General features: G+C 46.1%; 4 protein-coding genes across 9 annotated transcripts; 2 read left to right on the top strand and 2 right to left on the bottom strand.

The window, feature by feature from the left end:
* Positions 1–31,342: 31,342 nt before the first annotated feature.
* On the bottom strand, positions 31,343–45,792 carry LOC124327559 (phospholipid-transporting ATPase ABCA3-like). Of its 2 annotated transcripts, none has more exons than XM_046786517.1 (23): positions 45,354–45,792; positions 41,286–41,571; positions 39,899–40,280; positions 38,902–39,261; positions 38,425–38,823; positions 38,244–38,354; positions 38,002–38,134; positions 37,757–37,930; positions 37,503–37,684; positions 37,085–37,412; positions 36,759–37,003; positions 36,501–36,681; positions 35,278–36,408; positions 34,886–35,188; positions 34,592–34,813; positions 34,321–34,527; positions 34,122–34,239; positions 33,764–33,965; positions 33,479–33,666; positions 33,238–33,408; positions 32,794–33,131; positions 32,562–32,713; positions 31,343–32,451 (listed from the first exon to the last, which is right to left on the bottom strand). In XM_046786517.1, exons 2-23 carry the CDS (start codon positions 41,486–41,488, stop codon positions 32,305–32,307), a joined length of 5,877 nt encoding a protein of 1,958 aa, XP_046642473.1. In that variant the 5' UTR covers positions 41,489–41,571; positions 45,354–45,792; the 3' UTR covers positions 31,343–32,304. The 2 variants fall into 2 exon arrangements, with proteins under 2 accessions (XP_046642473.1, XP_046642474.1); XM_046786518.1 differs by lacking the exon at positions 45,354–45,792 and adding an exon at positions 45,014–45,144.
* A 585-nt stretch (positions 45,793–46,377) lies between these two features.
* Positions 46,378–48,237, bottom strand: LOC124327560 (DNA excision repair protein ERCC-1-like). 2 transcript variants are annotated; one of them, XM_046786519.1, is made up of 6 exons: positions 48,094–48,237; positions 47,895–48,031; positions 47,671–47,802; positions 47,544–47,606; positions 47,279–47,467; positions 46,378–47,205 (listed from the first exon to the last, which is right to left on the bottom strand). In XM_046786519.1, exons 1-6 carry the CDS (start codon positions 48,104–48,106, stop codon positions 47,020–47,022), a joined length of 720 nt encoding a protein of 239 aa, XP_046642475.1. In that variant the 5' UTR covers positions 48,107–48,237; the 3' UTR covers positions 46,378–47,019. The 2 variants fall into 2 exon arrangements, with proteins under 2 accessions (XP_046642475.1, XP_046642476.1); XM_046786520.1 differs by having other exon boundaries at positions 47,948–48,031; positions 48,094–48,218.
* An 808-nt stretch (positions 48,238–49,045) lies between these two features.
* LOC124325918 (serum response factor-binding protein 1-like) lies at positions 49,046–51,062 on the top strand. The gene is made up of 4 exons (XM_046784490.1): positions 49,046–49,470; positions 49,538–50,598; positions 50,671–50,798; positions 50,905–51,062. The coding sequence occupies exons 1-4, from the start codon at positions 49,426–49,428 to the stop codon at positions 51,015–51,017; spliced, it is 1,347 nt and encodes a 448-aa protein (XP_046640446.1). The 5' UTR covers positions 49,046–49,425; the 3' UTR covers positions 51,018–51,062.
* Positions 51,063–52,100: 1,038 nt separating this feature from the next.
* LOC124325902 (cap-specific mRNA (nucleoside-2'-O-)-methyltransferase 2-like) lies at positions 52,101–54,934 on the top strand. Of its 4 annotated transcripts, none has more exons than XR_006915444.1 (10): positions 52,101–52,223; positions 52,292–52,492; positions 52,615–52,776; positions 52,850–53,008; positions 53,074–53,262; positions 53,326–53,437; positions 53,516–53,729; positions 53,787–54,510; positions 54,613–54,699; positions 54,777–54,934. XR_006915444.1 is itself a non-coding variant. In XM_046784469.1 (10 exons), the coding sequence occupies exons 2-10, from the start codon at positions 52,388–52,390 to the stop codon at positions 54,866–54,868; spliced, it is 1,878 nt and encodes a 625-aa protein (XP_046640425.1). In that variant the 5' UTR covers positions 52,101–52,223; positions 52,292–52,387; the 3' UTR covers positions 54,869–54,934. The 4 variants fall into 4 exon arrangements, 3 of the variants coding, with proteins under 3 accessions (XP_046640425.1, XP_046640424.1, XP_046640426.1); XM_046784469.1 differs by having other exon boundaries at positions 53,074–53,253; positions 54,570–54,699; XM_046784468.1 differs by having other exon boundaries at positions 54,570–54,699.
* Positions 54,935–69,236: the final 14,302 nt, after the last annotated feature.

The following is a 69,236-nucleotide window of genomic DNA, read 5'->3' as shown; positions in this document are numbered from 1 at the left end:
GTGCTCTAGTGTGAATTGGCGTGCTCTGGCGTGCACTGGCGTGCTCTGGCGTGCACTGGCGTGCTCTTGCGTGCACTGGCATGCTCTGGCGTGCACTGGCGTGCTTTTGTGTGAATTGGCGTGCTCTGGCGTGCATTGAATTTATCTGGCGTGCACTGGCGTGCTCTGGCGTGCACTGGCGTGCTCTGCCGTGCATTGACTTGCTCTGCCGTGCACTGGCGTGCTCTGGCAAGCACTGGATTGCTCTGGTGTGAATTGGCGTGCTCTGGCGTGCATTGAATTGCTTTGGCGTGCACTGGCGTGCTCTGGTGTGCACTGGCGTGCACTGGCGTGCTCTGGCGTGCACTGGCGTGCACTGTTGTGCTCCGGCGTGCGCTGGCGTGCTCTGGCGTGCATTGACGTGCTCTGGCGTGCACTGGCGTGCTCTGGAGTGCTCTGGTGTGAATTGGCGTGCTCTGGCGTGCACTGGCGTGCTCTGGCGTGCATTGACGTGCTCTGGTGTGAATTGGCGTGCTCTGGCGTGCACTGGCGTGTTCTTGCGTGCACTGGCATTCTCTGGCGTGAATTGGCGTGCTCTGGCATGCACTGGCGTGCTCTGGTGTGAATTGGCGTGCTCTGGCGATTGGTGATTTACACATCCTGTAATTAAAAAATAGTTTTAACAAGTGAAACAAATATTATAGCAACTTCAAGTGCTGAGCTGTTCTCTGCTGTGCTGTACCGTGTTGTGGCGTGCATGCCAGCTGTGCTGTACCATGCTCTGGCGTAATCTGGCTTGCTCTGGCGTGCATTGACGTGCTCTGGCGTGCACTAGCGTGCTCTGGCGTGCACTGGCGTGCTCTGGTGTGAATTGGCGTTCACTGGCGTGCACTGGCGTGCTCTGGCGTGCACTGGCGTGCTTTGGCGTGAACTGGCGTGCTCTGGCGTGCACTGGCGTGATCTGGTGTGAATTGGCGTGCTCTGGCGGGCACTGGCGTGCTCTGACGTGCACTGCCGTGCACTGGCGTGCTCTGGCGTGCACTTGCGTGCTCTGGCGTGCATTGACGTGCTCTGGTCTGAATTGGCGTGCTTTGGCGTGCACTGGCGTGCTCTGGCGTGCACTGGCATGCTCTGGCATGCATTGAAGTGCTCTGGCGCACACTTGCGTGCTCTAGCGTGCACTGGCGTGCTCTGGCGTGCACTGGCGTACTCTGGTGTGAATTGGCGTGCTCTGGTGTGAATTGGCGTGCTCTGGAGTGCATTGAATTGCTCTGGCGTGCACTGGCGTGCTCTGGTGTGCACTGGCGTGCACTGGCGTGCACTGTTGTGCTCCGGCGTGCGCTGGCGTGCTCTGGCGTGCATTGACGTGCTCTGGCGTGCACTGGCGTGCTCTGGAGTGCTCTGGTGTGAATTGGCGTGCTCTGGCGTGCACTGGCGTGCTCTGGCGTGCATTGACGTGCTCTGGTGTGAATTGGCGTGCTCTGGCGTGCACTGGCGTGCTCTTGCGTGCACTGGCATAATCTGGCGTGCATTGACGTGCTCGTGCGTGCACTGGCGTGCTCTGGCGTGCACTTGCGTGCTTTGGTGTGAATTGGCGTGCTCTGGCGTGCACTAGCGTGCTCTTGCGTGCACTAGCGTGCTCTTGCGTGCACTGGCGTGCTCTGGTGTGAATTGGCGTGCTCTGGCGTGCACTGGCGTGCTTTAGTGTGAATTGGCGTGCACTGGCGTGCTCTGGCGTGCACTGGCTTGCTCTGGCGTGCACTGGCGTAATCTGGCGTGCACTGGCGTGCTCTAGTGTGAATTGGCGTGCTCTGGCGTGCACTGGCGTGCTCTGGCGTGCACTGGCGTGCTCTTGCGTGCACTGGCGTGTTCTTGCGTGCACTGGCATTCTCTGGCGTGCATTGACGTGCTCGTGCGTGCACTGGCGTGCTCTGGCGTGCACTTGCGTGCTCTGGTGTGAATTGGCGTGCTCTGGCGTGCACTGGCGTGCTCTGGCGTGCACTGGCGTGCTCTTGCGTGCACTGGCGTGCTCTGGTGTGAATTGGCGTTCACTGGCGTGCACTGGCGTGCTCTGGCGTGCACTGGCGTGCTTTGGCGTGAACTGGCGTGCTCTGGCGTGCACTGGCGTGATCTGGTGTGAATTGGCGTGCTCTGGCGGGCACTGGCGTGCTCTGACGTGCACTGCCGTGCACTGGCGTGCTCTGGCGTGCACTTGCGTGCTCTGGCGTGCATTGACGTGCTCTGGTCTGAATTGGCGTGCTTTGGCGTGCACTGGCGTGCTCTGGCGTGCACTGGCATGCTCTGGCATGCATTGAAGTGCTCTGGCGCACACTTGCGTGCTCTAGCGTGCACTGGCGTGCTCTGGCGTGCACTGGCGTACTCTGGTGTGAATTGGCGTGCTCTGGTGTGAATTGGCGTGCTCTGGAGTGCATTGAATTGCTCTGGCGTGCACTGGCGTGCTCTGGTGTGCACTGGCGTGCACTGGCGTGCTCTGGCGTGCACTGGCGTGCACTGTTGTGCTCCGGCGTGCGCTGGCGTGCTCTGGCGTGCATTGACGTGCTCTGGCGTGCACTGGCGTGCTCTGGAGTGCTCTGGTGTGAATTGGCGTGCTCTGGCGTGCACTGGCGTGCTCTGGCGTGCATTGACGTGCTCTGGTGTGAATTGGCGTGCTCTGGCGTGCACTGGCGTGCTCTTGCGTGCACTGGCATAATCTGGCGTGCATTGACGTGCTCGTGCGTGCACTGGCGTGCTCTGGCGTGCACTTGCGTGCTTTGGTGTGAATTGGCGTGCTCTGGCGTGCACTAGCGTGCTCTTGCGTGCACTAGCGTGCTCTGGTGTGAATTGGCGTGCTCTGGCGTGCACTGGCGTGCTTTAGTGTGAATTGGCGTGCACTGGCGTGCTCTGGCGTGCACTGGCTTGCTCTGGCGTGCACTGGCGTAATCTGGCGTGCACTGGCGTGTTCTAGTGTGAATTGGCGTGCTCTGGCGTGCACTGGCGTGCTCTGGCGTGCACTGGCGTGCTCTTGCGTGCACTGGCGTGTTCTTGCGTGCACTGGCATTCTCTGGCGTGCATTGACGTGCTCGTGCGTGCACTGGCGTGCTCTGGCGTGCACTTGCGTGCTCTGGTGTGAATTGGCGTGCTCTGGCGTGCACTGGCGTGCTCTGGCGTGCACTGGCGTGCTCTTGCGTGCACTGGCGTGCTCTGGTGTGAATTGGCGTGCTCTGGCGTGCACTGGCGTGCTCTAGTGTGAATTGGCGTGCACTGGCGTGCTCTGGCGTGCACTGGCTTGCTCTGGCGTGCATTGACGTGCTCTGGCGTGCACTGGCGTAATCTGGCGTGCACTGGCGTGCTCTAGTGTTAATTGGCGTGCTCTGGCGTGCACTGGCGTGCTTTGGCGTGCTCTGGCGTGCTCTTGCGTGCACTGGCATGCTCTGGCGTGCACTGGCGTGCTTTGGTGTGAATTGGCGTGCTCTGGCGTGCATTGAATTGATCTGGCGTGCACTGGCGTGCTCTGGCGTGCACTGGCGTGCTCTGCCGTGCATTGACTTGCTCTGGCGTGCACTGGCGTGCTCTGGCAAGCACTGGATTGCTCTGTTGTGAATTGGCGTGCTCTGGCGTGCATTGAATTGCTCTGGCGTGCACTGGCGTGCTCTGGTGTGCACTGGCGTGCACTGGCGTGCGATGTTGTGCTCCGGCGTGCGCTGGCGTGCTCTGGCGTGAATTGACGTGCTCTGGCGTGCACTGGCGTGCTCTGGAGTGCTCTGGTGTGAATTGGCGTGCTCTGGCGTGCACTGGCGTGCTCTGGCGTGCATTGACGTGCTCTGGTGTGAATTGGCGTGCTCTGGCGTGCACTGGCGTGCTTTTGCGTGCACTGGCATGCTCTGGCGTGCATTGACGTGCTCGTGCGTGCACTGGCGTGCTCTGGTGTGCACTTGCGTGCTCTGGTGTGAATTGGCGTGCTCTGGCGTGCACTGGCGTGCTCTGGCGTGCATTGACGTGCTCTGGTCTGAATTGGCGTGCTTTGGCGTGCATTGAATTGATCTGGCGTGCACTGGCGTGCTCTGGCGTGCACTGGCGTTCTCTGGTGTGAATTGGCGTGCTCTTGCGTGCACTGGCATGCTCTGGCGTGCACTGGCGTGCTTTGGTGTGAATTGGCGTGCTCTGGCGTGCATTGAATTGAGCTGGCGTGCACTGGCGTGCTCTGGCGTGCACTGGCGTGCTCTGCCGTGCATTGACTTGCTCTGGCGTGCACTGGCGTGCTCTGGCAAGCACTGGATTGCTCTGGTGTGAATTGGCGTGCTCTGGCGTGCATTGAATTGCTCTGGCGTGCACTGGCGTGCTCTGGTGTGCACTGGCGTGCTCTGGCGTGCATTGACGTGCTCTGGCGTGCACTGTTGTGCTCCGGCGTGCGCTGGCGTGCTCTGGCGTGCATTGACGTGCTCTGGCGTGCACTGGCGTGCTCTGGAGTGCTCTGGTGTGAATTGGCGTGCTCTGGCGTGCACTGGCGTGCTCTGGCGTGCATTGACGTGCTCTGGTGTGAATTGGCGTGCTCTGGCGTGCACTGGCGTGTTCTTGCGTGCACTGGCATTCTCTGGCGTGAATTGGCGTGCTCTGGCATGCACTGGCGTGCTCTGGTGTGAATTGGCGTGCTCTGGCGATTGGTGATTTACACATCCTGTAATTAAAAAATAGTTTTAACAAGTGAAACAAATATTATAGCAACTTCAAGTGCTGAGCTGTTCTCTGCTGTGCTGTACCGTGTTGTGGCGTGCATGCCAGCTGTGCTGTACCATGCTCTGGCGTGCATTGACGTGCTCTGGCGTGCACTAGCGTGCTCTGGCGTGCACTGGCGTGCTCTGGTGTGAATTGGCGTTCACTGGCGTGCACTGGCGTACTCTGGCGTGCACTGGCGTGCTTTGGCGTGAACTGGCGTGCTCTGGCGTGCACTGGCGTGATCTGGTGTGAATTGGCGTGCTCTGGCGGGCACTGGCGTGCTCTGACGTGCACTGCCGTGCACTGGCGTGCTCTGTCGTGCACTTGCGTGCTCTGGCGTGCATTGACGTGCTCTGGTCTGAATTGGCGTGCTTTGGCGTGCACTGGCGTGCTCTGGCGTGCACTGGCATGCTCTGGCATGCATTGAAGTGCTCTGGCGCACACTTGCGTGCTCTAGCGTGCACTGGCGTGCTCTGGCGTGCACTGGCGTACTCTGGTGTGAATTGGCGTGCTCTGGTGTGAATTGGCGTGCTCTGGAGTGCATTGAATTGCTCTGGCGTGCACTGGCGTGCTCTGGTGTGCACTGCCGTGCACTGGCGTGCTCTGGCGTGCATTGACGTGCTCTGGTCTGAATTGGCGTGCTTTGGCGTGCACTGGCGTGCTCTGGCGTGCACTGGCATGCTCTGGCATGCATTGAAGTGCTCTGGCGCACACTTGCGTGCTCTAGAGTGCACTGGCGTGCTCTGGCGTGCACTGGCGTACTCTGGTGTGAATTGGCGTGCTCTGGTGTGAATTGGCGTGCTCTGGAGTGCATTGAATTGCTCTGGCGTGCACTGGCGTGCTCTGGTGTGCACTGGCGTGCACTGGCGTGCTCTGGCGTGCACTGGCGTGCACTGTTGTGCTCCGGCGTGCGCTGGCGTGCTCTGGCGTGCATTGACGTGCTCTGGCGTGCACTGGCGTGCTCTGGAGTGCTCTGGTGTGAATTGGCGTGCTCTGGCGTGCACTGGCGTGCTCTGGCGTGCATTGACGTGCTCTGGTGTGAATTGGCGTGCTCTGGCGTGCACTGGCGTGCTCTTGCGTGCACTGGCATAATCTGGCGTGCATTGACGTGCTCGTGCGTGCACTGGCGTGCTCTGGCTTGCACTTGCGTGCTTTGGTGTGAATTGGCGTGCTCTGGCGTGCACTGGCGTGCTCTGGCGTGCACTAGCGTGCTCTTGCGTGCACTAGCGTGCTCTTGCGTGCACTGGCGTGCTCTGGTGTGAATTGGCGTGCTCTGGCGTGCACTGGCGTGCTCTAGTGTGAATTGGCGTGCACTGGCGTGCTCTGGCGTGCACTGGCTTGCTCTGGCGTGCACTGGCGTGTTCTTGCGTGCACTGGCATTCTCTGGCGTGCATTGACGTGCTCGTGCGTGCACTGGCGTGCTCTGGCGTGCACTTGCGTGCTCTGGTGTGAATTGGCGTGCTCTGGCGTGCACTGGCGTGCTCTGGCGTGCACTGGCGTGCTCTTGCGTGCACTGGCGTGCTCTGGTGTGAATTGGCGTGCTCTGGCGTGCACTGGCGTGCTCTAGTGTGAATTGGCGTGCACTGGCGTGCTCTGGCGTGCACTGGCTTGCTCTGGCGTGCATTGACGTGCTCTGGCGTGCACTGGCGTAATCTGGCGTGCACTGGCGTGCTCTAGTGTGAATTGGCGTGCTCTGGCGTGCTCTGGCGTGCACTGGCGTGCTTTGGCGTGCACTGGCGTGCTCTTGCGTGCACTGGCATGCTCTGGCGTGCACTGGCGTGCTTTGGTGTGAATTGGCGTGCTCTGGCGTGCATTGAATTGATCTGGCGTGCACTGGCGTGCTCTGGCGTCACCTGGCGTGCTCTGCCGTGCATTGACTTGCTCTGGCGTGCACTGGCGTGCTCTGGCAAGCACTGGATTGCTCTGTTGTGAATTGGCGTGCTCTGGCGTGCATTGAATTGCTCTGGCGTGCACTGGCGTGCTCTGGTGTGCACTGGCGTGCACTGGCGTGCACTGTTGTGCTCCGGCGTGCGCTGGCGTGCTCTGCCGTGAATTGACGTGCTCTGGCGTGCACTGGCGTGCTCTGGAGTGCTCTGGTGTGAATTGGCGTGCTCTGGCGTGCACTGGCGTGCTCTGGCGTGCATTGACGTGCTCTGGTGTGAATTGGCGTGCTCTGGCGTGCACTGGCGTGCTTTTGCGTGCACTGGCATGCTCTGGCGTGCATTGACGTGCTCGTGCGTGCACTGGCGTGCTCTGGCGTGCACTTGCGTGCTCTGGTGTGAATTGGCGTGCTCTGGCGTGCACTGGCGTGCTCTGGCGTGCATTGACGTGCTCTGGTCTGAATTGGCGTGCTTTGGCGTGCACTGGCGTGCTCTTGCGTGCACTGGCATGCTCTGGCATGCATTGAAGTGCTCTGGCGCACACTTGCGTGCTCTAGCGTGCACTGGCGTGCTCTGGCGTGCACTGGCGTACTCTGGTGTGAATTGGCGTGCTCTGGTGTGAATTGGCGTGCTCTGGCGTGCATTGAATTGCTCTGGCGTGCACTGGCGTGCTCTGGTGTGCACTGGCGTGCGCTGGCGTGCTCTGGCGTGCATTGACGTGCTCTGGCGTGCACTGGCGTGCTCTGGAGTGCTCTGGTGTGAATTGGCGTGCTCTGGCGTGCACTGGCGTGCTCTGGCGTGCATTGACGTGCTCTGGTGTGAATTGGCGTGCTCTGGCGTGCACTGGCTTGCTCTTGCGTGCACTGGCATAATCTGGCGTGCATTGACGTGCTCGTGCGTGCACTGGCGTGCTCTGGCGTGCACTTGCGTGCTTTGGTGTGAATTGGCGTGCTCTGGCGTGCTCTGGCGTGCACTAGCGTGCTCTTGCGTGCACTGGCTTGCTCTGGCGTGCATTGACGTGCTCTGGCGTGCACTGGCGTAATCTGGCGTGCACTGGCGTGCTCTAGTGTGAATTGGCGTGCTCTGGCGTGCACTGGCGTGCTCTGGCGTGCACTGGCGTGCTCTTGCGTGCACTGGCGTGTTCTTGCGTGCACTGGCATTCTCTGGCGTGCATTGACGTGCTCGTGCGTGCACTGGCGTGCTCTGGCGTGCACTTGCGTGCTCTGGTGTGAATTGGCGTGCTCTGGCGTGCACTGGCGTGCTCTGGCGTGCACTGGCGTGCTCTTGCGTGCACTGGCGTGCTCTGGTGTGAATTGGCGTGCTCTGGCGTGCACTGGCGTGCTCTAGTGTGAATTGGCGTGCACTGGCGTGCTCTGGCGTGCACTGGCTTGCTCTGGCGTGCACTGGCGTAATCTGGCGTGCACTGGCGTGCTCTAGTGTGAATTGGCGTGCTCTGGCGTGCACTGGCGTGCTTTGGCGTGCACTGGCGTGCTCTTGCGTGCACTGGCATGCTCTGGCGTGCACTGGCGTGCTTTGGTGTGAATTGGCGTGCTCTGGCGTGCATTGAATTGATCTGGCGTGCACTGGCGTGCTCTGGCGTGCACTGGCGTGCTCTGCCGTGCATTGACTTGCTCTGGCGTGCACTGGCGTGCTCTGGCAAGCACTGGATTGCTCTGTTGTGAATTGGCGTGCTCTGGCGTGCATTGAATTGCTCTGGCGTGCACTGGCGTGCTCTGGTGTGCACTGGCGTGCACTGGCGTGCACTGTTGTGCTCCGGCGTGCGCTGGCGTGCTCTGGCGTGAATTGACGTGCTCTGGCGTGCACTGGCGTGCTCTGGAGTGCTCTGGTGTGAATTGGCGTACTCTGGCGTGCACTGGCGTGCTCTGGCGTGCATTGACGTGCTCTGGTGTGAATTGGCGTGCTCTGGCGTGCACTGGCGTGCTTTTGCGTGCACTGGCATGCTCTGGCGTGCATTGACGTGCTCGTGCGTGCACTGGCGTGCTCTGGCGTGCACTTGCGTGCTCTGGTGTGAATTGGCGTGCTCTTGCGTGCACTGGCATGCTCTGGCGTGCATTGACGTGCTCGTGCGTGCACTGGCGTGCTCTGGCGTGCACTTGCGTGCTCTGGTGTGAATTGGCGTTCTCTAGCGTGCATTGGCGTGCTCTGGCGTGCACTAGCGTGCTCTTGCGTGCACTGGCGTGCTCTGGTGTGAATTGGCGTAATCTGGCGTGCACTGGCGTGCTCTAGTGTGAATTGGCGTGCACTGGCGTGCTCTGGCGTGCACTGGCTTGCTCTGGCGTGCATTGACGTGCTCTGGCGTGCACTGGCGTAATCTGGCGTGCACTGGCGTGCTCTAGTGTGAATTGGCGTGCTCTGGCGTGCACTGGCGTGCTCTGGCGTGCACTGGCGTGCTCTTGCGTGCACTGGCGTGCTCTTGCGTGCACTGGCATGCTCTGGCGTGCACTGGCGTGCTTTGGTGTGAATTGGCGTGCTATGGCGTGCATTGAATTGATCTGGCGTGCACTGGCGTGCTCTGGCGTGCACTGGCGTGCTCTGCCGTGCATTGACTTGCTCTGGCGTGCACTGGCGTGCTCTCGCAAGCACTGGATTGCTCTGGTGTGAATTGGCATGCTCTGGCGTGCATTGAATTGCTCTGGCGTGCACTGGCGTGCTCTGGTGTGCACTGGTGTGCACTGGCGTGCTCTGGCGTGCATTGACGTGCTCTGGCGTGCACTGGCGTGCTCTGGAGTGCTCTGGTGTGAATTGGCGTGCTCTGGCGTGCACTGGCGTGCTCTGGCGTGCATTGACGTGCTCTGGTGTGAATTGGCGTGCTCTGGCGTGCACTGGCATGCTCTGGCGTGCATTGACGTGCTCGTGCGTGCACTGGCGTGCTCTGGCGTGCTCTGGTGTGAATTGGCGTGCTCTGGCGTGCATTGGCGTGCTCTGGCGTGCACTAGCGTGCTCTTGCGTGCACTGGCGTGCTCTGGTGTGAATTGGCGTGCTCTGGCGTGCACTGGCGTGCTCTAGTGTGAATTGGCGTGCACTGGCGTGCTCTGGCGTGCACTGGCTTGCTCTGGCGTGCATAGACGTGCTCTGGCGTGCACTGGCGTAATCTGGCGTGCTCTAGTGTGAATTGGCGTGCTCTGGCGTGCACTGGCGTGCTCTGGCGTGCACTGGCGTGCTCTGGCGTGCACTGGCGTGCTCTTGCGTGCACTGGCATGCTCTGGCGTGCACTGGCGTGCTTTGGTGTGAATTGGCGTGCTCTGGCGTGCATTGAATTGATCTGGCGTGCACTGGCGTGCTCTGCCGTGCACTGGCGTGCTCTGCCGTGCATTGACTTGCTCTGGCGTCCACTGGCGTGCTCTGGCAAGCACTGGATTGCTCTGGTGTGAATTGGCATGCTCTGGCGTGCATTGAATTGCTCTGGCGTGCACTGCCGTGCTCTGGTGTGCACTGGTGTGCACTGGCGTGCTCTGGCGTGCACTGGCGTGCACTGTTGTGCTCCGGCGTGCGCTGGCGTGCTCTGGCGTGCATTGACGTGCTCTGGCGTGCACTGGCGTGCTCTGGAGTGCTCTGGTGTGAATTGGCGTGCTCTGGCGTGCACTGGCGTGCTCTGGCGTGCATTGACGTGCTCTGGTGTGAATTGGCGTGCTCTGGCGTGCACTGGCATGCTCTGGCGTGCATTGACGTGCTCGTGCATGCACTGGCGTGCTCTGGCGTGCTCTGGTGTGAATTTGCGTGCTCTGGCGTGCATTAGCGTGCTCTGGCGTGCACTAGCGTGCTCTTGCGTGCACTGGCGTGCTCTGGTGTGAATTGGCGTGCTCTGGCGTGCACTGGCGTGCTCTAGTGTGAATTGGCGTACTCTGGCGTGCTCTGGCGTGCACTGGCTTGCTCTGGCGTGTATTGACGTGCTCTGGCGTGCACTGGCGTAATCTGGCGTGCACTGGCGTGCTCTAGTGTGAATTGGCGTGCTCTGGCGTGCACTGGCGTGCTCTGGCGTGCACTGGCGTGCTCTGGCGTGCACTGGCGTGCTCTGGCGTGCACTGGCATGCTCTGGCGTGCACTGGCGTGCTTTGGTGTGAATTGGCGTGCTCTGGCGTGCATTGAATTGATCTGGCGTGCACTGGCGTGCTCTGCCGTGCACTGGCGTGCTCTGCCGTGCATTGACTTGCTCTGGCGTGCACTGGCGTGCTCTGGCAAGCACTGGATTGCTCTGGTGTGAATTGGCATGCTCTGGCGTGCATTGAATTGCTCTGGCGTGCACTGGCGTGCTCTGGTGTGCACTGGTGTGCACTGGCGTGCTCTGGCGTGCACTGGCGTGCACTGTTGTGCTCCGGCGTGCGCTGGCGTGCTCTGGCGTGCATTGACGTGCTCTGGCGTGCACTGGCGTGCTCTGGAGTGCTCTGGTGTGAATTGGCGTGCTCTGGCGTGCACTGGCGTGCTCTGGCGTGCATTGACGTGCTCTGGTGTGAATTGGCGTGCTCTGGCGTGCACTGGCATGCTCTGGCGTGCATTGACGTGCTCTTGCGTGCACTGGCGTGCTCTGGCGTGCACTTGCGTGCTCTGGTGTGAATTGGCGTGCTCTGGCGTGCACTGGCGTGCTCTGGCGTGCACTGGCGTGCTCTGGCGTGCACTGGCGTGCTCTGGCGTGCACTGGCGTGCTTTGGTGTGAATTGGCGTGCTCTGGCGTGCATTGAATTGATCTGGCGTGCACTGGCGTGCTCTGCCGTGCATTGACTTGCTCTGGCGTGCACTGGATTGCTCTGGTGTGAATTGGCATGCTCTGGCGTGCATTGAATTGCTCTGGCGTGCACTGGCGTGCTCTGGTGTGCAGTGGTGTGCACTGGCGTGCTCTGGCGTGCACTGGCGTGCACTGTTGTGCTCCGGCGTGCGCTGGCGTGCTCTGGCGTGCATTGACGTGCTCTGGCGTGCACTGGCGTGCTCTGGAGTGCTCTGGTGTGAATTGGCGTGCTCTGGCGTGCACTGGCGTGCTCTGGCGTGCATTGACGTGCTCTGGTGTGAATTGGCGTGCTCTGGCGTGCACTGGCGTGCTCTTGCGTGCACTGGCATGCTCTGGCGTGCATTGACGTGCTCGTGCGTGCACTGGCGTGCTCTGGCGTGCACTTGCGTGCACTGGCGTGCTCTGGTGTGAATTGGCGTGCTCTGGCGTGCACTGGCGTGCTCTAGTGTGAATTGGCGTGCACTGGCGTGTTCTGGCGTGCACTGGCTTGCTCTGGCGTGCACTGGCTTGCTCTGGCGTGCATTGACGTGCTCTGGCGTGCACTGGCGTAATCTGGCGTGCACTGGCGTGCTCTAGTGTGAATTGGCGTGCTCTGGCGTGCACTGGCGTGCTCTTGCGTGCACTGGCGTGCTCTAGTGTGAATTGGCGTGTACTGGCGTGCTCTGGTGTGAATTGGCGTGCTCTGGCGTGCACTGGCGTGCTCTAGTGTGAATTGGCGTGCACTGGCGTGCTCTGGCGTGCACTGGCTTGCTCTGGCGTGCATTGACGTGCTCTGGCGTGCACTGGCGTAATCTGGCGTGCACTGGCGTGCTCTAGTGTGAATTGGCGTGCTCTGGCGTGCACTGGCGTGCTCTGGCGTGCACTGGCGTGCTCTTGCGTGCACTGGCATGCTCTGGCGTGCACTGGCGTGCTTTGGTGTGAATTGGCGTGCTCTGGCGTGCATTGAATTGATCTGGCGTGCACTGGCGTGCTCTGCCGTGCACTGGCGTGCTCTGCCGTGCATTGACTTGCTCTGGCGTGCACTGGCGTGCTCTGGCAAGCATTGGATTGCTCTGGTGTGAATTGGCATGCTCTGGCGTGCATTGAATTGCTCTGGCGTGCACTGGCGTGCTCTGGTGTGCACTGGTGTGCACTGGCGTGCTCTGGCGTGCACTGGCGTGCACTGTTGTGCTCCGGCGTGCGCTGGCGTGCTCTGGCGTGCATTGACGTGCTCTGGCGTGCACTGGCGTGCTCTGGAGTGCTCTGGTGTGAATTGGCGTGCTCTGGCGTGCACTGGCGTGCTCTGGCGTGCACTGGCGTGCTCTCTTGCGTGCACTGGCATGCTCTGGCGTGCACTGGCGTGCTTTGGTGTGAATTGGCGTGCTCTGGCGTGCATTGAATTGATCTTGCGTGCACTGGCATGCTCTGGCGTGCACTGGCGTGCTTTGGTGTGAATTGGCGTGCTCTGGCGTGCATTGAATTGATCTGGCGTGCACTGGCGTGCTCTGCCGTGCATTGACTTGCTCTGGCGTGCACTGGATTGCTCTGGTGTGAATTGGCATGCTCTGGCGTGCATTGAATTGCTCTGGCGTGCACTGGCGTGCTCTGGTGTGCACTGGTGTGCACTGGCGTGCTCTGGCGTGCACTGGCGTGCACTGTTGTGCTCCGGCGTGCGCTGGCGTGCTCTGGCGTGCATTGACGTGCTCTGGCGTGCACTGGCGTGCTCTGGAGTGCTCTGGTGTGAATTGGCGTGCTCTGGCGTGCACTGGCGTGCTCTGGCGTGCATTGACGTGCTCTGGTGTGAATTTGCGTGCTCTGGCGTGCACTGGCGTGCTCTTGCGTGCACTGGCATGCTCTGGCGTGCATTGACGTGCTCGTGCGTGCACTGGCGTGCTCTGGCGTGCACTTGCGTTCTCTGGTGTGAATTGGCTTGCTCTGGCGTGCACTGGCGTGCTCTGGCGTGCACTAGCGTGCTCTTGCGTGCACTGGCGTGCTCTGTTGTGAATTGGCGTGCTCTGGCGTGCACTGGCGTGCTCTAGTGTGAATTGGCGTGCACTGGCGTGTTCTGGCGTGCACTGGCTTGCTCTGGCGTGCACTGGCTTGCTCTGGCGTGCATTGACGTGCTCTGGCGTGCACTGGCGTAATCTGGCGTGCACTGGCGTGCTCTAGTGTGAATTGGCGTGCTCTGGCGTGCACTGGCGTGCTCTTGCGTGCACTGGCGTGCTCTTGCGTGCACTGGCGTGCTCTAGTGTGAATTGGCGTGTACTGGCGTGCTCTGGTGTGAATTGGCGTGCTCTTGCGTGCACTGGCGTGCTCTTGCGTGCACTGGCGTGCTCTTGCGTGCACTGGCGTGCTATTGCGTGCACTGGCGTACTGTGGTGTGAATTGGCGTGCTCTGGCGTTCACTGGCGTGCTCTGGTGTGAATTGGCGTGCTCTGGCGATTGGTGATTTACACATCCTGTAATTAAAAAATAGTTTTAACAAGTGAAACAAATATTATAGCAACTTCAAGTGCTGAGCTGTTCTCTGCTGTGCTGTACCGTGTTGTGGCGTGCACTGGCGTGCACTGGCGTGCTCTGGCGTGCTCTGGCGTGCTCTGGCTTGCTCTGGCGTGCATTAAAGTGCTCTGGCGTGCACTAGCGTGCTCTGGCGTGCTCTGGTGTGAATTGGCGTTCACTGGCGTGCACTGGCGTGCTCTTGCGTGCACTGGCATGCTCTGGCGTGCAGTGGCGTGCTCTGGCGTGCACTGGCTTGCTCTGGCGTGCATTGACGTGCTCTGGCGTGCACTGGCGTAATCTGGCGTGCACTGGCGTGCTCTAGTGTGAATTGGCGTGCTCTGGCGTGCACTGGCGTGCTCTGGCGTGCACTGGCGTGCTCTTGCGTGCACTGGCATGCTCTGGCGTGCACTGGCGTGCTTTGGTGTGAATTTGCGTGCTCTGGCGTGCATTGAATTGATCTGGCGTGCACTGGCGTGCTCTGGCGTGCACTGGCGTGCTCTGCCGTGCATTGACTTGCTCTGGCGTGCACTGGCGTGCTCTGGCAAGCACTGGATTGCTCTGGTGTGAATTGGCATGCTCTTGCGTGCATTAAATTGATCTGGCGTGCACTGGCGTGCTCTGGTGTGCACTGGCGTGCACTGGCGTGCTCTGGCGTGCACTGGCGTGCACTGTTGTGCTCCGGCGTGCGCTGGCGTGCTCTGGCGTGCATTGACGTGCTGTGGCGTGCACTGGCGTGTTCTGGAGTTCTCTGGTGTGAATTGGCGTGCTCTGGCATGCACTGGCGTGCTCTGGCGTGCATTGACGTGCTCTGGTGTGAATTGGCGTGCTCTGGCGTGCACTGGCGTGCTCTTGCGTGCACTGGCATGCTCTGGCGTGCATTGACGTTCTCGTGCGTGCACTGGCGTGCTCTGGCGTGAACTTGCGTGCTCTGGTGTGAATTGGCGTGCTCTGGCGTGCACTGGCGTGCTCTGGCGTGCACTAGCGTGCTCTTGCGTGCACTGGCGTGCTCTGGTGTGAATTGGCGTGCTCTGGCGTGCACTGGCGTGCTCTAGTGTGAATTGGCGTGCACTGGCGTGTTCTGGCGTGCACTGGCTTGCTCTGGCGTGCACTGGCTTGCTCTGGCGTGCATTGACGTGCTCTGGCGTGCACTGGCGTAATCTGGCGTGCACTGGCGTGCTCTAGTGTGAATTGGCGTGCTCTGGCGTGCACTGGCGTGCTCTTGCGTGCACTGGCGTGCTCTTGCGTGCACTGGCGTGCTCTAGTGTGAATTGGCGTGTACTGGCGTGCTCTGGTGTGAATTGGCGTGCTCTTGCGTGCACTGGCGTGCTCTTGCGTGCACTGGCGTGCTATTGCGTGCACTTGCGTGCTGTGGTGTGAATTGGCGTGCTCTGGCGTGCACTGGCGTGCTCTGGTGTGAATTGGCGTGCTCTGGCGATTGGTGATTTACACATCCTGCAATTAAAAAATAGTTTTAACAAGTGAAACAAATATTATAGCAACTTCAAGTGCTGAGCTGTTCTCTGCTGTGCTGTACCGTGTTGTGGCGTGCACTGGCGTGCTCTGGCGTGCTCTGGCGTGCTCTGGCTTGCTCTGGCGTGCATTGAAGTGCTCTGGCGTGCACTAGCGTGCTCTGGCGTGCTCCGGCGTGCACTGGCGTGCTCTGGGGTGAATTGGCGTTCACTGGCGTGCACTGGCGTGCTCTTGCGTGCACTGGCATGCTCTGGCGTGCAGTGGCGCGCTCTGGCGTGCACTGGCTTGCTCTGGCGTGCATTGACGTGCTCTGGCGTTTACTGGCGTAATCTGGCGTGCACTGGCGTGCTCTAGTGTGAATTGGCGTGCTCTGGCGTGCACTGGCGTGCTCTGGCGTGCACTGGCGTGCTCTGGCGTGCACTGGCGTGCTCTGGCGTGCACTGGCGTGCTCTTGCGTGCACTGGCATGCTCTGGCGTGCACTGGCGTGCTTTGGTGTGAATTGGCGTGCTCTGGCGTGCATTGAATTGATCTGGCGTGCACTGGCGTGCTCTGGCGTGCACTGGCGTGCTCTGCCGTGCATTGACTTGCTCTGGCGTGCACTGGCGTGCTCTGGCAAGCACTGGATTGCTCTGGTGTGAATTGGCATGCTCTGGCGTGCATTGAATTGCTCTGGCGTGCACTGGCGTCCTCTGGTGTGCACTGGCGTGCACTGGCGTGCTCTGGCGTGCATTGACGTGCTCTGGCGTGCACTGGCGTGTTCTGGAGTGCTCTGGTGTGAATTGGCGTGCTCTGGCGTGCACTGGCGTGCTCTGGCGTGCATTGACGTGCTCTGGTGTGATTTGGCGTGCTCTGGCGTGCACTGGCGTGCTCTTGCGTGCACTGGCATGCTCTGGCGTGCATTGACGTTCTCGTGCGTGCACTGGCGTGCTCTGGCGTGCACTTGCGTGCTCTGGTGTGAATTGGCGTGCTCTGGCGTGCACTGGCGTGCTCTGGCGTGCACTAGCGTGCTCTTGCGTGCACTGGCGTGCTCTGGTGTGAATTGGCGTGCTCTGGCGTGCACTGGCGTGCTCTAGTGTGAATTGGCGTGCGCTGGCGTGCTCTGGCGTGCACTGGCTTGCTCTGGCGTGCACTGGCTTGCTCTGGCGTGCATTGACGTGCTCTGGCGTGCACTGGCGTAATCTGGCGTGCACTGGCGTGCTCTAGTGTGAATTGGCGTGCTCTGGCGTGCACTGGCGTGCTCTTGCGTGCACTGGCGTGCTCTGGCGTGCACTGGCGTGCTCTAGTGTTAATTGGCGTGCACTGGCGTGCTCTGGTGTGAATTGGCGTGCTCTTGCGTGCACTGGCGTGCTCTTGCGTGCACTGGCGTGCTCTTGCGTGCACTGGCGTGCTCTTGCGTGCACTGGCGTGCTCTTGCGTGCACTGGCGTGCTCTTGCGTGCACTGGCGTGCTCTTGCGTGCACTGGCGTGCTATTGCGTGCACTGGCGTGCTGTGGTGTGAATTGGCGTGCTCTGGCGTGCACTGGCGTGCTCTGGTGTGAATTGGCGTGCTCTGGCGATTGGTGATTTACACATCCTGTAATTAAAAAATAGTTTTAACAAGTGAAACAAATATTATAGCAACTTCAAGTGCTGAGCTGTTCTCTGCTGTGCTGTACCGTGTTGTGGCGTGCACTGGCGTGCACTGGCGTGCTCTGGCGTGCTCTGGCGTGCTCTGGCTTGCTCTGGCGTGCATTGAAGTGCTCTGGCGTGCACTAGCGTGCTCTGGCGTGCTCTGGCGTGCACTGGCGTGCTCTGGTGTGAATTGGCGTTCACTGGCGTGCACTGGCGTGCTCTGGCGTGCACTGGCGTGCTTTGGCGTGAACTGGCGTGCTCTTGCGTGGACTGGTGTGCTCTGGCGTGCACTGGCGTGCTCTGGTGTGAATTGGCGTGCTCTGGCGGGCACTGGCGTGCTCTGACGTGCACTGGCGTGCACTGGCGTGCTCTGGCGTGCACTGGCGTGCTCTGGCGTGCATTGACGTGCTCTGGTGTGAATTGGCGTGCTCTGGCGTGCACTGGCGTGCTCTTGCGTGCACTGGCATGCTCTGGCATGCATTGAAGTGCTCTGGCGCACACTTGCGTGCTCTAGCGTGCACTGGCGTGCTCTGGCGTGCACTGGCGTACTCTGGTGTTAATTGGCGTGCTCTGGCGTTCACTTGCGTGCTCTGGCGTGCTCTGACGTGCTCTGGCTTGCTCTGCTATGCAGAACTCAAGTGCTTGACAATAGAAATCCACTACCCGACAATAGAACTCAAATAACTTGAATAATTTTTAAAAATTCAAGTGCTGTGATGTGCGTTTTTCTCAAACTTTTTGTTCATGATTTTCTCTATAAATTTATTGATTCAATAGACTTGAAATGGGGTATTGGACATTGATTTACACATCCTGTAATTAAAAAATGGTTTTAACAAGTGAAAAAAATATTACAGCAACTTCAAGTGCTGAGCTGTTCTCTTCTGTGCTCTGGCGTGCTCTAGCGTGCTCTGGCTTGCTCTGGCGTGCATTGACGTGCACTGGCGTGCTCTGGCGTTTACTGGTGTGCTCTGGTGTGAATTGGCGTGCTCTGGCGTGCACTGGCGTGCTCTGGTGTGCTCTGTCGTGCTCTGGCGTGCACTGGCAAGCTCTGGCGTGCACTGGCTTGCTCTGGTGTGAATTGGCGTGCTCTGGCGTGCACTGGCCTGTTCTGGCGTGCTTTGTCGTGCTCTGGCGTGCACTGGCGTGCTCTGGCGTGCACTGGCGTGCTCTGGCGTGCACTGGCGAGCTCTGGCGTGCTCTGTCGTGCTCTCGCGTGCTCTGCTATGCAGAACTCAAGTGCTTGACAATAGAAATCCACTACCCGACAATAGAACTCAAATAACTTGAATGATTTTTAAAAATTCAAGTGCTGTGAAGTGCGTTTTTCTAAAACTTTTTGTTCATGATTTGCTCTATAAATTTATTGATTCAATAGACTTGAAATGGTATATTGGACATTGATTTACACATCCTGTAATAAAAAAATGGTTTTAACAAGTGACAAAAATAGTATAGCAACTTCAAGTTCTGAGCTGTTGTCTGCTGTACTCTACCGTGCTCTGGCGTGCACTGGCGTGCTCTGGCGTGCTCTGGCGTGCTCTGGCTTGCTCTGGCGTGCATTGGCGTGCTCTGGCGTGCACTGGCGTGCTCTGGCGTGCACTGGCGTGCTCTGACGTGCACTGGCGTGCTCTGGTGTGAATTTGCATGCTCTGGCGTGCACTGGCGTGCTATGGCGTGCACTGGCGTGCTCTGGCGTGCACTGGCGTGCTCTGGCGTGCACTGGCGTGCTCTGGTGTGAATTGGCGTGCTCTGGCGTGCACTGGCGTGCTCTGGCGTGCACTGGCGAGCTCTGGTGTGAATTGGCGTGCTCTTGCGTGCACTGGCGTGCTCTGGTGTGAATTGGCGTGCTCTGGCGTGCACTGGCGTGCTCTGGTGTGAATTGGCGTAATCTGGCGATTGGTGATTTACACATCCTGTAATTAAAAAATAGTTTTAACAAGTGAAAAAAATATTAAAGCAACTTCAAGTGCTGAGCTGTTCTCTGCTGTGCTGTACCGTGCTCTGGCGTGCACTGGCGTGCACTGGCGTGCTCTGGCGTGCTCTGGCGTGCTCTGGCTTGCTTTGGCGTGCATTGACGTGCTCTGCGTGATCTGGCGTGCTCTGGCTTGCTCTGGCGTGCATTGACGAGCTCTGGCGTGCACTGGCGTGCTCTGGCGTGCACTGGCGTGCACTGGCGTGCTCTGGCGTACTCTGGCGTGCTCTGGAGTGCTCTGGCGTGCTCTGGCTTGCTCTGGCGTGCATTGACGTGCTCTGGCGTGCACTGGCGTGCTCTGGCGTGCTCTGGCGTGCACTGGCGTGCTTTGGTGTGAATTGGCGTTCACTGGCGTGCACTGGCGTGCTCTGGCGTGCTCTGGCGTGCTCTGGCGTGCACTGGCGTGCTTTGGCGTGCACTGGTGTGCTCTGGCGTGCACTGGCGTGCTCTGGCGTGCTCTGGCGTGCACTGGCGTGCTCTGGCGTGCACTGGCGTGCTCTTGCGTGCACTGGCGTGCTCTGGCGTCCATTGACTTGCTCTGGCGTGCACTGGCGTGCTCTGGCAAGCACTGGCGTGCTCTGGTGTGAATTGGCGTGCTCTGGCGTGCATTGAATTGCTCTGGCGTGCACTGGCGTGCTCTGGTGTGCACTGGCGTGCACTGGCGTGCTCTGGCGTGCACTGGCGTGCTCCGGCGTGCTCTGGCGTGCTCTGGTGTGAATTGGCGTGCTCTGGCGTGCACTGGCGTGCTCTGGCGTGCATTGACGTGCTCTGGTGTGAATTGGCGAGCTCTGGCGTGCATTGACGTGCTCTGGCGTGCACTGGCGTGCTCTGGCGTTCTCTGTCGTGCTCTGGCATGTTCTGCTATGCAGATCTCAAGTGCTTGACAATAGAAATCCACCACCCGACAATAGTACTCAAATAACTTGAATAATTTTTAAAAATTCAAGTGCTGCGATGTGCGTTTTACTAAAACTTTTTGTTCATGATTTGCTCTATAAATTTGTTGATTCAATAGACTTGAAATGGTGTATTGGACATTGATTTACACATCCTGTAATTAAAAAATGGTTTTAACATTTGAAAAAATATTATAGCAACTTCAAGTGCTGAGCTGTTCTCTGCTGTGCTCTACCGTGCTCTGGCATGCACTGGCATGCTCTGGCGTGCACTGGCAAGCTCTGGCGTGCACTGACGTGCTCTGGCGTGCACTGGCGTGCTCTGGCGTGCAATGGCGTGCTCTAGCGTGCTCTGGCGTGCTCTGGCTTGCTCTGGCATGCATTGACGTGCACTGGCGTGCACTGGCGTGCACTGGAGTGCTCTGGTGTGAATTGGCGTGCACTGGCGTGCTCTGGCGTACACTGGCGTGCTTTGGCGTGCACTGAAGTGCTCTGGCGTGGAGTGCCGTAATCAGGCGTGCTCTGGCGTGCATTGACGTGCTCTTGCGTGCACTGGTGTGCTCTGGTGTGAACTGGCGTGCTCTGGCGTGCATTGAATTGCTCTGGCGTGCACTGGCGTGCTCTAGCGTGCACTGGCGTGCTCTGGCGTGCACTGGCGTGCTCTGGCGTGCATTGACTTGCTATGGCGTGCACTGGCGTGCTCTGGTGTGAATTGGCGTGCTCTGGCGTGCATTGAATTGCTCTGGCGTGCACTGGCGTGCTCTGGTGTGCACTTGCGTGCACTGGCGTGCTCCGGCGTGCACTGACGTGCTCTGGTGTGAATTGGCGTGCTCTGGCGTGCACTGGCGTGCTCTGGCGTGCATTTACGTGCTCTGGTGTGAATTGGCGTGCTCTGGCGTGCACTGGCGTGCTCTGGCGTGCACTGGCGTGCTCTGGCGTGCATTGACGTGCTCGTGCGTGCACTGGCGTGCTCTGGTGTGAATAGGCGTGCTTTGGCGTGCACTGGCGTGCTCTTGTGTGAATTGGCGTGCTCTGGCGTGCACTGGCGTGCTCTGACGTGCACTGGCGTGCTCTGGTGTGCACTGGCGTTTTCTGGCGTGCACTGGCGTGCACTGGCGTGCTCTGGCGTGCATTGACGTGCTCTGGCGTGCACTGGCGTGCTCTGGCGTTCTCTGTCGTGCTCTGGCATGCTCTGCTATGCAGATCTCAAGTGCTTGACAATAGAAATCCACTACCCGACAATAGAACTCAAATAACTTGAATAATTTTTAAAAATTCAAGTGCTGTGATGTGCGTTTTTCTAAAACTTTTTGTTCATGATTTGCTCTACAAATTTATTGATTCAATAGACTTTAAATGGTGTATTGGACATTGATTTACACATCCTGTAATTAAAAAATGGTTTTAACAAGTGAAAAAATATTATAGCAACTTCAAGTGCTGAGCTGTTCTCTGCTGTGCTCTACCGTGCTCTGGCGTGCACTGGTGTGCTCTGGCGTGCACTGGCGTGCTCTGGTTTGCTCTGGCGTGCATTGACGTGCACTGGCATGCTCTGGCGTGCACTGGCGTTCTCTGGCGTGCACTGGAGTGCTCTGGTGTGAATTGGCGTGCTCTGGCGTGCACTGGCATGCTCTGGCGTGAACTGGCGTGCTCTGGCGTGCATTGACGTGCTCGTGCGTGCACTGGCATGCCCTTGCGTTCACTGGCGTGCTCTGGCGTGCACTGGCGGGCTCTGGTGTGAATTGGCGTGCTCTGGCATGCACTGGCGTGCTCTGGTGTGAATTAGCGTGCTCTGGCGTGCACTGGCGTGCTCTGGCGTGCACTCTCGTGCTCTTGCGTGCATTGACGTTCTCTGGCGTGCACTGGCGTGCTCTGGCGTGCTCTGTCGTGCTCTGGCATGCTCTGCTGTGCAGATTTCAAGTGCTTGACAATAGAAATCCACTACCCGACAATAGTACTCAAATAACTTGAATAATTTTTAAAAATTCAAGTGCTGTGATGTGCGTTTTTCTAAAACTTTTTGTTCATGATTTGCTCTATAAATTTATTGATTCAATAGACTTGAAATGGTGTATTGGACATTGATTTACACATCCTGTAATTAAAAAATGGTTTTAACAAGTGAAAAAAATATTTTAGCTACTTCAAGTGCTCAGCTGTTCTCTGCTGTGCTCTGGCGTGCTCTGGCGTGCTCTGGCGTGCTCTGGCGTGCTCTGGCTTGCTCTGGCGTGCACTGACGTGCTCTGGCGTGCACTGGCGTGCTCTGGCGTGCTCTGGCGTGCACTGGAGTGCTCTGGTGTGAATTGGCGTGCACTGGCGTGCACTGGCGTGCTCTGGCGTACACTGGGGTGCTTTGGCGTGCACTAGCGTGCTCTGGCGTGGACTGGCGTGCTCTGGCGTGCATTGACGTGCTCTTGCGTGCACTGGCGTGCTCTGGCGTGCACTGGCGTGCTTTGGTGTGAATTGGCGTGCTCTGGCGTGCATTGAATTGATCTGGCGTGCACTGGCGTGCTCTGCCGTGCATTGACTTGCTCTGGCGTGCACTGGCGTGCTCTGGCAAGCACTGGATTGCTCTGGTGTGAATTGGCGTGCTCTGGCGTGCATTGAATTGCTCTGGCGTGCACTGGCGTGCTCTTGCGTGCACTGGCATGCTCTGGCGTGCATTGACGTGCTCGTGCGTGCACTGGCGTGCTCTGGCGTGCACTGGCGTGCTCTGGTGTGAATTGGCGTGCTCTGGCGTGCACTGGCGTGCTCTGGCGTTCACTGGCGTGCTCTGGCGTGCACTGGCGTGCTCTGGCGTGCACTGGCGTGCTCTGGCGTGCACTGGCGTGCTCTTGCGTGCACTGGCGTGCTCTGGTGTGAATTGGCGTACTCTGGCGTGCACTGGCGTGCTCTAGTATGAATTGGCGTGCACTGGCGTGTTCTGGCGTGCACTGGCTTGCTCTGGCGTGCATTGACGTGCTCTGGCGTGCACTGGCGTAATCTGGCGTGCACTGGCGTGCTCTAGTGTGAATTGGCGTGCTCTGGCGATTGGTGATTTACACATCCTGTAATTAAAAAATAGTTTTAACAAGTGAAACAAATATTATAGCAACTTCAAGTGCTGAGCTGTTCTCTGCTGTGCTTTGGCGTGCTCTGGCGTGCACTGGCGTGCTCTGGCGTTCACTGGCGTGCTCTGGCGTGCACTGGCGTGCTCTGGTGTGAATTGGCGTGCTCTGGCGTGCACTGGCGTGCTCTGGTGTGAATTGGCGTGCTCTGGCGTGCACTGGCGTGCTCTGGCGTGCTCTGGTGTGAATTGAGGTGCTCTGGTGTGAATTGGCGTGCTCTGGCGTGCACTGGCGTGCTCTGGCGTGCACTGGTGTGCTCTGGCGTGCATTGACGTGCTCTGGTGTGAATTGGCGTGCTCTGGCGTGCACTGGCGTGCTCTGGCGTGCACTGGCGTGCTCTGGCGTGCACTAGCATGCTCTGGCATGCATTGAAGTGCTCCTTCGTGCACTGGCGTGCTCTAGCGTGCACTGGCGTGCTCTGGCGTGCACTGGCGTACTCTGGTGTGAATTGGCGTGCTCTGGCGTGCACTGGCGTGCTCTGGCGTGCACTTGCGTGCTCTGGCGTGCTCTGACGTGCTCTGGCGTGCTCTGCTATGCAGAACTCAAGTGCTTGACAATAGAAATCCACTACCCGACAATAGAACTCAAATAACTTGAATAATTTTTAAAAATTCAAGTGCTGTGATGTGCGTTTTTCTCAAACTTTTTGTTCATGATTTTCTCTATAAATTTATTGATTAAATAGACTTGAAATGGTGTATTGGACATTGATTTACATATCCTGTAATTACAAAATGGTTTTAACAAGTGAAAAAAATATTATAGCAACTTCAAGTGCTGAGCTGTTCTCTGCTGTGCTCTGGCGTTTACTGGCGTGCACTGGCGTGCTCTGGTGTGAATTGGCGTGCTCTGGCGTGCATTGAATTGCTCTGGCGTGCACTGGCGTGCTCTGGCGTGCACTGGCGTGCTCTGGCGTGCTCTGGCGTGCACTGGCGTGCTCTGGCGTGCACTGGCTTGCTCTGACGTGCACTGGCGTGCTCTGGCGTGCATTGACTTGCTCTGGCGTGCACTAACGTGCTCTGGCAAGCACTGGCGTTCTCTGGTGTGAATTGGCGTGCTCTGGCGTTCACTAGCGTGCTCTGGCGTGCACTGGCGTGCTCTGGTGTGAATTGGCGTGCTCTGGCGTGCACTGGCGTGCTCTGGCGTGCACTCTCGTGCTCTGGCGTGCATTGACGTGCTCTGGCGTGCACTGGCGTGCTCTGGCGTGCTCTGTCGTGCTCTGGCATGCTCTGCTATGCAGATCTCAAGTGCTTGACAATAGAAATGCACTACCCGACAATAGTACTCAAATAACTTGAATAATTTTTAAAAATTCAAGTGCTGTGATGTGCGTTTTTCTAAAACTTTTTGTTCATGATTTGCTCTATAAATTTATTGATTCAATAGACTTGAAATGGTGTATTGGACATTGATTTACACATCCTGTAATTAAAAAATGGTTTTAACAAGTGAAAAAAATATTGCAGCAACTTCAAGTGCTGAGCTGTTCTCTGCTGTGCTCTACCGTGCTCTTGCGTGCACTGGCCAACATGTCCTCTCCGACTTAAGACAAGCCTTTGTCTGAAACTTTTTCATGTACCAGACAAAGACATGTCTTAAGTTTTCCTTATTTTTATTACATTGCCTCCTTATATTTGTTATACATTTATTTGATCCCTTTTCAATTCACAGCATAAACGTCCAAACGTTTATATTCCCTTTCATAATTTTATTAAAAAAATTATGTTTTAATGGTATGGGTGACATAAAAAATTTCAGACAAAGACATGTCTTAAGTTTTCCTTATTTTTATTACATTGCCTCCTTATATTTGTTATACATTTATTTTATCCCTTTTCAATTCACAGCATAAACGTCCAAACGTTTATATTCCCTTTCATAATTTTCTAAAAAATTTTCTGTTTCAATGGTATGGGTTACATAAAAAATTTCAGACACAGCCTTATCTTAAGTCGCAGAGCATGTTGAGGGTTACACATTTTGAGAATTTTTTTTCTTTTTATCTTAGCATTTCTTTAAAAAACTTAAACCTTAGCGTAAAGCAATTATCAAGTTTACTTCAAGATTTGAAAAAAACATTTTTTGAAAATTCTTCCCATTTTCATTGTTGGAGCTTGGATACGTTGCTTAAAAAGTCGGTAAATTTTTAATGTGTAGATATTCACACATGGCCTCCGGCGGTAAATTTGCAGGGTAGAGGTTGTGTTATATTGACTCCGGCGGTAAATTTGCAGGATAGAGGATATTAACGCTTTGCCTCCGGCGGTAAATTAGTAGTGTAGAATTTTTCACGCATTGCTTCCGGCTGTTTTTTTCAATATGTATATTCTTTAATTTTACTGTTTAGTTTTGTGTAAAAATTTTTTTTTCGCGAAATTTTGACTTGTCTGAGTCATGGCTAACAAAAGCATCCGTAAAAAAAATTTATCCTTATAAAAAGTAAGACTATAATTTCAATCGAACCATGAATCTATTTATTTCCAAGCCAGTGCTATAACCATTATGCTATTTCAGATTTAAATTTAACCATTTAACAAATATATATTTGTTTTGCGTCAACGCCGTGTTTTTTGCGTGAAAAATTTTCTATCACGATATATCGTCGGGACCGCACCTTGGCTGCACCTATCCATCCCCTGACACGCCGTTTTTCACGATAAACGATGTAAGCGAGACCACCATACTTGAACCACTTGAACCACCATACTTGACATTTTAAAGCCAGAGCCATAGCCACTACACCGTCAGCTGCTAAGACTGTGTAACCTTTGCTATATTCAATTGGCCTCCGGCGGTAAATTTGTAGGGTAGAGATGTTCACGCATTGCCTGACATAGGATATTCACGCCTGGCCTCCGGCGGTAAATTTGTAGAGCGGCATAGCCTCCGGCGATATCCTTGTAAGATAGATGTGATGACGTATTGCCTCCGGTGGTAAGCTCGACGATACCCATACCATTAAACATAATAACATAATGTTTCTTGTTGAATGCGATGAAAAATGAAGCAAATAAAGGAAATAATGCAATTTTTTGAATATTTCTTGTTGAATGCGATGAAAAATGAAGAAAATAAAGGAAATAATGCAATTTTTGAATGTTTCTTGTTGAATGCGATGAAAAATGAAGAAAATAAAGGAAATAATGCAATTTTGTTAATGTTTTTTGTTGAATGCGATGAAAAATGAAGAAAATAAAGGAAATAATGCAATTTTTTGAATGTTTCTTGTTTAATGCGATGAAAAATGAATAAAATAAAGGAAATAATGCAATTTTTTGAATTTTTCTTGTTTAATGCGATGAAAAATAAAGAAAATAAAGGAAATAATGCAATTTGTTGAATGTTTCTTGTTGAATAGGATAAAAAATGAAGAAAAAAAAGGAAATAATGCAATTTTTTGAATGTTTCTTGTTGAATGCGATGAAAATTTTTGAATGGTTCTTGTTGAATGTGATGAAAAATTAAGAAAATAAAGGAAAAAATGCAATTTTTTGAATGTTTCTTGTTGAATGCGATAAAAAAATGAAGAAAATAAAGGAAATAATGCAATTTTTTGAATGGTTCTTGTTGAATGTGATGAAAAACGAAGAAAATAAAGGAAATAATGCAATTTGTTGAATGTTTCTTGTTGAATGCGATGAAAAATGAAGAAATAAAGGAAATAATGCAATTTTTTGAATGTTTCTTGTTGAATGGGATAAAAAATGAAGAAAAAAAAGGAAATAATGCAATTTTTTGAATGTTTCTTGTTGAATGCGATGAAAATTTTTGAATGGTTCTTGTTGAATGTGATGAAAAATTAAGAAAATAAAGGAAATAATGCAATTTTTTGAATTTTTCTTGTTTAATGCGATGAAAAATGAAGAAAATAAAGGAAATAATGCAATTTGTTGAATGTTTCTTGTTGAATGCGATGAAAAATGAAGGAAATAAAGGAAATAATGCAATTTTTGAATGTTTCTTGTTGTATGCGATGGAAAATGAAGAAAATAAAGGAAATAATGCAATTTTTTGAATGTTTCTTGTTTAATGCGATGAAAAATGAAGAAAATAAAGGAAATAATGCAATTTTTTGAATGTTTCTTGTTGAATGCGATGAAAAATGAAGAAAATAAAGGAAATAATGCAATTTGTTGAATGTTTCTTGTTGAATGCGATGAAAAATGAAGAAAATAAAGGAAATAATGCAATTTTTGAATGTTTCTTGTTGAATGCGATGAAAAATGAAGAAAATAAAGGAAATAATGCAATTTGTTGAATGTTTATTGTTGAATGCGATGAAAAATGAAGAAAATAAAGGAAATAATGCAATTTTTTGAATGTTTCTTGTTGAATGCGATGAAAAATGAAGAAAATAAAGGAAATAATGCAATTTTTTGAATGTTTCTTGTTGAATGCGATGAAAAATGAAGAAAATTTTGGAAATAATGCAATTTTTTGAATGTTTCTTGTTGAATGTGATGAAAAGTGAAGAAAATAAAGGAAATAATGCAATTTTTTTAATGTTTCTTGTTTAATGCGATGAAAAATGAAGAAAATAAAGGAAACAATGCAATTTATTGAATGTTTCTTGTTGAATGCGATGAAAAATGAGAAAATAATGCAATTTTTTGAATGTTTCTCGGGGGAGACTTTTATCTTTTATTTTCTAACAGAAATCATATCCAAAGATGGATGATATTTAAGGATACTGTGTATACACAAACCGGTATATTCAAGGGACATACAAATGGTACGTGCGGGGAAGGGGAAATAAGGATAAACATGAAGCATTCCTTGGATATGCTGTTTGTATCTCCCTTATCCTTGGGAGTACGCTTCAGTCATATCCATGGTACATCGCTGTGTTAGTAGGGACACATCTAACTCAACTTTTGACGCTGAATCGAAATATCAGGTCAGAATTCGCCTAAAATGAACACACGATGTGTAATTAACTGCGAACGAATTTTTACCTTCTTGTTTAAAGGAAATTCTACTTTGGCAAAGCTTCTAATTTGACAAAAGCTCTAATTTGACAAAAGTTCTACTTTGGCAAGCTTCTACTTTGACAAAAGTAGTACTGTGACAAATCTTCTACTTTGACAAAAGCTCTACTTTTACAAAAGTTCTACTTTGAGAAGCTTTCTAAATTGACGAAAGTTCTAATTTGGCAAAAGTTCGGCTTTGACAAGATTCCTTCGGTAATGTCCTTCGGGAATTTTTTTAAACGTTCAAGAGACAGAAAATCAAGGTTAAACACACGATGCTTTGAGGCTTCGCCCCGCCACCCCACGTCGCACTTCATGTTTATATTAAGTTAAAGTAACACTTAATACTATTGTAACAATACAATTATATCATGCGGTCATATTTTGCATTACATGAGTCTTGGCTAATAGATAGCGAGCTACTATCATACCCATTTTTTCCCTTTCTGCAATATATCAATGATGGTCTGATGGTCATCGACGTAGGCTTCCATTCGCATGGTTCGGGGTTCGAATCTCGATCAATTCGGTAAGGATAACTAAGTTTGTAATTTTTGAAAAATTCCTCTTAATAAGCTTTCGGAGGTTAATGGAAGTGGAAGATCGGTGGTAACTCTTCACGACCGCTAGAACATCTTGATGACCGAGGAGAGGACAGAGGAAGAAGGGAGAGATGACCCAGAGCTTCAAAATCAATATAATCTAACAGTTTTAAAATGTTCCTCAACTTCTTGGTTGATGACTAACTGTTAAAAAAGGAGGCCTAGAAATTTTACTTGGACAACCAAATTTATTAAAATCAAGATAAAAAATTGTAAACAAAAAGAGGTAATAATAAAACAAAAAGGTTAAAAAATAAGAGTGGGAAAATACAAAGTAAAAATAAGAATAAAGACGAAATCGAAATCGAACAAAAAAACCAAATCAAATCAAATAATTAATACTCTCCACTCCCATAGCAGAAAATTTGTCTTGCTAGGGAAGATCCAAACTTTTTTTTTCTTTTTGTTTACACTGCTGAGCATGCACTGACAGTTGGAAGGTTACGCAAAAAAAGCGAATTCACTAACTAGGATTCGGCAACCAGCTAGGTAACAAATACGCAAATTAAATTTCTAAAACAGTAATAAAAACAAATGAAAACCCCGTTACGCAATGTATCAAATTTTGGCAGAATTATGTACAAAATTTTGTGACGATTGGTCATTCAGGGAAGAAACGTATAAAGGATTACAAAATGGACATTAAACCCTCTGAATTTCACTACTAGTTACTACTACCCTATCCCCTATACCCCACACCCTATATTGTTAAGGACCTTCGTGTTTAAATATTGTCACGTTCCGTCTGGTTCACTAATGCTCTTGTTTGTAGGGCGAGCGCTAGATGGCCTCGCATCGACCCTTTTTCACTTTTCAGAGTGTGTCTGCTTGTTGCGTCGGATGGTCGCATCTATTTCCCCGTCTAAGTCTGTTCTTTTCCTATCCGTGTGTTTGCTTGTGTGTAAGCTGTGTTGCTGTGCTTGTGTGCGTGTGTGTAAGATAGTGTTAGACCCATTAGTGGCATCATTGGCTTAGGTTAAGCGAAGTTAGTGTAGGGCCAATGGTGAAAGCCACCAGATTGACTGCGCCGGTGTCGTTAGCCAGCGATTTGGTGCCTTTTATTGATTGTGTTCCAGCAACAAGTGTGCCGAACAGATTGCCCGTGACAATATGCCTCAGGGATAAAAGTTCTACTTTTGCAAAACTTCTACTTTGAAAAAAATCCTACTTTAACAAAAGTTCTACTTTGGCAAAAGTTCTACTTTGCCAAAGCTTCTATTTTGGCAAAAGCTCTACTTTGACAAAAGTTCTACTTTGGCAAGCTTCTACATTGACAAAAGTAGTACTGTGGCAAATCTTCTACATTGACTATTACAAAAGTTCTACTTTGAGAAAATTTCTTATTTGACGAAAGATCTAATTTGGCAAAAGTTCTGCTTTGATAAAAGTTCTACTTTGGCAAAACTTCTACTTTGAAAAAAATTCTACTTTAACAAAAGTTCTACTATGGCAAAACTTCTTCTTTGAAAAAATGTTGACAACAGTGTTGCGCGATTTCTTTTAAAAATCAAATATTTAATCTTGCAACACTGTTGTGAGGGCTCTTTTCATACGGAAAAGGGGGTCACATGAAAACTTGTTTTTATACACCCAAACTTTTAAGTAAAATTAAGTAAAAATTCAAGTGGCACAGGGAAGGGCTGTACAAAATTATGGAATTGAATCGAAAAATTCATATGGATTATATATACCTGAAAATGCGTGTGTGTGAAGCATGTAAACAGTAGGGAAACAGGAAAACGATTATCACCAGCCTAGTCCGTACGACCTGACCCCTACCGGCATGCAGAAGCATCGCTTTGGACGATTCCTCTCAGGGAGCTGCGGTAAAACCTCGAAATATGATAAAAGTTAAGTACTTAAAAAAGATGAGAAATTCACGAAATGATGGGCCCTAGTATTGACAGTTTCTTACCGCCTAAAGTTCTCCAAGCTCTAATGGTCAGCAGCCCGGGCTGATAAGATAAAGTATTTTGAGGTTCAATTCTCGGCTAATTCGAAATAGAATTAAAAAAAAAATTGCAAATTTTTAAAGACAATAGCACTAGTCACTACAATATTGTCACGTCCCGTCTGTGCTCTAATACTTTTGTCCTTTAGTTGAGCGCTAGATGGCTTCGCGGCGACCTGACTTCCCTCTCTAACCCCTTTTCCCTTTTCAGATTGTGTCCGCTTGTTGCGTCGGTCGGTCGCATGTATTCTCTCGTCTGTGTTTACTCATTTTACCGTGTGTTGCGTATGTGTTAGCGAGTGAGTGTGCGTGTGTGTAAGTTGGTTGTAGACCCATTAGGGGCATCATCGGCGTAGTATTAGTCTAGTTTAGTGTAGGGCCGATGGTGAAGGCCACCGTCTTGTTCTGTGCCGCGTCGTTGGCCAGCATTACGGTGACTTTTTCAAGTGGTTACTCAACAACGAGTGTGCTAACTAGATTGCCCGTGACAATATCATGCGGAATTTCCAAACTTGGGACTTGAATTACTTATGGCTTTAATTACTTGTGAATTTAATTACTTGCAAAAGGGAAATACTTGTCTTGGTTAGTTAAATTACGTGTTGCCAGTATTAGGGTACTTCTATACCTTAATTATTTAGCTGACAGAAAATAATTACTCATGAATTTTATTATTCAATTCCGTATTTACTCAAGAGAAAAATTACTTACACCCATAATTATTGATCTTAATTACTTAATACCCCAAGTGCTTGTGAAAATAATTACTTGTGGTAAGGACTCTTAGCTACTACTACCCTACCCCCTATACCCCACACCCTAATATTGTTAAGGACCTTCGTATATAAATATACCTCAGGGACAAACATGATGGCTCTTCAAAATGATTTTCTATGACTACTGACTCAATAAAGGAATGAATGTTATCTTAAAGGTACGCGGATTCAAACTTGCAAGCTTTGTAATAATTAAATTCAATAAATTTTTTTATTCCGCATCTTTGAGCAAACAGATTGTCATAACATACACAGTAAAAGTAAATACACACTCATCAATTCCCCCTTAAATAATAATAAAAATAAATAAAATCCATGATGTCACTGCATTTGTATAGACATAAATATGCACCAAGAAGGCATTCTTAGTCAATACTGAAAAAAAGACAAAAAAGAAACGCGCAACCAACACAAAATGGGTGATATTAAAAACGAATCTGCTCTAGAACAATGATGTACAGTTAGGAGTAAGCTGGGTAATCCACTTCCTGCAACTTACTTCTACTCTTACGTCCGAATAAGTTAAAAATAATTTAGATGTAAGATAAAAACTTGCAAACCAAATGCAGGTCATAGTTTGTGAGCAGTCGAGCGCATCATCAATTATTTCTTTGCTGTCTCATAAATACTAGGCTATTTCATTGAAATCAACGCAAAATCGTTGGAGGACTGCTTCCCAGCTATGTGTGCGATATAACGAGATATAACGCATGTACACACAAATAAATTATGTCCTTGAAAAAATGGCTTGAATTCCTTTGGGAAATCACCAAGGAAAAAAGCTGCATATTGCATTAGAAGTTTAAAAAAATGGACTGCACCGCCTTGAATGAATCAATCACACGGCGATGGGAAACTAAACAAAGCCTTAATAATCTCCTTTAATTGTTTGATAGTACAGAAATATAATGCGACTCGAGTTGTCTTCGTCAGGGGCATAAGATGAAAGCGAAGTCCATGTTGCGCAAATTATTTCTTGGCACAGAAACACAGACCCTACATTCGCGCTTTAGTAAACACACATATAGTTCGGTTATACCCAGATTTACATCCTTGCACTTGAGACGGTGAAAGAGAAGACTTAACACATTCATGATGTGTATCACCACCATGTTAGCAGCGGCCGCACAGAAGACGAAAGGTAGGTTCATCATTTAGTCGAAATCAACCGTACACTCCCAAGAACACACCTTCGAGCATGAGCATAGGCTATGTAGGAGGTTGTTAATGACGTTCATGTTGGTTCGACCACGACCGTTGATATCCTCGCCCACTTGACTTTTAGCAAAATTTAAGAATACCTGAAGTCAATCGAATAAGGAAAATAATATTAGTTGGTTTCGAAATAATCAGTGAGACAAAAAGTACAAGTACTATATAAGCAATAGTAAAAAAAAAAAAAAAGCTTTACTTGTTCAAGAGTAGTTTGGCCGACCGAATAATCTTCAATTTGATATTTGTTTTTGGCGCTCTCCATCAGTCCAAAAATGCGAGCCCAAGACTGACCTGATTCGGGTAGGTGGTAATGCACCAGCCCTTGGTGATAGTCTTTTAACTGGGCACCTGCGAGGACGTAAAAATAAAGCAATACTGTATAATATTGTAGACGGGGGAAAAAATACCAGACTGTTGTCAAAACCTACCAGGAAAACTTGTTTGAATGAAATCCATGATGGGTCCCATATCAGGTATAGCCCGTAAAGGGTTTTGAGCAGATACGACGTTACTATTGATCGTTTTACTGCTTCCAGATCGGAAGCGAATGGATCCTCCTCTACTAGAATCTTCTTGATCAATTGATGTATGTGTTGGATGGGATACACCGCTTGGTAGGTTGACTTCTGGTGAAGCCCTCACCTTCGCTATAAGCGTGTATCCTTGTCCAAATTTGCTCTTTAAATGTTGAGAAGAGCCGAGACACTTAAATTGACCATTGACCATAATGGCGATCCGAGTGCACAACGCTTCGCATTCTTCCATACTAAATAAAATTGAATTCGCAAGTTATTTTAAATGATTCGCAAAGTTTAAAAATAATAAAAGGAGACGCTTGACATTGTTAAAGCATTAAATAAATCTTAATTTACCTATGTGACGTCAATACGATTGCTTGTCCGCTGTCTCGAACATGAGCAATGGTATCCCAAAGTTGTCTTCTGGCTACTGGGTCCATACCTGTGGTCGGCTCGTCTAAGAAAACGATTGGTGGATCACCAATCAGAGCCACGGCGGTACTCAACTTGCGTTTGTTACCACCACTATGTAATCGTGAAATAAAATCAATAAAGAAATGCCACTTCTTGTAGGAAAATGAGTAAGATGTCAAACCTCAATTCTTTGACTTTTTTCTCGATGTGATCGCGAAGAAGAAGTTTATCAGTTAGATCTTCAACCACTGCCTCAACGCTGCGCTCTGGGACACCTCTCAGGTTAGCAAACATACGTAAAGTCTCCCGGCCGGTCATTTCGTCAATAGTAGCGTCAAATTGAGGACAGTAACCCAAACGGCGCTGGACCTAAAAATTGTATCAAAACGCACAAATCAAGTATTTTAAGTAAAAAAGAATGGAAACGAGATATACCCCAAACTAGGGATGAATAAAAAATCCTTACCGCTTTCATGTTCTTGCAAACGCTGAATCCATCAAGATAGGCATCACCGTTTGATACACCGATGTCACCTGTGAGCATTTTGAAGGTAGTCGTCTTGCCAGCTCCGTTAATGCCAAGCAAACCGAAACACTCGCCCCGTCGGACACCTAAGCATAAGCGGTCCACTGCTCGAAATCCTTGGTCATAATATTTAACCAAATCCCTGTGAAAATGAAAAATGATTAATAAATCTGAATTAGTGCCCGCAATGAGTAACTGTAAACAAAAGTAAGCAGTTGATAAAACAATCCATCAAACTATCAGACTTGAAAAATGTAATGTTGAACTCAAGTTAAAAAAGGTTGCGTGTTGCCATTACTTGATAACAAGGTTGTTGTCTTTCTGCAAAACGGTAACTGGTTTGCTTTGAATCAGCTCACGTTCGCGTGCTACATCGTCGTCCTCCGCTGGAATTACCATTCCATTTTCTGGGTTAACTAAGCATAATGAAACAAGGAATGTTTTGTTATAGACGATGTTCTTTCCAAGTATGCTGACGACGAAAAATAAATTCTTACCAAACTCATCGCTAGAAACAGGATAGAGCGAACAACAGAAGTCGCAAAACTTTTCCCATAACCGGAGTTCGATTAGTATCAAGATGATAACAAAAATGAGACCATCAATTGCCAGGAAAGTGATCATTCGTCCAATGCCGAGACCATCCCAACCTAACGGGTCCTCATTATATTGTATGCAAGCCGACGTGCCACAGTTTCCCGTATCTGTTGAGCCAACCGAGTTTAAGATTAGTCTAGAAACATTAAGAAATATTAAAAAACGTAATACTTTTGCAGCACGGATTAGGCCTGAGGCCCGTTTTACAAGCGAAAACAACAATGGGTCGTGTACAGTATTCAACAGCGCGAGAATTGGTGTATAGATTGTTGAAGGCCATGCCGAGACTGTAATTGGGCAAAGTCATGAAAATCCAGTCTAGGACGCCGGCAACTTCAACCAGCTGCAGCTCTGGAATTTGCAAGATCACTACAGTGATCAGAGTGGCCATACCTAGTATCAAATAATTAACAATCAGTTATGTCAATTGAAATACTGCGACGGATAAGATAAATCGACTTTTACCAGTGAATATATTAAACATCGTAGTGCGGGTAAATCCAGTGGCCGGGATGGAGAAGAGAAAAGAGAGCAGATACATCAGCGGCAACATGGCCCATCCGTAGAGGACGAAGACCAATATGATGCGCCCTTGTTGTTCGAACGATGTGAAACCGTCTTCGTTGAAGCACAAAAAGGTGATCAGGATGCCGGCACATGGAACTAAGAAATTAATAAAATCCCAAGTCATATTGGCCAACCAGAAGGTGATGAAGTGGACTCCCGACACGAACTGAAGATGCTTCGCTTTCGTTACACGTTCTTTCACTGTCAATTCGGAAATTATAAAACAAAGACATGGTACACGTTAGAAAACAATTCTGAAATCTGCATCAATATTAACTGAAAATAATTACCTAAAAAAATGACAAAGCTAGCGGCAAGGAAAGCCATTCCGAATGATATGTTGAAGCCGACTTGGAAACCAAGAGAGCTGCTGGACGCGTCGTTATTGAGTTTGCTAAAGTCGTCAAACGGAAGCGGGTGATTGATAATGGTTAGACGGTACTCGGAATCGCCAGTGCGATGGATCAACAAGGCGTTGTGGATGAGGTTGAGGGTCAGCGGAGGTACGTGGTAGGGCTGGTTGTTAAACCAGGCCGTCGCCAACACTTTCTCCGTTTGCCTTCTGCGCGTCGGTAGCGTGCGAAACGTGACGCCCGTCAGTAAATGGAGATTCACTCCCGGCAGGTCATTGCTGGCTCGATCGTTATAATACTCGAGCATGCTCTGATTGAGCAGATCGACCCGTTCGTACTTGTTGTGCCCCGTAGCATCAAATTGGTCTGCGTAGATCTCGGTTAAGTTGCGAGCAAGGATGTTGTCAGGAGTGGCCAACTCGACCAGGGTGTTGGTCGACAAGTAGTTCTCCAGGCGGATTGGAAGAGACTTGGAATTGGTGACGCCCGGAACGGTCTGCAAGACGATCAAACTGATCGCCAGGAAAGCGACGGGAATCAGGAGCTGGGCGGTGAATAAAAGCCAATTGCGAACTGTGTACAACAGCTTCTTGTTCAGCATGGCTCTCAGCTGCTGGCAGAATAAGTTGAAGCCTTTGTTGCGGAGATCCCCGTTGGTGCCATCTTGCAGTAGACTCTGAGTCGATGAAGCGGAATTGAGGTTGACTAACGTGTCTTGTTGAGTGATATACTGTTTGTTGATGTTCTGTTTCTCCATTTCTTGGTGGCCGGCATTGATTTCACCAACGCGGATGAACACCTCCTCCATGGTAGTGACGCTAGCACCATAACTAGAGATGCCTAAAGCTCGGCGATTTTGCTCGAGCTCTTCGAATATGTGCTGGAATAAATGCGACTTGTCGCTTGGTAAAAGATACGTCAATTCGGCGCCGACGTTTTGATTGATGGACACTTCGGGAATAGATTTACGGATGAGCTCAGTGATGCGTTGGACATCGCAGCTACTTTCCTTCACAATCACCAAATGATATCCGGCCCCATATTTCTTCTTTAAAAATAAGGACGAACCTGTCGAAAAATTCAACATTGAAAGTAGCCTACATTTCATAACATAATAAAATTTAAAAAAAAAAAAAAAAAAAAAAAAAATCAATACGTACCACAACATTGAATCTGTCCGCTGGCCATGATGGCAATGCGATCGCCCAACAAATCAGCTTCCTCCATGAAATGAGTGGTAAGCAGAATGGTCCTGCCTACCTTTTCCGATTGCAAAAGATCCCACGTCGATCGACGAGCGGACGGGTCCATTCCGGAAGTGGGTTCGTCTAACATCACCACCTTAATTAGGAAGAACGTCATTAGTCGATTTATAGTCCATTTTATTTACTATCTGTAAGGTTTTTTGCAAATTGTACCTTTGATTCTCCACAGAGGGCGATGCCGACCGAAAGTTTCCGTTTCATGCCCCCGGAAAGAGTACAGGACATTGCCCGGCGCTTGTTCTCTAGTTGCAAAGCTTTCACCATGCGATCCGTCTCAGCTCGAACCAAGTGAGATGGGTAACCTTTCAGTTTACAGAAAAAATCCAAATGCTCTTCGACAGTCAGTTCGTCAAAGAGAATGTCATGTTGCGGGCACAAGCCTAGACTACCGCGAACACCTTTTCAATCATTCCGAATCACAAATTCATTAGACGGAGTCGAAAAAAAAAAAAGAAAAAAAAGAGGTCAAAATCAAATACCTTGAATGTCTTTGCGAATGTCAAAACCATTGACCAAAGCTGTGCCGGTGGTAGGAGGGAAAAGGCCGGTCAGCATGGACATTGTGGTCGATTTGCCGGCGCCATTGTGGCCCAGTAGTGCCGTTATCTGGCTCTCATACATGTTCAGGTGAATGTTGTTCACGGCCAATTTTCCTCTGTGATATTCTTTAGTCAGGCCTTTGATTTGAATGCCAGCTCTCAATCCAATCGGCTCTTCTTCAATGTACTCGGCGTTACGGGCCGTACGCTCTGCGCCGCTGAGTGTAATATCCTGAGCGGCTACAGAACTACCGCACCAGTAGTCACGCTGCAAAATGTCCCCCCCCAAAAAAAAATAGTAAATGGACGTTATTTTTTAAGTTATATTCTCGTAGATGGAAATAGCCGATTCAGTTACCGTAAAAGGGAAGTACCATGGCTGTGGTACGCCAAATTCACCGGGGAAAACGGCTTCAACGTAAAGCGCCAGAAGGAGGTAGAGAACCGAGTCAATGGCTAACATAACCAGGACGTCACCGAACGTAAAGTCGTCATCAGGTGACACACCACGGTTGATATTCTGCCATTGGATTCCCTCGCCTTTTTTTAAATTATTTTTATGATGTCGTTCATTGGAATTTAATATAAATGGATTATTTAAGCTGAACTTACTTGAGCCTTCAAACATGGACATGAGTTGTGAAGCGAAAGCCATTGCCGTGTTGGAAAAGAGGCACGAAATCAATTTATCAGTGCGAGTCAGTGTGGCGTAGCGCAACTGCAAGAAGAAGAATGGCGAGTACGTGACGAACCAGATGATACCGGCTCCAGTTGCGGCCGCATTGGCTAAAAGTACAATTTTAATATTTTTAAAAATACGTGATTTAAGATGATCCGATTATGCCTATAGAACATACCTTTAGAGAAGAATACAGTCATGAGGAAGCAGAACGAGATGCTTGTGATGGCGAAGATGAGCATGAAAAAGAAGAATAGAGTGCCATCCGATTTCTCCAGCACTGCCAGTGTCGAACCACCGTACCAGCGAGCCTTGAATAAACAATAATCGAAATAATAAATCCGAACAGTTAACACGGTTACACAAAATAGTCATATTTATAATTCTGTTAATTGTGTAGGATGACGAAGGGGTTTTTACCTTTAGCAATGCGGTAATTAAAATGATAGTAATGAGGATGAAGGCCAGCGATTTCACGAACCAAGCTGTCCAGTGCAGCCAGTTGGGAAGGCCCATCATTTTCATGGATTCCTGTGAATCAAGTCATTATTGTAATAAACTCGTAATGACTGCGCGTATTTGGATAACGTAACAAACGTACCTTGAGGCGTCTTTCCTTTTCATGAACAATACTCTTTACAATATTAAGAGCCGGATAAATGAAGCTAAGCATAATAATTAAGGGCAGCCAGCCTTGGAGCGCTACCAGAAATTTGTCATCAGCGTAAATCGGGTAAGGAAAGCGTCTCATCTCGATGTCAATGTCATTGGTGCTCTTTCCGGAGAGCATCTCTATCAGAACGCGGCTGACACCGTCTTGAAGCGTCAGAAAACCTTCTTTGTAGTAGCCAGGATTTCCGCCTTCCGTTCGATTCTTGAACCGAGGCCCGGGCAGTTGAAAGATCGGAAACTGGTAGTCGGTCATCCACGTTTCGACTGGAGACCATGGGCTACGGTCGTTGTTCATCACTCGAGGCGAACCTTTCATTCGAATTTTGAACTGCAATCAAAAACCAAATAATTAACACATCGATCAGCGATCACATCCCAATTAAAAATACATATATATATATTTTACTTGAATGTCTTTTGGGAAAGTGTCGTCCTTGGGGAAAGCATTGGTAAACACAATTCCGCCCAGAAAATCAATGGAAGATTTGACTCCTAAACCGGCATTATAATTTTTCATGATGAAATCTTCCATCTCTTCTTCGGTGGCAAAGCCGTAGTTACTGACGCGCAGATTAGAGCGCCTGGCTAACCGTTCCATGACGTTGCGGACCACCGTGTTGTTGGGAGCCCAGGCTACGGGCCACTTGCGAGGCGGCAACAGACCGAACGGATCAAAGTTCAACGACGGATCGAAACTGAAAGTCGACATCATGATCGAAGAAGGGGAGCTCAGTGTTTCCAACGCAGAAATGTTATCTAAATTAATCTAAAAGAAGACACACAAATTTAAAAAACAAACAAACAAAACAAAAAACAAACAAATAAAATAACATCCCATTTTGGCTTGATAATCAGCTAACGGAACTAGAAAAAAGGACAGAGAAAGTCTAAGAAATATATAGCGGTGAATTTCAAGTGATACAGAGGGAAATTGTGTTGCGTGTGGCAATAATAAAGTATTCCTTCCAAGATTTCGTTCGCCCTCAAATGGGGTGGATAACACGGTCGCTAAACCCAACAAACAACTAACTGCACTTTCACTTCCGGGTATAGTTTCGAAAGATTTTCAGTTATACGAGCACAACTTTAAAAAAAAGAAAAAAAAAAGGCAGACGTTTTCTTAGATATTTTCGACGGCCCTACATGTGCTACATGTGCTATATGTGCATACAGATGTAAAATATACGACATCTAACTGTATGCAGAACATGAATGTAGATTATATATAGTAGATTATTCTCAATAATTCACGCAAGCAGCGGTACTATATACGTGCTCCGCCTGCCTGGCTGCGCGTACCAGGTGTTTCCCGCCGCACGAAAACGTGAATTTAGGTCAAGACGGATGAGAAAAAGAGTATCTTATAAGGGTGGTAGATTCGTTTCTAGTACTGTAGGGCCTACCTTTGATCCAACAGTGGGTAAAGGCATGTTGGCAATGGAACCGGATGGAATATCTGGCAAGTTCTGACTCAGACGATAGGCCGGATAAACTGTCGCATTTTGGAAGACGTCGGACGGAGCTAAATCGCGAATGATGACCAGCAATGAGGCGAAGAACACCGGCAAAGCAATTTCAACAAGTGTTTGAATTTTGTGTCGCTTCTGGACCACCCAGTTTTTCCACAGAAGGAGTTTGAATCGACTCCATCCACTCGTCTCTTCTAATCCGGAGTAGTGGCCGCCGATTCCACTTGTTGCCGAAGAGCCATGAGGTGGTAACGGCGAGGCGTTCGGCAAAATTCCGGTATCCATGAAGTCGCACGACAGCCTTGATTTCAAGGGCCTGGATAAAAACAAGAATTTCTATACATACAGAATTTAAGGGTTGATAATAGTTGTTGAAAGCGGTGACATTAGCTAGGCTATAGACAATGGGCCAACATTGCAGCCCACATCCCACTCGAATTTCCAAGCTGATACTAATGCACTGATGTCTGATGAGCAGTGGTCACAGAACTCTACTGAGACTCGAGCTGCCGTCGGACTGCCGTCGAGTGACAGCGACCAGTAGTTTCTCATCTATATGGTTTTTCATCTAGCGCATATGCCAAATGTTGAGGGAATAAGAAACGAGGCTATTGTCGTTGAGGAACTAGACTACGTCAGGCCCAAATTGGCATTTCGTCCACATCTAGCACAATACAGCTCAACATGTAACTACCAAAAAGTGAAAGAATTTCGACAAATGGCGGTTGTGGTCCTTGCAACTATACTAAAGACAACCTGACATCTGTGTCGGAGAAATTTTGATGCTCTATCAAAGAGTCTATATAGTATTTTCTTTCACGTAATGGCCGTTTGTGCCTCGGTGGGTGCAGCACTAACAGCCAAAGCCAAGGAAATTGAATTAGGTCGTACTGAATTAGTTTAATCTAAACTGGCCAATGACCGTTTCTTTTTATGTATGTTTGTATCAAGATTGGAGTGTTACTTTCGAGTTTCCTTCACCGAACGGATTAAACACACATATGAACGGTACAACAGTTCCAAGCTGTTATTTATACCCGCAATATTTAAAAAAATAGAATTACCTCTACGTGAGGTTTGGCTTTTTTTTTTAATTATCCAGCCCGCTAATTCTTTTTTTTTTTTTTTTACAAATAAAATCTGTTCGTGGAATGGAAAATTGGTCACATGATCAGGGTTGGGCGCTTAAGCATGAAACAAAAGTCATTTTGATTTGACCTAGAACTATACTTATTTCCTTAAATAATATTTTCTCAGTCTGTGCTGTGCAAGCGCAAGAAGGCACAAGAAGGCGCAAGAAGCAACAGATTGGGTGGCTCACCCTTTGGATGGTGGGATGTGAGGATGTGGGCTGATTTTCGTGGTGCTTTTGCCATTCTCTCCTATGACGTAAATGGGCGGCGTTCTCCCGCTGCTCGTGTTACTGGCGGTGCTTTCCTGCAGGATTGGCACGAAATCTTCTCTCTTGCCGGAATCCAGCAGGTCGCATGGAATGGACGGGAAATTCAGAAGTGCTCGTTTCATGTTTCACTATCTCGTTGTCTCTGCCTGTTGCAACGTCGTCGGTTTGCGAATTTTTCATGTAGCAAACTATCGTAGCATCATTTCTGTATTTTGGATCACAAAAAAAAAATAATAATAAAATAATAACAATGAATTAATTTAGCAGTCAACGAAAACATTTTTAAAAAATTAATTAGCTTAGTTAATATAATGATGGTGCGTATTGGTTAAACAAGTAAACCCCTTACTATGATGGCATATACGTATAATTGGCCAGCAAGCGAAAAAACAAACATAATTTACAAGGGACCTGTCAACTAGGATGCATATTTGTTTGCTCAGTTGATAGTAAAGTTAAGTTGCATGTCTAATTGCATCTGCTATAGAGTGATACGTGCTGGTTGAATACCAAATAGTAAGTCATTCACGCGGTTTTAGATAACATAACGGCGCCCGGTTTCGTATTTCCAACGAGGGCCTGTTCTGTCGAAAGCGGTCGAAAGTGGGACGTGGCCCCAAAAAAACTGTTACGTGTCAATGGTAAAAACTGGTGGAGCGTTCGTCTTGTCCACACTACCGGTTTGGGAACGAGAGAAGGCTTTGCCAACTCATTCCACAAACTCGTTCTATTTACAAAAGGAGCTAGGTGAGTACGGGTAGACTGAGTCTTTCGCTGAATTCTTAACGGTCTTATATCTACACCACCTGTTAGGAAAAACGATCGCTTGCTTAAGAAGATGATCCAGCAGGGCAATAGTACACACACAAAAAAACATGAATTATAAAATTGACCATCTTTGGTAATATATAACAATGTTGTGTTTGTAGAAAGTAGGAAGGAAGACTGTCCGACTGTCCATGAGATATTACGTCAGGTTGGAGGTCAACGACCTGGTGTTTGTGGTGTATGAGCGCCGGCGGTCGGTTGCCCAGGTATATAGGAAGAGGATTGGAGGGGAGAGGGATTCGCGGTGACGGTTAATGTTAGTGGGTCAACCAACGGAATGTTCCACGGATGTCTTGGTCGCTTCCTCGCTCGAGGGCCCTGAAACCCAGTTTGTTAGGGGCGCACTCTCTAATGCCACATCTTTTCTTAAGGCTCCCCAACTCTTGGTGATGCTTACCACCATGACTCCTTTCTCAAGTTTCTTTTCGCTTCGTTTTATAAAACAACATTTTTAAGCCAAAAAAAAACCCAAGTTGAGACTATGGAAAGTGGATGGCCTATAGTACTCATCGTACTCATTAAAACTGAAGACAGAAATGAGTTCAACATTTTCCGTCAAATAATCTCTGGGTTTTGTGGTTTGCCCAGAAGTAAACCATGGTTTCCACTACAAAAAAAAAAAACAAAAAAAAACAACAATGAATAGCCCAATGTCAGTCCTCTGCCAATCTGTTGATTATCCATATGGGAGACTTATCCAGGCGACAGTGGAATTACCTAGAAATGGTGACCGACTCTTACATTTGGAACGCCACCCTTTTCTGACCAAATGTATACTATTCCACAGTTAGGTTGCAGTTAAAAAAAAGTTTCACTAATCCTGTGGACCTAATACCATAAATTAACTGATCAGAATTCATTAAAATCTTTAATTAGTGTATGGGGGATTTTGTGGATATAATTTCCAGTCCCTATCCCCACGGGGAGGGCTTGCCTGTCTATACAGACACGCAGAGCTCGCCAACAGGGCAGAGGTGAAATGTCTTTTAAAAAATCTAAACAAGCAGGTCAGAGTCAAGGTCACGTGACAGGTAAGAACCGTTAAACGGAAACCGGTCGGCTCCGTGCTTGAGGAGAATAAGAAGGTGGGCTAAAAACCTAGTGTGAAAGAGCTACGGCTACGCATATCTTTTCAATGGAGTTTGTTCCGCATCCAGGCGCGCCGAGATGCTTGGCCCAGCTACAGAGGTCAAGGTCGTACCACTAACACAAATCCGCTGGAAAACAACATTTAAAAAAAAGCACCAAAGTTGAAATGAAAAACGAAAAAGAAAAGAATTTTCGAAACGAGGTAGTACCCAACAAGAACGGATACAAACCACGGATGATGCACTTTTGCAATGCGGAAGCCAAAAGAGTTGCGCCACAGAAAAAGAAGAAATTAGATACATTTTATTCAGTTGACTGACTTGGCGAATTTTTCTCTATTTAAGGTTAAAAAATTTGCCCAAGCAGAATTCCCCCACGTGATTGACTATTAAATTCTGTATCTGGTGATTTTATTTACTTTTTTAATCAATTGGGAATTACATTTCTGTTTTGTAGAATTTGTTAACAAGAGATTTCGAAACCATAAACAAGTTCGTTTTTTAAACGGCGGTTTAAAATTAACAACAGTCATTTCCCTTTAAATAAAAACACATTGTTAAGTACAAACTCATTTAGAACAATGGCCTACGGAAGCTTAAACATGAGAACTCAGAACTCATATGGGCTGAATTGTACTACCAAATTAGTTGTCCCATAATCTCATGACAAAATTAAAATCGTTGCATCTTCTTTTCACTGAAAATGTGCGCAAAGAGAATCAAAATAGGCAGTTTATTACGATTCACCCCTCGCCGTGAGCATTAAGACACCTGTGAATGAGCTGCGGTAATCACAGTTATATACTTAACAAAAAGGTAAAAAAAAAAAAAAAAAAACAGAGTGAAGGCTCAACGAAAAGAGATAGAAAGAATGAATTAAGAAGAGAGAGAGAAAGAAAGAGAGAGAGAGAGAGAAAGAGAGGGGAGAAGGAGAAAAAAAAAAGCATTTTATGAGTCGAACCATGGTGGAAAAAAAAGAAAAGAAAATCCTGGTGTTGGTTATTTTCTAACGGGACTCTATCTTTCTTTTATCCGCAGGCAAAATTCTAACCATTGCACACACGCTCCCATACCAACCTGTTTTCTGAATTTTTTTTATTTTTAAAAATTGTATTTTAAAAATAAGGTAACACTCGAAGTTGTTAAAGATTCTACAGTTTAAAAACCCAGTGGAACATCAAATATATTTAAAAAAAAAACACTATCGTTACATTTTTTTGGTTCTGTGTGCTAATTTTAGCACATTATTAACTACTTAGTTAATAATGTTCTACTAACAATTCGAAGTAGAAATCAAATTACTAATTTGATTATAGGTTACTTTCATCCGATAGACCTGAAATACGAGATTCCGCGAGCTATGCAAAAGCGTGTGTACGTTAGCCGGCTTCACAGAAAGGTTCTTGACCTTTATAGGACCGCTGGAGACCTAATGCGGCATTCTATTGAATCAAGCAAAAATTCTTGCGTTTTCTATACCTTGTCGTTGTGATTTCTCAAAACGAATTGAAATTAATTTGTTGGAACCCAAAACCTTGCTATTCTGAGCTTTCGTTGGATATATAATTTTTTTTGCTTTCATTCAACATTGCCACTGATCAAATGTGTAATACACGAAAAAAAATCTTTTCTAAATAGTTAAAATGCAACTGATTAACGGTACTGCGGTCGGTATCTTGGAGGATTCAGCGTTATGTAAAATGGAGTACACCTCGAGCATTGACGACTCACAAATTTATTTAGTAGCACCCAGAAAATGAAATCCAATTCCCGTTGGAACGACAAGAAACAATCGAGGAATCGTACAGCCAGCGCCAAATGCAGCCACAATCCTTTGGGTTTGAGCCGGGCTATCAGTGGACCCCACACACTTCCGTGCTGACGACTGCCGCTGCCACGCTAGCGCACCGTGGGTTCGTGGCCAACAACGTACTAACGGTACTTCCATTCCTTTACAAACGGACCCTTGCCATGTCCATATGACGCCAACCGACTTAAGCCGAATTCATTTTGACGTTGGCAAAATAATCATGGACTACAGGAAAACGAAATGAAACGAATTTTCACTCACCATGGTGTATGCTAGAGTAACTGACACGCGAATAATTCTCAATATCTTCTAACAAGTGCTGTGGCCAATTTGATCGACGTCAAGAGCCTAAATGACACTGAAAGCCAATAAAAAAAAATAACGATGGAAGAGTATGACTGGGCCGCTGACGAGCGATCGGAAGGTGTACTGAAGGGAAATCAATCGTTTCCTTAAAAAAAAGATGAGCGCACACACCAAGAAGCGCACAAGATGAAGTGGACAAGATGACTGAAGAAGTTTGTAGGTCAGCACATCCATGTCGTTGACGGTAAACCTGTGATTGCCGCCCCCAGAGGGCGGAGCCCTGGATCAAAACGGTCCATCAACCGCTTCAGGCGAAGCACCGGCACCAGTTCTTCCTGCAACTTTGACTTGATTTTTTTTTTTTGTTTTGTTTTGTTTTAGTTTTTTTTCGTTTTCAGTTCACGATTTTCACAATGAAGACAAAAAAAGAAAAACTTTGAAACAAGGCGAAGAGAAAACGCGCGAGTCGTCTAGTCGCGCGAGAGAGCGATTTTCTCGAGTCCGTCGAATTCACTAGCTTGAAAAAATTAGAAAACAGTATGTAACGTCAGTACTCTTTGGAACACGCATCGCGACTAACCCGGAAATAAAGAGAATACTCTTCTGGCTGCGTCACTGAACGAAGCAGTTGTTGTATACCAGTTGTATACCCACTCGCCTGCTGTAGCGTTGCAAGGTTCGGGTGTATTGTACGAGTTAGAATAAAGCTATAGATACGTTTCAACACTTCTCTTTTACAGAAAAATATTTCAACCATAAAAGTATTGATGTTCTTCCAGTTCAACAACTATTTCTGCTGCAACCCTTACGCCAACTAAAAATAAAATAAACAAATAAAATACTTCAATGTTTTCGTTGCTTCTTAGTTCTTACCAATCGATGATCGTATAATAATGACGACGAAAATCGCGGAATAATCTGATATTCGTGGAAATTATTCTGCTTGTACGGAAGTTTGAATTTAAGAAATCACAGAACGTAGAACATAGAAAATATTTTACTTTTATAAATTCAAATGCCTCGGGCCAGACAAGTCACTTCCTGGTTCTTTTTTTTCTTGTGTCTCTCTTGAAGAAGAGGCTTCGCTACAAACTACAAATATATTTTTCAAATAATACTTCTTCAACTTAAAAACAAAAAAAATTAGGCTGTCGCCCGCTTGAATGAACTTACAAGTGGAACGAAATTATTATTAATCCCAAAATATGAAAATGAAAAAAAAAAAAAAAAAAAAAAAAAAAAAAAAAAAAAAAAACAATCAAACAAACAAACATAGACTGTTAAATCCCGTCAATGCACACGGTTTTCGAATACCAAGAGATAGCGTCACCGGTTTCCCCCAGAAACGCCGAAAATCCAACTACGAATCAATCAACGAATACCCTTCAAACGGGGGATAGGGGACTGAGGACTGACAGCCGAGAAACGACTGTTTCTATATCTCTGGGTTAGCCAAGAGGGAATAATGAACATAACAGTAATTACGAGTTACGACATTCACTCATATGGAAGTTTCTAATTCGCAGGAAATTTTAATCCACGTTAATTTCAACGTAATTGTGGATTAAAGAAGGTCGATCATTAACTTACAGCGCTTACAGCATCATGAAAAGCTTGATAATCACTTAATAAATTTGTCGTGGAGTACACGAAACAAGCGTTTCGCTTTCTGGGGTCCAAATCCGGGATTCAAACTTAGATCTTCTTCAGTTGCCTCGTAAATTTTTTGAAGTGTTTGAAAATTGGATAACAACGTCATTGCATTCGTGCGATTAACTGACTTGATGGAAGATAATGCATCTGCAATCTATAAAAAATCAATAAAACAGCTACCATAAGTCATCAAGTCATGATAAAATTGGTGCAAACAGTATTATTGCCCCAGATAGTGTGCTATTGTTCTCTTGTTTTCCCATTATCAAATCAGGAGGTTTGTGCTCAAACACTTTGTAGGTTTCAATAATTTTCCCAGCTTCTTGAGCATTCCATGAGAGAAGAAGTGTTAAATCAGCTAACAAACACATCTTTGTCAGTTCTTTTATAGGTGTATAGGGGTCCTTGATGTCCACCTATTAAAAGAAAAACTAATGTATTCAATATCAAATAACGTATACACAGCACAAATCATTTGGCCTTTTGACATACTTGAACTAGCAGTATTCGTAGCTCATACTGTTTTCCAAGGTCCTTTAGACGATCATGAATGTACTGGTGGGAATTCAAATATGAAATTAATAAACAAACACTGAATTACATTTATTCACAGCATTACTTGAGGGTTCAAATTGTGATATCGCAGACTTAAGAACAATGCACAGCAAGTATGCCCCATAACATAATCTGGAACAATATCCCCATATTCCCATGGAACATTTCTTATAGATTTCAATAGAGGATTTCCTCTCTGATTAATTAGAAACATGTAATAAATAGAACATTGAATTTTTTTATGATCATATTTTAATAAAAATTGTACAGTTAACACAAACAGTATACTTGTCTTTGGTTCACTATAACTGAACCTGCTTTATAGGAAATAGCAATTTTACTTTCAGCATGCTCATCGAGTTTTTCTGTTGAAATCTGAGGTAGAGCTTCATAAAAATCGGATTCTTTCAGTTTCCCGAATGCACCTTATTATGAAGAATACTTGACTAAAATGAGTTATTGTCAAAATTATACAACGCATCAATACCAGCGAACTCCATTACACTGACAACCTTAGTAATTTGTAATGACACTTTTTGCCTTTTTTGGAACGCCGTTTGAGCGCACCCCTCTTTTTCTGTACGACTGTACTGTCTGCTAACAGTCGTCTGCTTACCTATTGCCGGCTTTGCGGCTTTGCCGCTATTCTATTCTTTTTCCAACGTTCCCTTTTTTATTAAGTGTTGAATGCCATCAATTAAAGATTTATTATCTAAAAATTAATTTAAATTATTCTTCCATGCTATTTTTACTTTCCCCCCTATTTCAATGAATTATTTTCAAAAGACAATCCGGCACCCAGCACACTCTATTCTCGATAGGCCTATCTACCCGGAACTAGGCCTAGTTATTAGTAACTTAGTATACCCCGGAACCCCGGAAGATTCCGTGAAATGTACGTACTTTAGGTAACCATTAAACGATATAAATGCGTCGAGAAAATGATGCATTAAATTTCATTCAAATATTGCAATAACTTAAGCTGAAAACGAAATGCGACGCGGTGTTTTTTACGATGATTTTTTTTAATATTTTGAGTTAGTTTTAGTGATATTTCATATCTTAGAATCTGGTTGATTAATACATTTAATAGCCATTATACTAATTCCGTCATGGGGTGCCACGTTTCACTGTACCGTATCAGATTTGAATTTTATAGCTTTTTTTCGTTATTATTTTCTTATTATTTTATTTTTCCTTCGGGAACCCCGTATACAAAAAATTAAAATGACAAAACTTGTAACATCGACTCATCGAGGCCGAAATTAGGAGACAAAAACGCGCCTTTTGTTGCAAGCAATTGTGTTTATTCCTCTACTGATAATTGGTTTTTAGTTATTCGTCGTAGCCTAGTTCTACTATTTTCTACTTGATTTAGTGTTAGCCTATATTTATTATTTAAAAATCAAATGAATTCTTTAGGGAAAATGTGAAAGAGGTTTAAGTGTTGAGCGGTAGGTGGAGCCAACCAATGAACGCCTCTCCCTTTGCCTGCTTCGAACACAAATATCGAAATATCTCCGAAATTTAACATTTTCTGCATAGAGCAATCTTAACGCTTTAGTTCATTTTTAAAGTTCCGTAAACGAAAAAAAAAAAAAAAAAAAAAATGTTTAATGTTCTATAGGAATCGTCGAAGTGTCCCTCCTCTACCTTAAGTAGTCCATGATAAAGCACCCATCAGAGGCCATCAAGTCATCAACATCATCCCATCCCTTAGAACACGTTTAGATTTCTGTTTTACAGTCGACTTGGAGTGGGCAAGTATAGTTCGTACCTTCGGTGCTGTATTACAGTTATTTTGGAAATAAAAGTATAAATGACGACACGAAATAGGGTGGAGAAATATGAACTAAACAATCAGGTAAGCAATCACCCCTTTAAGTAGTAGAAATTTAGCGTTACGAATCTAATTGAAAATTGAAATTTAGATTGTTAGCATGCGGAAAGATGTGAAGCGGGCTCGATTATGGCTCATCAACAATTTGAATCACCGTGTCAAAAAGCTAAACAAAGCTAAAACAAACGAGCGTGAAGTCGAAAAAAATCAGAGTAAGATTCTAAAGCTACGAAGTGAAATTCAACTCTTAAAACACATTGATATTGATGAAGTCTCTAAATTTGCCCTTTGCAATAAGCAAGAACCACTAAAGCAGTTAACCAATGAAAATGAAGTGGATGCAGCCCAGAAAGTTATGCTACAACTTGCTAACCATAAATTTGTTCAAGAACAAGTTCAAAAGTTTCGACAAATCTATGCTGTCCCTGTAGACAGGTTAATTCTTTTGATTAGATCTCTTGGGCTGCAATATCAAAAGAAAAAAATGAAATCAATGTTAGCTACAACAGTTGAACAAAATCCACACAAGGAATTGGAAAATAAAAAAGTGTTGGGTCAGAAAAAGAAAGTGTCTGAGAGGCTAAAAATTGTTCACTCACCCGAAGTTGAAAAATCCTCTATTGCTGAATGTCAGTATCACTATTCAGCTGAAGATGATTCAAAGTTGATGTCAAATCCTGTGATCCAGGTCAAATCTGAAAATGATATGGATAACTCTTCATCCTCGGCTGAAACAAGTGTACTAGCAGAGAGGACTGGACATGGTCACTCTTCACAGCCTTCAGCATCTAGTGGTCAGTGTCTAATAGATGCTCATCACAGTTTAGACACATTACAAAGTGGGAAAATTTGTACCACTAATCCAAGTGTGAAAAAACAAATTAATAGGAAGGAGAATCTTCATCAGAAAATACCATGGCCTAAACTTTCAGCTCCTCAAATAAATAAAACAACTGGAACTATGATCATCAAGCAGCTGAACCTTGATAATGAAGCTGACATAATTTCCGTTGAGGAATCACACAAAATGCCAGAGAAAAGTTGTGACACAAGTGAGCCTCCCAGAGATTCATTTTTCGTTGGAGGGGTTGATTTACCCCTTGAAGAAAATGACGAAATGAAAAATGGATCGATTCATTTAAATTCATCAAGGTACGGGTCTATTTTCAGTTAAGTATTTTTCTGTTTGTATAATATTTTCGATTCGAACGTGTTAATTCACAGAGTTCATGTGAGAAAGAATTTGGGTAAGAAAGCAATGGAAAGTAAAACGTCCTGTAAAGTGTCCAGGAATACGCGTGAATTAATTAATGGACCAATTCAAGAAAAACAAACCAACATTATACCATCAGGTACCCAAACAGACCCTATTAGCTATTACCAGATATTTTTGTAAACTTTTTCGTTTACACTGGGACCAGTTTTAGTTAGATCTTATCTTCCTTTTACCTATTTTAGTTTCAACAACTGAAGTCCTTCACCCATCCTGGCAGGCCAAAAGGAAGGAGAAAGAGCTTCAAATTAACATTGGTGAATGCAAAGGGAAGAAGATAAGATTTGACAATGATTAATAATATGCTTAAATGAGGAATTTAATACAGTGGTCTTCCGATGAATTCGTTCTTATAACTTTGTAAAATGAATAACTGGACTGGAGATCGAATAAAATTATTATTAACTATGATTATATATCTGAAGGATTTTTATGTCCAGTAAAATATTTAAGATTTCTTGAAAGATTTTTTAAAAGTTAACATCTTTATTTGAAGGTTCCTCCCTATGGAACGCCGTTTGAGTCACTTAATTAGAAAAAATGTAATACAAGTATTTTTTTTTCAATTTATTTGTTTTAAAATTATTACATAAGGATTTTTCAGGATTTTTTCCCATGAGGGTTACCGAAATTTTATTCAGCTAAATACGAAAAATAAAATTCAGGACAACTACTATGAAAAGGCTCTGAAGAAAATTCCGGGGGAAGATATAAATTAAATAAATTTCATAGAATTCATTTCGATTAATTTTGTTCATTACTCAACTGTAAAATTATGATTATATTTGAAGTCCATAAACGACCTTTGTAAAAAGACTTTCCCTTTATTTAAATGATTTTTAAACGAAAAAAAAAAAACTTGGCAAGTTTTTTTTTTTTAATTTTCCCAGTTAAGTTTCTCGGGACTCGGGAGCCTTTTCTTTTACAGTAAGTAGTAGGCCTAACGTGATCGCTTCGCGGCTTGATAGAGGCTCCCTTGTCCTGTCCATGACGCGCTCCAGTTGCATCCATTCCAGCGTTCCGGCGTGTCATTTCAAACCAGGGAAGAACAAAAACGTGTAGCACAGTTCTATGATCAGTAGGCCTATTGCCCATAATACCGAAGGGCGGTTTATATGACTATATAGCCCTACGGCTATACCGGCAGAAAATACGGCCTACCCGTACCCGATCGAATCCCCGTTTGGGAGTATTGCGTATTGGTACAAATAGTTATCACCGCCTTTGAAGTTTGAACCTAGTTTGAACAATTTAATTTATAACCCATCGGTTTAACAGACGAAAAAACCGTAACCATGCCGTAACGATTGCAACTAGAAAAAAATAGTTACTCTTTTCCATCTAGTGGCAGAAAAAAGACTAATTTTCTTCCCGAGGTAGAATACTATAATCGGTACACACTACACAGTTGACAGTACACAGAGGCGGAGGCGACAGTTCGACAGAGCACTCAGAGCAGGGCAGCAGGCTCCGATCGACCGATAAGCTGTCAAATCAAACTCAGGTTTGGCTTAGTATGTTTTTAGGAACACCGCATTGAACCATGCTCTAACGTCAAATCCTGAAATCCAGGTTCCACGGCTTTGGTAATACTAATACCAGTTAATACCCATATGGGTGAAATGTGGTGATAGTGGTGATACACATACGTCATCGATACCATTTACAATGGAAGCAGAAATTGAACTACACTTTTTAAAAAAATTCCAATTTAAACAACTTGTACAAAGTTCTTGGTCCTGCAGAAATCCATTCGGTAATTGTTCATGGAAGGTACATTTAAGATATTCAGTATTTTAACAATTTTATTATTCTTCTATGTAAATCTGATCCTTATTTCTTTTTTTTTCTTTTTCTTTTTTTTTTCTTTTTCTTTTTTTTCTTTTTCTTTTTAGATTCCAGAATTGGAAAGTTTGAAATATCATTTAAATTGTACCAAAGGTCTTTTAAGTCATATGGAAGCATCAACATGGCATGACCATACAAATTACACCAACCATGCAGCTGATATTTTCCACAAAGTTAAATGTGATATTAATCCAGAGCTATTAACACAGGTGATGAAGTATTTTTTTTTCAACCTCTTTTGATGTTAATGTCATTTTCATCCGCCAACATATTTTTATAAAGGCCTGGTTGAAGTTTTATGAATGTCTGGCTCAGTTTGATTTAGTTGGTGAACTACCTCAGCATAGTTCTGTGTTTCAAAGTGTTCATTTGTGTGAAGCTCCAGGAGCCTTTATTACATCCTTGAATCATTTTCTTCAATTACGCTATCCATTTTTGGAGGTAATATTTAAAACTATGAAATCTTTCCACTAATTTTAACAGTCTTTTTTTTTAACATTCAATAGCTGAAATGGTCGGCAATAACTCTGAATCCCTACTATGAAGGAAATTTTAGGAAATCAATGATTGGAGATGATCGTTTCATTTCTAGTACCTTGAAACACTGGAATTTCGGATTTGATGATACAGGAAACATAATGGAATGGTGTAATGTTAAAGCCATGTTGAAAAAGCCTCATCATCAAGTGAATCTTGTATTCATCTACAGATGTCTCCATTAAATACATTAGATTATAAGCTTAATTTGAAATTCATAGGTAACTGCAGATGGAAGTGTTGATTGCGCGGATAATCCGGGTGAACAAGAAAACTATCTCGCACCTTTACATTGGTGTGAAACAATATCAGCCTTATTAATATTAAGCAATGGTATCATTCATAAGGAATTACTTGAAATGGTTATTAGTTAATTTTTTTAATTAGAAAATATTTCTTTTCATTGTACAGGTGGTTCATTTATTTTGAAAATGTTCACCCTGTTCGAACATACTTCGGTTTCTCTTCTGTATTTACTAATGATGTCATTTGAAGAACTTCACGTATTCAAACCATGCACAAGTAAAGAAGGAAATTCGGAAGTATACATAATTGCACTTCGCTACATTAAAACGGAACATGTGGATAACTTGTTGCGCATAATTCAGTTACAGGTTTATGAAAGGTGTGTGTTGACTACATTTACACATTGAGCCATATTAAAACAAATTTTATTAAATAGGAAAACAGATGTTTCTTTGAATGCTTTGTTTTCTTTAGACGAAATTCCCGAAGCCTTCTTACATGACATCATTAGCTGCGCGACGCTGTTCAAGAAACACCAGGAACACGCTATTTTGCGGAACCTGACACTTTATAATATCCCGTTCGAAGAAAAAGAGTTGGAAATCATCAAAAAGAAAATTGCATATCGTTACATGCAAAAGTACTGCTTGCAACGAATTCCACTTTCAAAGCAAATCGTGACCACTAAAATTCAAAAATTGACATTTTTGGATATTCAGCTTGGCCGCATTAAGCGTCATAACATAATGTCTTCCTTCTTTAATCTAAACGAAGTTTTACACTTACAATCAGAACTGATCGAAATCAATGATCTTCTTGAAAACTTAAAAATTCGAAAGTGGATCAATGTGGAAAAAGAAGATTGGCAACAAAACATAAAATATATCCACGGGAAATCCTATGATATTTTACGAAACTCAAAATTTTGTCATGAGCATATTTTTTATGTTTTTGAAAGCATTGCCAACACATCTTCAGAACCAAAATTCAACTCTTCCTTTTGTAATGCACTGCTCCAAAGAGAACAAACTAGTTTACTTAATACTTTCTTAGATTCTAGTTCCACGATTCGCGAAGGGGAGGATTTTGAACTAAAAAAACCTGTATTGTCTAGATTTGCTGTGGCTACTGTGTGGATCATGTCTCTTCTATTTTCCCAAGTAATAAGCGCTAAACACAGTACTGTATCTTTTAACTATTTAGAATTTTGATTTAATAGATTGAATGTCACGTCAAGGATGAACCAATACTTCGTTTCGTAGGTTATAAAGAAGTACCCGAAATCATGAAATGGATGCGAGTTCTCGATCAAGAATTACTGAATTTTGTCGACATTTCAACTCTTTGCCGTGAGAATCTGGAATTAAAAATTTTAATAAAACAAATTCATCAAAGCAGTAGTTCCATAATGATTTGTATATTTTAGGGGGCTCATTTTCTGATTTGATATTACTTTATAACACGAAGTTGCTCTTGCAGTTTTCCTTGTCTTCAACAAGTACTATGTCTGCTTATTGAACACGAAGCATTTCCTAATTGAATTTGAAGGTGTGATCTATTTTAATAAAATTAAGAAAATCATTATGGATTGTGAATTTTACTTTTTTCAATATCTTATATACTTATTTCAATATTTTATCAATATTAGGCACGAGGGAAGGGGGAGGATAACCAGATCACGTATAGAATAGAATAAATGTTAAATAATCGGAAATATTCAGGGAAATTACGCCAAGTAGATAAAACAATAATCTGTGAGACACGACGGAGCGGAAAAGGTCACTTTCAATCCTAGTACCATGGTACCATGGTACCAGTATGAGGAGGTGGTACCGTCACCTTGTAGGATTTGGCCATAAGGCCTCGTCACAGCTTTTTGAGGGGTTGTTTCAAAGTGAGATCCCCCGGGTGGGTGGAAGCATGGACTACTTAAGCTAGAGGACGGGACCCTCGTCCTATCCCGCCGTGTTATAGCTTGTCGGGTGGATTTTTAATCATAATTTTTGAAGAAGGGTCAATCGATAGAGATTTAAAAAGCTATTATAAGTCTCCAATGCACATTTCTTGTGAAGATATTAAATTAAAAGATATTTGCGTTTAAATTTTCAGAGGACGGGAGAGGTGTTCGTTGGTTGTCTCCACCTAGCGCTAAGAATTCTAAACTCTTCCATGGTTTTAAGAAAGAAAACAAACAAACAGAATCCAGAGAATCACCAGAGAATCACAGATAGCAGACGCACCTAATCATACCAAACCAAACCAAAACCAGAGAATCACAGAGTGGTCAACCAACAATAACCGCTAGGCTACGACAACCAACGAACACCTACGTCATTTCTAATTAAAATATCACCGAAATTCAATAATTCCCGCATAGGGATAATTTAATAGACTCTAGCTCATTTTTGAAGCTCGATTCATTAAAGTAACAAAAAAAAAATGGTAGCCGACATAGGATTTGTCCAAGTGACCCGTCCTCTAGCTTAAGTAGTCCATGGTGGAAGAGGGAGGGGGAGAAGGAAAGTGCGGACGGTCCAGAAAACGACATCAGCACAGCTACTGCCACCACTTGTAGCGTTACTGGACTAAGCAAAAGAACAGTTCTTTTTCTAAGTCCTGGCCAAAGGAAAAACATTAGAATTTTCTTCAAAAACATGTGATAAAACTCGAATTTTTAACAAAATTAGACCTTCTATGAATTTTGTATAAAAAAATAATAAAAAACGGAAAATTAAAAATTTCTAGGCCCAGATTCGAACCTAAGTCTTCCAACATGGGAACCGACCGCTCTTCCAGTTCGGCTGCCAATCGAAGTAAATTTCTTCAAAATAGCTAATCATAAACCCTTACTGGGGCGCAGAACACTAGTCCAGTAACACTACGCGTGGTGGCAGTAGCTGTACTGATGTCGTTTTCTGGACCGTCCGCACTTTCCTTCTACCCCTCTTCCACCCACCCGGGGGATCTCACTTTGAAACAACCCCTCAAAAAGCTGTGATGAGGCCTTACGGCCAAATCCTAAAAGGTGACGGTACCACCTCCTCATAGACCATGCTAGGACCAGGAGGTGACGGTGTGGCGGCAGCCGGAGGTCCCTCGTTAGTCTTCTTGGTGTTTGTTCTGATTTGTGTGGTGTCTGTCGTCTGCTTAACAAGTAACAACTGAACAAAAAAAAAACGAAAGCAGACGACAGTTTAACTAAGGGGGGGGGAGGCTCCCCGGTAGTGTTAGTTAATTATAGGTAATGAATTAAGGAAGTTTCTGTTGGGGGTGTTACTAAACTATGGGACTATGGACTGTGGATTTCTAAAGTATGAACTTCCAACGGAAACTACGGACTCCGCTAGATGACGCAGCCTGTCCGAAAATAAGAACGTGGACTTGGGTACCTAACATTTGGACTTGATAAAACACTACACTTTAATAATAATCTAATGGTCTTCCCCAAATGGTGTTACAAAAAAAGGATTTTTGGTAATTAAAGTATAAGCTATGGACTTCTTGCAAAAAAAAAAAAAATTCCGCTTTCGTGGCAAAAGGTCAGATTTTTTTATTTTTTCCCTTCGGCCAGAAAAGATGTAGAATGTCTTTCTAAGTCCACCTACAAAATTTGGTTGATTTCTTTTTGGTAGTTTTTTTTTCTCGCCGTTTTAACATAGACAACGAAGTGGAAGACGGTTAACACCTATTTCCCCCTGTAGCGATGCGCGTGTCATGCCGTATGGGTATGGTGGCGCGTCGTACGCTAATATAATAAGTTCGGTTTTTATTCCTATTCCCTACTGTTCCATTCCTTCACACACCGACATTTAAAAATAAAATCATGCATAGTATCGTTTTCGTATTTAGATGTTTATTAAGCGCGAAAATTCAGCTTTTCGTATGAATTATTTAATAATTGTATTGTTTGTCTAACCTTCATTCATAAAATCTTTTCTTTTTTTAAATATATTTTTTTCTATTTTCCCCCAATTTTTCGAGACCAGATTTTAGAAATCGTCAAACGCTGTATGTAGAAACTAGAAAAATGCAGTAAATGTCAGTGTTGTTTGGCGGTTATTTTTCAGACCTTGTTCTGTTTTAGCTGGATTCAGTTACTTGTACATATCGATTTACTAATCGATTTGAACTTGTGTTGACCGATGTATTAACAGCGGTTTTTAAAGGGAAGGGAAAAAGGGGAGTAACTGGCCGTTTCTTCTTTCGACCATTCTAGCTGTTAGCGGAGAGCAGTCGTAGTTTTGGAGTTCTTTTCACGTCAGCTATTTTTGAAAGTTCGATTGCAAGATGGAGAAAAAGGCGTATGGACTCTGAAGATTCTAGTCCAGGTGAATTTTCATCTTCGTCGACTTCGGAAGACACTCGCCCACCGACTCGTGCGCAGCATCACGTCGAAAGAAGGGCAGTAAGGAGGACGAACGACCCAACCGTATCCAACCGGAAAATTCCAGTAATCCGAAGGCAAGTGGTTCAGGGAAAGCGTCAGCGGGTTTTTTTTGGGGGGGGGGGCTGGTGATGAAGAGTTACCCCAGCCCAAGAAGCAGCAGAGCAAGCAGAGGGCGAGGCAGGCGAAATTGAAGTAACGGCAGTTGCAGCAGACGGAGTGGCTCAGGAAAGACCAAATCCAGCAGTGGGGCAGGCCCTACTAACCTCCATCATCACAGCTCAACACGCCCCTAGGGGCTAGGAGTAACAAGAAGAAAAGGCCCAAGACTTCCATCAAGCAAAGCAGGCGCATGCTGAAGAGATTGCGAAGGGGAGTGAGCAACAAAAGGGTTCGGCAACTGAAATCCAAATACAGTTTGGACGTAGAAGACGTAGAGCCTGGATTTTAATGTCCCGTCAATCAATTTGGAGATGCAGTTGAAGTTGCAAAAGTTGTTGGGTCCATCAACCGGAGGGAGTCAATGACGTCGAGAAGAATCTATACAAAGTCTATCAATCCATGCTCTCGATTATTTCAGTGCTTGCGTTTTTGGAGTCTAAAGAGTTGGAAGGAGATGCGGGCAAGGCATTCCGTCATTTAGCCGAGTTGATTGGAAGATCCTTTTTTGACGTATCGGACTTTGGAACATCTTAGAGATAGTGGACCCTGCGATTATTCCGCTTTTAGAGGACCGAGACATATTTTAAGTCAGTAAGGGGAAAGACTTATTTGGTAGCTTTTTCATGAAGAGACTATCTAAGAGTGGGCGATTCGTCAGAGAGCTAGCTGATCTGGACGTTGGAGGTCAGAGGAAGTGCAAACTACCGACCAGAGAGCGCCAATCCTTACCTTCGACTTCCCACGACCAGCAGAGTGGGTATCAAGGTCGACAGACCAACCACAGCAGTGGTTGATGAATGATGATTTACAATAAATTCAACTCAGAGAACCCTTCCCTATACCCTAAAGTTTTCCACTTCAAAATTTGTACTTTTTACTACACACTTGCACTGTCGCCCCATAGGCATTAGAAATTTCGACAAATTTTGAAGTGGAAAACTTTGAGGTATAGGGAAGGGTTCTCTGAGTTGATTGTATTGTAAATCATTCTTTATATTCGTATAGAGTGAAGAATTCTGCATCTTTTGGCACCAAGAAAAAAAATTTAGCTTTACTTTTAGTATTTTTTGTAAATTTTTGAAAACGCCGTATTTAACACGGCGCATATGGGGGAAAACGGGTGTACCTAATAAACTGAACGATACCGTATCGCGGTGGGGGTTAATCCTACGACAACTTCATGTGTAGAAAAAATGTAGATCATCATTAGATCTACTCAGGGCCAAAAGGAAAAAAATCTAGCCCAAGCGGTTCAAGAGTTATAGCATTTTTTCTAGGACACGTAGTGCCATAAGAATGCACTGAAAATAGGGGGGTGTACCTAATAGTTTGGTGGGTACTGTAACTGTAGTCGTTGGATTTGTTATTTTGTATAGCCTAAATTGATTGATCATTACTGATTAATATTATTTAAAAATACTGATAATAGACTCATATTCTTAGGTATGAAATGTATTTCCAACATATTTAACTGTGAAAAACATTAAAAATTATATTGGGCCTGAATGACATTCAAGTCCGCCTTTCAGGCCCAATTTTTGCGACGTTCAGGCCCAATAAAAGTGGGTTTGAAAGATGGGGCCTGAATGACCGGGCCTGAACGTCGGTAGAGACGCCAGCCCAATTGATGGAATTTTTGGGAATTATGGTGGATTCAGTGTTGATGCGGTTCCGTTTGCCAAAAAGAAAGGTTGAGTCGATAGGAACCAGGAGCATGGAGTTGGCAAAGAAATCAAGAGTGGCATTGAGGAACTAGCAAGTCTGTTGGGAAATTTTACCTGAGCGTCAACAGCCGCCCCGTTCCCACAGGCTCACGGGAGGGGGAAGATCTTTATATCGAGCACTCAAGAGTGAATAGGGGGGGGGATCTGGAGTCTAAAGTTTCCCTTTCATGACCCGCGAAAGAGGATTTGGAGGGGTAGGTGAAAAACCTGACCGCCTGTGAACGTCAGTCAATATTTGAGTCAGATCCGATCATGTCAATCTGTGCCGATGCGTCACTCTTGGGTTCGGGGGCAGAGTGTAGCGGTTTCCGCACCGGTATGACTTGGTCACAGGAGGAGGTGAGTCGTCATATCAATGAGTTGGAACTCTTGGGCGTCTTTAATGCACTTAGGTAGTTCACCGCATTTGAAAAGAACTGCACTGTTGAGCTCAGACTGGACAACGCAATGGCCGTGGCATATATTAATAAGAAGGAAGGAACACATTCCGAATCGTTGACGTGTTTAGCGATACAGGTCGTGCGCTGGTGTGAGGATCGAAATGTTAAATTAGGGGATCAGTATTTACCGGGCATTTTGAACGTTATCGCAGACAGAGAGTCGAGAAGGTGGATCGACTGGCAACTAGAACTGAGGGCATTTCAGGGTCTTCGGGGAGTTTTAAAAGTCTCGATCGACCTGTTTGCTAGTCCCTGGAATGCACAGATTCAAAAATTTGTGTCTTGGAACCCGCAGCCCGGAGCCGGGCATGAGATGCATTTTTACTGAATATTGGGCGAAGCTCACATGACGTATGCGTTCCCACCTTTCGCAGTCATTCATTTCCTGTCGAAAGCGTTGAGGGAAGAAGCATCCATTTTGTTGATCTGCCCAGCTCTGCTTTGTTCCCAACGTCGATGAGCATGCAATACCCCTCGGGTCTTTAGGCCAAGCCCAGGGCTCCTGAAGTCGATCAAGGGAGAGACAAACCCATTATGCAGCGTCCCCGGCTTCCAGTTAGTCGCCTGGAACTTGTCAGGGCTTTCTACGAGGGCAGGGTTTTTCGGGAGCGACCCCGTGACGTTCCATAAGGCGGCGTGTATTTTTTAAGTTGGTTTTTCGGGTGGCAAAAAGTGAGAAAAAGAGTCCACCAAACTTGGAATTTATGTCATTTACGTCTTTTCTTTTGTCTGAATTTTTTAAGATTTTTGGCCAATTTTTTGCCTATAAAAAAGGCGCCAAAAGTATCGGATCACTCTGACACTCATGATTCTCTGCCACCCATGTTGTCTTATGGGCCAAACTTGCTTTCCATATTGCTTTTTGTATATTTAATTTTGAAGAAAGAATTTTTATTTTCAAACCGTATTTATGTTTCCCTTACATAAATTAACTGTTAGTTTTCCAGGATAATCTGAACAATTTTCGATTTTTTCCAGATTTATTCATTTCCCGAGTTTCTAAAATCAGAGAATACAGAAGAGTTCATTACGGTTTACAACCTATCAGCTGGCGTAGGCCGGAAAATAAGTGTCGTTGTTAAACGCCACTGGCGCTATGCAACCTTTTTTGCTTTTTCAAAACCCATAAAGGTCATTTTTCTAATTGTTAATTAGAAATAAAGGAAAGATTCTCAACTTTGGATTTGTAATAACTTTTATTCCAAAAGTTCCCCATTATTGACCACAACACTTATATTTTCAGGCATTGAGTAAAAAATATTCATTACGTATGCATCATCGGTTGATGATGCAGAGTAATGAAAAGTGGCGTTAAATTTCGGTCCATTACATTTCTTTTGAATTAATCGGTTTATGTTGCTTGTTGACATCAATTACTACTCTTGCAAAAACAAAGTTTAAAGGCATGAGATCGCCTGAATTTTCAGGCCAAGAAGGAAATAAATGGAAATCATTGTCTTTCATCCAGATCTTTACAGCTGCAGCGACATAGACAGGGAGATGGTCTTGTATGAAACACGACTGGCGAGAAACATGTGGCAGCACGTCACTTTGCAGCAAAGCGATTTACAGGCGAATGTGAATTTTTATTCAATCAGTCGAATCACACGAGGTCCTTGAATCAAGAGGCATATGCCCAAACGAAAACTTGTTGCTCTACGTTACGGCTGGATGGTCCGTAAGTAAGTACTGAGAAACAATACCCTGACTATAAAAAAACAATACATTGGTCAACACAAGTTCAAATCGAATAGTATAATATAGTACAATTGTAATTGTCCTGGCGTAGACTGGGACAATTGTAAATGAAATGATATGGTTGTTGCGTTTCTCTCTCGTAATTACTCGTAAGTGATAAAACGTATTGCATCTTAATGTCACACAATTAATATAAAATTACTTCAGTATGGTTTAGTGTTTCTGCTCAACGCCAATCTGAAGTTGCAGCGATTGATTTATAATTCTTCCGAGTTCATCCGAAAACTAACAGGTGGAGACGGACGGAGTCTCCGATGCCTCTGGTTCACTCTCTATTACCAGACCCGGAAGAGAAAGTTTTGAGAATTATGTGGAGCACCAACACGGATACCCTCGGCTTCGAGGTAGTCCACCAGTAAACATTTGATTTCACCCGACTGGAGCTCATCAGCCGAGTTGCCAGCGTCTTCAACCCACTGGGAACCGCCTCGTCATTGATCGAGAAGGCTAAAATACGACTGAGAGAGCTCGGCACAAAAGGACTAAGTTTGACCGACACAATCGATGGAGATGATCGTCATTGGTGGCAAGGGTGGTTCAGAGCCCTGCAGTTGCCGACAAAAATAGAAGTTCCGAGGTGCCTCTTCCCAGATGATCCCTCTATTGTTTCATCAGAGCTCCATATCTTCTGTGATGCTTCGGAAGAAGCATATGCGGCCGTAATCTACATTAGAAACGTCTATTTCAACAAGGACCCGGAAGTGGTGGTGCGTCAAGTTAAGGCAGTCAACAAGATTGCCCCGTAAATAGCATTTCCGTACCGAAGATGGAGCTCAACGTTGCTTTATTAAGAGCCAGAGTCACTAGAAAAATTAGAGATACTCTCTACCAGTCGAGATTTCTCGTCGCAGATTCTAGACAGATAGCAGCACCGTCCGTAATTGGATACGAGCCACAGCTGAATATTATCAAGTTTTCGTCAGCAACAGGATCGGAGAGATTCAGTCTCTCACGTACGCAGAGGAATGGCGATTCGTCCCAGGAATATTGAATCCGGCGGATGCGGCCACCCGTTCAACATTGGAAGGAGATATTTTTCCTTCCGCTTGGTGAGCTGGCACGGAGTTTCTCTTACAAGCAGAGTCGGAATGGCCCGCGATCTACCATGGATGGCGATCAACAATGAGATACGAGCCGCTCGTTCATTCGCCGCTACCCAAATCGTGACGACGGATTATTCCAGTGTTCATCTTACGCAAGAGAATATTCCAGCTCTGTGTCGTCTGAAAGACGATTTTTTAGATCTCATCAAGAAATGTCAAGCTGAATCCTTCAGCGAGGAGCTACGTAGACTTCAAAAGAAGAAGTCTCTTTACTCTACTTCCTCCGTCTTAGCCCTGGCGCCGATTCTCAGTGAAGACGGACTCCTTCGTCTGGGTGGCCGAGCTGGCAAGCCAAATTACCTTATGACCAGCTACACCCACCTCTCCTCTCTGGTCAGCATCCTCTGGCGGAGAAAATCGTGAAGGTGTTCCATGAGAATCTCAAACATGTTGAAACTGAATTCCTCCTGAGTTACATCCGCCAACACTTCTGGATAACAAGAGGTCGTGAGTTGGTCAAGAAAGTGCGCCGTGACTGCGTCGTCTGCAGACGTAATTGAGCTCAGCCCTGCGAACAGATGATGGCTGATCTTACCGAATTGCGTCAAGATTTCGGCACTCTACCTTTTACTAGGACGGCCGTTGACTTGTTTAATCCATTGGAGATTGGCCTATACCGAAATTGGACGGCAAAACGCTGGGGAGTTTTATACACATGTCTCGTCACCCGAGCCATCTTTCTGGACCTTGTGCGGTCTCTGTCATCAATGGATTTCCTCCTCACGCTGAGAAGATTCATTGCTATGTTCTGCAGCCCCGAAGCTCTTCATTCTGATAACGGAACAAATTTCGTCAGCGCAGAAAGAGAGTTGCGTGAAGCCGCCGACGTCTTGTACGTATCAGAAGAAATTCCTTAGTTCAATTCCTAAATTCCATCGTTCCCCCGCGGACGCCACATGCTGGCGGGTTGCACGAGTCTTTGGTTAAATCTACCAAACGGGTGCTTTACAACGCCTTGGACCAAGAGAAAGGGAATTTTCGTCATCCGACGGAAGACCTCTCCCGGACTCTGCTGTTTGAAATCGCTGGGTTGCTGAACACCCGTCCTCTCACATACGGCTCAGATCAGCTCAGATCAGCTCAGATCCGGCAGATTTTCGCCCTCTGACACCGAATGACTTCTTGAATTGAGCGCCGACGGCCCACCCACCAGATGGAGTATTTGACGATGCTCCACCTCGAGATCAATACAAATATCTCCAACGCACTCTGAATCTCTTTTGGGATTTATGGAAGACTGTCTATTTGCAGTCCCTGGCGTCTCGGAAGAAGTGGAAAATTCCGTGGCCGAATTTAGCAGTAGGTGATACCGTGTTGGAGATAAACAAGGGACTCGGACGTGGTGTCTGGAGTATCGGGCACGTCGTCCAAGTATTTTCTGGACCAGATGGATGCGTTCGAGCGGTGGACGTCCAGCTTCCAGTGGGAATTTTTCGCCGTGGAATTACGGAGCTGTGCCTTCTTGAAACTGGCTCGTCAGTCCCCTCCTCGGCGGAGAAAGTTTCCACGAAGTCCGCATAATGGCACTGTTCCCGTTTTCTATTGTTTCCCTACTCTTCCTCTCTCTCATTATCTTCATTGTTACCTATTCCCCCACCGCCCACTCTTAGCACTTTTATTAGCTTTCATCATTTAGTCTGCTCGCGTGTCAATCATTTCTTTGTGCTCTGTCACGTCTCGTGAAACTCGATCTCACATTTTCTTGAGTTTATTGTGCTAATTATTTCTGGTGAGTTGATTTATATATTGTTGTAATTGATCCCCTCTAATTGGTCTTATGTAATTGTCTGATTATAGTCCGTGGAGTGAGTCAACACTCACCAGATATTGTATGGTCATATCTCACTCACGTTCTAGTTCTTTCTCGCCTCGGGTAAATTATATTTCTTGTTATATGTGATTTGATCTACCGTGTAACGTTCCCTTTCCATGTTTAGGTTCTCCCAAATATTCTATACGCTTGTGGATTGTTGTCATTATCTGTTCTGTGCGTAGTCTGTCACTTGCCAGGTAAAGCAATTCACACATTTATGTTTTCTTACTCGTGGTTTAATTCCTGCCTTTATCTCTAGGAACCACCTTTCACTTTCACACACCCACATTCTATTTCATATCGCATTCATCCACTCATCCATTTGCATCAACATCAGTCGCTCTCAAATACAAGCTGTTGAGAAGTAACTTATCCTGGTTACGAGATTTATTTGAGACTTCAGGTTCCAACAACGAGAATATTTAGGAAATGGAGCAGTGTTTCATTATTGGTAGCAGAAATGGAAGAAAGAAAGGCACTGCTTTAAGGACAATAACTAATGTCAACAACTTGAAAGATCGTACGAGGAAACTGAGGTCTGAGTTAACGAAGCTGTATTGGACATCGAGTTTAGAGTACCAAAATGGCTGAGCGTACAGGCCAGACTGACTGGCATATGGCCGGGAAGAAGACACAGGCCACGAGGGGGCTCAGGTGTGGAGTCAAGTCAAGGGAGGGTATCTTGGTGTCAACCATAACAGCAGCCAAGAAAAAAAATCAGTTTATTCAGCAAACCAAACGATGCAGAGTTTCTGTGGGAGGAAAGGATTCCAAAAGAGAAAGAATTGCCTTTCCCGAGAATTATTGGTTGTGTTAGGAACACTTCGAAAAGAGTGAGATAATTAAGAATCATGACATAACAGTCATAAATGGATAGGGAGTTAAATTAGCTCGACAAATATGGAAATCAAAAGACGGCGTGTTGCCAACAATATTCAGAGGTAAAACATGATACATGCATTAGCCTACGTTGTTAAATTTATTGATCTTTTACTTCTTTTATAGGAACACCTACTGAGTTATTGACAAGCGCAAATCCTTTAAGAAAACAGTCTACTCTTCGATTACCTATTAGTAACATCATTTATTATACAACTCACTACAAACAGAACGGTATAAAAAAATCAACACACAACTTTAAAAAACAGTCACACTGCCACTGATTGTGAGGAAGAACAACGTATTGACATCAGTCACTTTTGCAACTTATAAGTATTGACTATTCAAGACTGGGTCCTGGTATTAAGTAAATTAAATAATTCAGTTAGTAAATAAAGGATAGAGAAGTTACTAATCGTGAATGTCAAGGAAATAAAACAAACATTTTAAATAAATTGATCATCCTCAAATTCATTCATTTCTTGAATACAAAATCTGTTATATCCATTATATAAAAATTAGAAGGTTACCCTTATTACAAGTATCAGGCTATCAGCAAATCATATATTAAGCACTTAGACTCTCGAACTATAATAACGACAAGCAGCGTTTGACGATTTCTAAAATCTGGTCTCGGAAAATGGGCAAAATGAGAGATTTTATGAATGAAGGTTAGACAACCACAAAATATGAAATAATTCACATGACATGCTGATTTTTTGCGCATAATTTACATGTAAATACGAAAATTATGTTATGAATGACTAAATTTACAATTAAAGGTGTGTGAAGCATTGGGGCAGTAGGGAAATGGAATAAAACTCGAACTTATTATAGAAGCGTACGACGCGCCACCGTACGGCATGTCACGCGCATCGCTACTTCCAGTCCTCTCAGACTTATGGACCCCTTCATGGTCTTCCACTTCGTTGTCTATGGTTTTAATACCGTAAAAGTGGTATTCATGGACTAGTCCCTCATTTTTTTGTTGTAATTATTTTGTTTTGTCTAATAAAAATTTATTATTTTGACAACTTATAAAAAGAAGCCTTGCTTTTTATTATTTGAAAACCGAATTTTAAAATGTTAATTCGTTTATGAGATAAAACAAAAAAACTAAAATATTTGAAGAAGAACGGGGTCTTATGGCAATTTACACGGGTGGCGCTGCATGTCTCCAATTAGGCTATTAAAATTTATTTTTCAATGAAATGATAAATAATTTTAACATCAGCTCGTTCTTTTTTTTAAAGCTTGTTTAATAAGCTGTTTCTGGTTTCTCTAATAAGATGTTTCTCCGGTGAAAAATAGTCTTTTGGGACAAAAATCGTTCCCAGGATGTTCTTCTGTTCAAATAATTTTTTTAAAAGTGGCCAGCACGTTCCTTTTGTAAAAATTTTTTTAACCAAGTTTCGCTACTTGCATTTTCTTGCGAAAAAAAAACATTTTTTCCACTTTTTCGTGCTGCCTATACCACTTCCTTGCCCTTAGGGCCAAAAGGCGAAAGACGAAAAGGGTCAAAAGGGGGGGGGGGATTTATCCCATTTTAAGGACCACCCACCAAAAATGGCGCGGGGTCCGTTTTAAAATGAGGGGAGCCTAACTCAACTTTGAAGTGAGATTAAGGGGGAAATTATGATTTAAAAAATAAACAAAAAATACCATGAGAATCAGCGTGAAAAACTGATTCTAATTATATTTTTTTCGAGGGAATATCTTATTCATGCACCAACCCTATTAGCTTCTTGTTGCGCCCTGACAAAATGGAAACGAAAATCTTTGTGCTCCGCCGTAGTCGGAGTCTGAGTATCCAGTGGGGGTAGTAATTGACGGCCCGTATCTCAGTCCACGATTTCTCGTGCCTTTGAGGTATGCGAAAATTCTTCTCACAGCATTCCAGTGGGCCTGTTGCGGATTTTCACAAAACTGTAAAATTTGAATCACGGCGAAGGCTATGTCTGGTTTGGTTGACAGCACCAAATACATGAGGGATCCTGTCGCTTCCTTAAAGGGAACCGTGATTGTTTGTTTTTTTCCGGATGTCATAGTTGCTGAAAAAGAACCAGGAGTTGCTAGTAGGTCTGCTGGATTGCATACGCCCATGTGGAAGCACTTGAGAATTTTCTCTGTGCAATCTGGCTGCGATACATAATTTCAAGTTGTAGATAATGGAGAGCACAACGAACTTCAGGTGATCACATTTCGAAATGTACTGAAAGGTAATCTATTATTTCGGAAATTTATTTGCTGTTGTTGCTACGTACTAATCCATCGTCCAAAACAACCATGGTGAACTCCTCCTTATGGTGGCGATGGTAAAGACATGGGTCGGACTCACTGGAAACAAGACCAAATTTTCGGAGAAAGGTGTCAAAATGTTTGTTCCGGACACGAGACGCTTTTTTCAGTCCATACAGGCATTTGTGTGGTCTGCAAACCATTTTTTTCCTGCCAGGCTGCTACGAATCCTTCTGGTTGCTGTAGGTAGATCTCTTCGTACAGCTCACCATACAAGAAGGCTGTCTTGATATCTAGTTGATGCATCTCAAGATCATAGGTTGCTACAAAGGATAAAATTATTTTCTGCGTTTTCTGTTTGGCGTTTGGGGCGAATGTTTCTCCTTAATAAATTCCACAGCGCTGTCAAAGCCTTTTGCTTCTAATCTTGCTTTTAAGCAGGGTTCTGCACTACCTACGCCTGGTTTAAGCTTGAAGATCCATCGTCATTTGATTACTGAGAATCGGCTTAATGGGAGTTATATTATAGTCCAAGTGTGATAATTTAACAAAGAGCCATACTCCTCCTGGATGGCCTTTTTCCATTGCTTCTTGTCATGTGCATCCATCGCGTCCATATAGGTCTCAGGCTCAAATGTCTCGTCCGTTGACTGAAGTGACTCTTCCCATTTTCTTTTTGGCTCTCGATGACGCAGGGGATATTTGCAGTGATGAATGCGAGTAGGTGGAGTCTCGAGGCTCATATCATCCTCTCTTGTGGTTGGTGCAATGGGTTGGTGGGAGATTGGGTCCGGTTGCTGGACTTGGAGGATATTAGTTGCTGGACCTGGATTTGGATCTTCCATGGTTGGAGATTGATGTTGATGCGGCTCACTGCGGTACGTCTGAAGGAAGGAATCTGGGAAATTATTTGTGTGAGGAGCTGCATGAGTAATTTCCTGAGTGACAATGTTAGGTTTTAGTTGCATGAGAGTATTGACATTATTGGGACGGTTAGCAATAAAAAATAAATGGGTAAAATCAGAGCAAATATCCAGCTAGAGAAGAGCCAGACCAATAAATTGGCACATTGGGACTAGCGCCCCAAATTCCAATTACAGCACGCCAACCAGTAAAAATGCCTCAGCAATAAGTAATGGTAATTGGGTAACTCCTAAAGCAAAATTTGTTTTTACTTTTAATTAAACGCTACCAGGTGGTTTATTAATAAGATATTTTGTTAGCACCGTTTCGAACGATGGGAAATATAGGTTGACTAGTAGAAAATCATTCATTTCATTCTGGTTCTTTACCAATAGCTTCTCTAGGAATAAGGAACGATTGAAATTGCGAGTTTAATCATTGGAAAAGTAAAAATATATAATGATATTAGATAAGGGGATTAA

The sequence above is a fragment of the Daphnia pulicaria genome, chromosome 2 (assembly GCF_021234035.1).
Source record: "Daphnia pulicaria isolate SC F1-1A chromosome 2, SC_F0-13Bv2, whole genome shotgun sequence".
In the NCBI taxonomy this organism is placed as follows: domain Eukaryota; kingdom Metazoa; phylum Arthropoda; class Branchiopoda; order Diplostraca; family Daphniidae; genus Daphnia; species Daphnia pulicaria.
Note: the sequence above shows the minus strand (reverse complement) of the source record. Positions and strands in the feature narration are given on the sequence as shown.

Coding starts and splice junctions, on each gene's coding strand:
- LOC124327559 (XM_046786517.1), bottom strand. CDS start 41,488: ATGAAACGAGCACTTCTGAATTTCCCGTCCATTCCATGCGACCTGCTG. Junction 34,240..34,320: donor TGTTTCTAGCGATGAGTTTG/GTAAGAATTTAT, acceptor CATTATGCTTAG/TTAACCCAGAAAATGGAATG. Junction 33,667..33,763: donor TTTGCAAGAACATGAAAGCG/GTAAGGATTTTT, acceptor TACAATTTTTAG/GTCCAGCGCCGTTTGGGTTA.
- LOC124327560 (XM_046786519.1), bottom strand. Junction 47,803..47,894: donor TTATAGTGAACCAAAGACAA/GTATACTGTTTG, acceptor CTAATTAATCAG/AGAGGAAATCCTCTATTGAA. Junction 47,468..47,543: donor TACGAATACTGCTAGTTCAA/GTATGTCAAAAG, acceptor TTCTTTTAATAG/GTGGACATCAAGGACCCCTA.
- LOC124325918 (XM_046784490.1), top strand. CDS start 49,426: ATGACGACACGAAATAGGGTGGAGAAATATGAACTAAACAATCAG. Junction 49,471..49,537: donor AATATGAACTAAACAATCAG/GTAAGCAATCAC, acceptor ATTGAAATTTAG/ATTGTTAGCATGCGGAAAGA. Junction 50,599..50,670: donor ATTCATTTAAATTCATCAAG/GTACGGGTCTAT, acceptor GTTAATTCACAG/AGTTCATGTGAGAAAGAATT.
- LOC124325902 (XM_046784468.1), top strand. CDS start 52,388: ATGGAAGCAGAAATTGAACTACACTTTTTAAAAAAATTCCAATTTAAA. Junction 52,777..52,849: donor ATCCAGAGCTATTAACACAG/GTGATGAAGTAT, acceptor ATTTTTATAAAG/GCCTGGTTGAAGTTTTATGA. Junction 53,730..53,786: donor CAGTTACAGGTTTATGAAAG/GTGTGTGTTGAC, acceptor TTTATTAAATAG/GAAAACAGATGTTTCTTTGA.